The 71,340-nt window shown below is 39.3% G+C and overlaps 1 protein-coding gene across 1 annotated transcript; it reads right to left on the bottom strand.

Moving 5' to 3' along the window:
* Positions 1 to 10,975: 10,975 nt before the first annotated feature.
* Positions 10,976 to 43,561, bottom strand: neurl1b (neuralized E3 ubiquitin protein ligase 1B). Its single transcript, XM_062043773.1, has 6 exons — positions 43,333 to 43,561; positions 22,251 to 22,492; positions 21,844 to 22,177; positions 16,239 to 16,979; positions 12,180 to 12,299; positions 10,976 to 12,003 (listed from the first exon to the last, which is right to left on the bottom strand). The coding sequence occupies exons 1-6, from the start codon at positions 43,361 to 43,363 to the stop codon at positions 11,765 to 11,767; spliced, it is 1,707 nt and encodes a 568-aa protein (XP_061899757.1). The 5' UTR covers positions 43,364 to 43,561; the 3' UTR covers positions 10,976 to 11,764.
* Between the last annotated feature and the right edge of the window lie 27,779 nt (positions 43,562 to 71,340).

Raw genomic sequence — 71,340 nt, 5'->3', positions numbered from 1 at the left:
AAGCTGACTAAAAGACACATTTCAGTGATTTTACAATGACATTTTTTTTTTTCCTGTATGGCTATGCTACATACAGCATTCATCTTAGGAAGACTCAACATGTGTATTTAAGGGGAACTGCACTTTTTGGGGGGATTTTTGCCCATCATTCACATGTGAGACAAGAACAAACAAATATGTAGCTTTTCCGTGCATTCTAAATATTGAAAAACTGCTAGTACAAGCCAGCTAACACTGCTGGTCTTGGTATTTGAATTTTCCTCCTAAAAACCCTCTTAAAAACATCCAAAAACTGCCAACAACACTATGTTTACATGACGTGACCTGCATTGGCACTCAGCATCAAGGGTTGGAATTGGGGGTTAAGGCCATGTCTACACTAAGTCGTCTAACCCCTTAAACAAATAATTATTTAGCCTAAGCCCCTTTTCAGCCACACCAAACCATCGTTTAAGGTCCCCCTTCTCGGACAAATTGTTACACGGCTAAGTGCGCCGTGCATTTCTTGAATCTCTGGCACTTAGCTTTGTATGGACTCATTGATCGTTTACAAACTGAGTTCGGAGAGGAAGTGAAGTCAGAAAGACCGCGCCCACACAGGAAGTGACGTCAGAAAGACCGCGCCACAGCCAGCTTCATAACAACCGGAGCTAAAAAGATGGAGGCGAGTCATCCAGACATGCCCGTGTTTCTCCTTCTTCTACATGTACAGACGCTTGTGGAAATCACACATGAATACCTTAAGTGAAGGAAACGCGCGATTGCAGCTATTTGGGATACAACACATCTCAGACGGCAAGAGAACTTTCAAATGTCCGGGTCAGCTGGGATTCTACTTAGCGAAAAACTTTGTCCCTTCCTCCCATGGATGTGATACAGGCAGTGTGGGACTACAAATATTGCTTTATGGATGTGACTGTGAAATGGCCAGGCATCTGCAGCTGAAAGATGGAACCTTCCCCTCGTGTCCCAAACAACTGCTGGAGAATAAAGATCCGGTCCCTGTTTTTCTTTTGGGTGACCCAGCTTATCCCCTGATGCCATATCTCACGAAAGAATACCTCAACGACGGAGTCAACCCACAACAATGTTTATATATATATATATATATATATATATATATATATATATATATATATATATATATGTATATATATATATACCACAACACTGGATATTGTTCAAAGGAGATACATTTTAATTTAAAAACTTGCACAGAGGATGGATGGACGCTCACGTGGATTTTTTTTGTCTTTTCGCGCATGCGTACTACGTTGCGTTGCGCCACCGTACGGAGGGGCGTGGGGGTCTTAAACGGTGGCAATGTTGTGTGTGGACACGGATAAGGATAGGTGGGATTTACCTGGGATAACCTTATCCCGGCTTAGTGTAAACGGGGCCTAAATCACCGAAATTATTCCCGAGCGCGGTCACCGCTGCTGCTCACTGCTCCCCTCATCTCCCAGGGGGTGGAACAAGAGGATGGGTCAAATGCAGAGGGTAATTTCACCACACCTAGTGTGTGTGTGACTATCAGTGGTACTTTAACTTTAACTTATTAACCGAGCTAAAGCAACATTGTTATTGTAAGAGCTACACAGATGAACTACCGTATTTTTCGGACTATAAGTCACAGTTTTTTTCATAGTTTGGCCGGGGGTGCGACATATACTCAGGAGCGACTTATATGTGAAATTATGAACACATTACCGTAAAATATCAAATAATATTATTTAGCTCATTCACGTAAAAGATTAGACGTATAAGATTTCATGGGATTTAGCGATTAGGAGTGACAGATTGTTTGGTAAACGTATAGCATGTTCTATATGTTATAGTTATTTGAATGACTCTTACCATAATATGTTACGTTAACATACCAGGCACGTTCTCAGTTGGTTATTAATGCGTCATATAACGTACACTTATTCAGCCTGTTGTTGACTATTCTTTATTTATTTTAAATTGCCTTTCAAATGTCTACTCTTGGTGTTGGGTTTTATCAAATAAATTTCCCCAAAAAATGCGACCTATACTCCAATGCGACTTAAATATGTTTTTTTCCTTCTTTATTATGCATTTTCGGCCGGTGCGACTTATACTCCGGAGCGACTTATACTCCGAAAAATACGGTACTTTTCAGGGGTAGTGACACATCACCTTGCTCACACTGCTCCACCGACCACAAACGAATAGCCAGCTACTAGCTACCAACTAGCTTGAGCTGCTAATAAAGATGGTTGTGACCCGCCATAAAATAAATAATAAGAAGAAGCAGCTTGAACTGCTTTTGTTGCTGCCTTGCTCCTTTTGAGTTTGGAAAAAGTTAAAGCTCGATTATAAATCATGCATATCACCTTTTGTAGAAAATTGCGGCACCAAGCTGGGATGTTGGTCAATTTTGAAAATCCACACGCTACCTATGACTCTGAACTTGGCTCTCAAAAAATGCAACGCAGCATAGGACCGTTGCAACATGAGTAGGAAGCTATTTTATCTGAGGGGTGAGGATTATTCTGAATTCAGCAGCTCAAGAGAGACAACATCCCATCAGTCGGCACCCCAGTGAGAGACATTGTAAGTCACTTGAAATGTTTAGCGCTATATGATAACCTAAGGCTCTAACAAAGTCGGCCATGAGTGGTGACAAGCACAAAAAGTGCTCTCTATATTGTTGTTGACATTGATTTCACAGAGCAACAAACGCGACCATTGCTCTGTGACTTCAATGTGTTTTGGCACATCCACATTATGTAATACAGTCCTTCTCAAATAGTAGGACGGGCCCCCCCAGGGGGGGTGCAATGCCAGTGGGGTTGCATGTGACCAGAGTCGTGTACAAAGGGAGCATGGCCAACCAAACACATGGGGTTCGTACGGGCGCTTAAAAACCTTGAAAATGCTTGGATTTTAATGTTGTGTTTTCAAGGTTTGAAAAATGCTTGAATTTTGGGTGAAGTGCTTGTAAATGCTTGGAAATGTTCATCATATTTCTCGGCAGTCTGACTCAATAGGCTAATTATAAAATGGGAAAAAATAAAATAAGTTTCCTTAAAAATGAAAGCTACACGCTTGATCTGTTGGCTTTGCACGAGCCCTTTCATTAGGTTGTTGTCATGTATATACGGCTCTGTGTCGCCCCCAAGAGGACAGTGGTGCATCGGTCCATCATGCCGGGAGGTTGTTGTTTTAATGAACATGATGTATGCATGAATTATGATACAAAACAAACAAGTAAACAATAATAATTAATGTTATTTCTTGTAAGGAATGATGTATACATGAATGATGATGATACAAACAAACAAACAAGTAAACAACGTTTGCAAACACTAATGACATTGAATAGTCTACAGAAACACTGCCTCATTGTCTATGCCCCATTCAGTTAATGATAACTGCTGGTTCAATGTTAGGCTTAGGTTTTAGCAGATTTTCCGTATTTTTCCTACAGACAGCATTTGGTGACCTCAAACAACAAGGCTATGGATTGATCCACACTGGTTTTCGCCTTTTAAAGGGTACTGGAAAAACTGGACAATTGATCTTGACAGTCCTTAAAAAGTGCTTGAATTTGGCCATGGAAAAGGTGTACGAAGCCTGCACACAACAGGCGCCATGACTGCTACCAAGGACGTGTGCGGCTGTCCCCGGATGCATGCCATTGCAGCCGTTTTGACTTTCTGACGAAATAAACCAAAAAATAATAAGTCTATAAATAGTTCTAAACATACTCCAGCCCAAAAACTTACAATAAAACATGCTTTTATTTCGTGAAAGAACAATATTGCGGCCGTATTTGACGCACTCTGCTGCTACATTTCTGCAGTGTTTCGTGACCAGCAGGCACTCTAACACGCACTCGACGGAAAAATAAATGTAAAAAAAAAATAAAAAATACACAGAACGACTGAAGAAATTACTTATTAACCTAATTTTGCCAAAAATCTTCATTAGCTCTGGACCAACAAACACAGAGAAATTCTGACTTTTGTGTGAAGTATGTCAACTGTGGTGGCTGCCTCTAATGCATTTGTAATCACTGTCTGTATCTCTCATTAAGTTTTATTCTAACTGATCTTTCTTTTTTGTAACATGCTAAGTGAATAAGTATACTTTTGTAGTTATTTCCCCATATGTCTGCACAATAACTCAGATATGGTGACACTGGCAAGCAGTAGAGAATATGGAGTGATTTTTTATCCAGAACATACCGTATTTTCCGGACCATAGGACACACCAGATTATAAGGCGCACTGCCGTTAAAAATGGTCATTTTTTTATCTTTTTTCATATATTAGGCGGACCGGATTATAGGGCGCATTAAAGGAGTCATATATTTATTTATTTTTTCTAAATTGAAAACATTTCCTTGTGGTCTACGTAAAATGTAACGGTGGTTCTTTGGTCAAAATGTTGCATAGATTATGTTTTACAGATCATCTTCAAGCCGCTTTCTGACAGTCGCTTCCGGATGCGCCGTTTTGTGGGCGGTCTTATTTACGTGGCTCACCTTTGGCAGCGTCTTTTCTCCGTCATCTTTGTTGTAGCGGTGTAGCGTGCAAGGACGGGAGTGGAAGAAGTGTCAAAAGATGGAGCTAAATGTTTTAATGACATTCAGACTTTACTTAAATCAATAACGGAGCAGCATCTCCTCATCCGGAAACAACAACACCGGAAATGTGTCCCGTGAAAAACCGTCCGACCGGAACTCTAATAACTAAAGTTCCTTGAGTGAATAATGTAAACTCACTACGCCGGTATGTTTTAGCGCTTTTATGACGAGTTTACTGACAGATATAAGTAAGAACTTTACACTATTTTAGATTACAAATGGCAACAGTGGAGGATGAACGTCCCATAACTAGAAGACAGACAAAAAGAAGAAGCTAATCAACTACGGCGTTGGCGCGGACGTGCGCTACACTGTAAAAAAAAATTCTGTAAATAAACGGTCATCTACTGGCAGCTGCGGCTGCCAAACGAAAATCATAAAATTAAAGTAAAACATTGTAAACCAAATGATGATCAAAAACATTATATTTACAGAAATTTTCATTAAACGATTTGCGGAAAAATATCGTAATTTTACAGATTTTTACTAAATTATTAAAATCAACCACCTTTATTAAAGTGACGATGCAAACAGTTCTGCAGAAAAATACCTTTATTCTACAGCATGGGTGTCAAACTCTGGTCCGCGGGCCAAACTTGGCCCGCCGTGTAATTTCATTTGGCCCTTGGGACGATATCAAATTAACACTAAAGCTGGCCCGCCGATCCACCCGGGAGTCTTCAAAAACGCTCGCCCGCCAGCCCGCCAGCCAAGTGCTGGCCCAGTCACATAACATGTGCGGCTTCTGCACGCACACACATTAGAATGCAACGCATACTTCATCAACAGCGATACAGGTTACACTGAGGGTAGCCGAATAAAAAACTTTAACACTGTTAAAAATATACGCTACACCAGGGGTGGGCAATTAATTTTTACCGGGGGCCGCATGAGCAACCCAAGCACTGCTGGAGGGCCACATCGACAATATTTCAATTAAATTTTGCTCAATATTATTTTTGATGTATACCGTAAGATAAATAATAATAATAATTAATAATAATAGTAATACTTCAACATAGTGTATGTAACAGCATTCCATGACTAATATAAATAAATTAACATTAATAATAAATGACAGTAAAATAAGCACACGTATGACTGAGGAGTCATAGTGTAACTTTGTGTGATGTTTGAGTTGTCCGACTTTTTGTGTGGCCATAAACGCACCAGTGGTTTAGTGCTATGCGTGTTGGTGACAGATGACAAGTTGGTTTTGGCCTGGTTTGTACGGCAGAAAATGACTAGTTTTTCGAGATAGAAGTGTTTTACTTATGTTTTTGGTGTGGTTATGGCCGAATATAAACAGTTTTGCTCAATAAAGTGATCGATATAATTCCTGGCCTCGAAGCATCTCGATAGACGTTACAATAATTGAACGGTGTTCAATTGAACGGTGTTGACGAACACCGTTAGGGCCGCTTGTTGTCACTGTCACTCAGAGTTGCATTGCAAAATTACATAGAATAAATATGTTTATTTTGTTTAGAATTCAGATGGGATTTGATTTGGTGCGCGGCATATATTTGCTGCGCGCAGCAGACGCTTGAGCAGTGCGCAATTGCGCAGGCACGCACCTTAGAGGGAACGTTGCATGGCAGTCCTTGTCTTGTTGGAAACACGCCATTCTTCATCAACTTTCCTCTTTTTAGCGTCTCGAGTGTAAACCGTGCATCACTTGTCGCTGCATGTGCACCTTCACTCACAGGTTACACACTGACACACGCCCATAAATAATATTTTTCAAAATAAAAGCAGCACAGTTGTATTGCGCGCACGACATAGATGTTTTTTCAACTTTATTTTGTAATTAATGATTGCAGCTGTTCACATTCACTCACAATCACGCACACGCATACGTCCACACGGAAGTAATACAAATAACGATTTTCAAAACAAAAGCAGCACCGTTGTATTGCACACTCGACATAGATACTTTTTCAAATTTATTTTGTAATTTATAATTGGCCTCACGCGGGCCGGACAGGGACGCACAAAGGGCCGGATGCGGCCCGCGGGCCGCAGAATGCCCAGGTCTGCGCTACACTGTGAATCCACACCAAACCAGAACCCTTTGCAGCACTAACTCTTCCGGGACGCTACAAGGTGTGTGTGTGGGGCGGAGGAGGTTTGGTGGTAGCAGGGGTGTATTTTGTAGCGTCCCGAAAGAGTTAGTGCTGCAAAGGATTCTGGGTATTTGTTCTGTTGTGTTTATGTTGTGTTACGGTGCGGATGTTCTCCCGAAATGTGTTTGTCATTCTTTTTTGGTGTGGATTCACAGTGTGGCGTATATTTCTAACAGTGTTAAAGTTTTTTATACCGGCACCCTCAGTGTGACCTGTATCGCTGTTGATGAAGTATGCGTTGCATTCGCTCGTGTGTGCGTACAGAAGCCGCACATATCTTTTGACTGGGTCTGAACGATGTTAGAATGGATGAAAAGCGGACGTGACGATAGTTCGTAGAGTACGTTAAAGGTTAATTTGTTCAACCTTGGCCCGCGGCTTTGTTCAGTTTAAAATTTTGGCCCACTCTGTATTTGAGGTTGACACACCTGTGTTGTATTGTTAGTATGGACATAGACTTTTATATAACAAGCTACATATTTAATGAAAGATAATTACAGTAATTTTACATGAATTTGAAAGTAATTTAAGAAAACAGAAAATGCTATGTATAGCTAATTTGGTATTTTTCTGTAAAAAAAATAGAAATATACATAGTTTGTCATTACTGGCATATTACTTAAAATAACAGGCGGATTGTTTATTTACAGACAATGTCTGCAATTCTACAGTTTTATAAACTATTTTAAAAAAATACAAAAATTACAGTAGAAATTTAGAGTAAATTAACCATAAAAATAGGATTTTTTTTTACAGTGTACTTTTCAGGTACGCAGATCCCAAATACAGATCGGCATGTACCAGAAGATAAGAAAAGTTGCTTTTGCACATTATTGCGAAACAAAACTCCAGATAATATGTCTTACCTTATACACACACCATAGTAATACTCGTATGTTTAATGCGCCGACAATCCTTCAAGCAATGCGGCTTCATAGCTTACCAAAGTCGTACTAAAACATTTTGATAGATTTTTGAGCACCGTGTGGAATGTTCTATATTTTCAATGGAACATTTTGAATTTTGGTGTTGTTTACCTGAGACCAATCATAGTGCAGGCTACACGTATCCCTTATGTTTTACAGCCATCTACTGGTCACACTTATCATTACACCATGTACCAAATAAAATAGCTTTGAGGTGGGTAATCTCAACCAAACGCATTCCATACATTAGGCGCACCGGGTTATAAGGCGCACTGTCGAGTTAAAAAAGAAAAAATATATATTTTAAGTGCGCCTTATATTCTGAAAAATATGATATATTGTAGCGTTAGTGACATATTTTTTGACACTTTATGTTGTATATTTTTTCTGAGATTTCCAGTTGATTTTCTCAACTATTATTACACCCAAAATGTAGTTTATTTTACTCTTTCAATGTCTGTCTATTTGTGTTTGTGTTTGACTCTCTCTTCTACTGTTACGGGTAGGTAGGTAAGTCTGACAAGTTGTAAATGTAGGCTCGGCCCCTCTGACTCACTAAACGCTTATTCAGTGTTGGTGTTTGAGGGGTCCCACTCACAGTAATACTGGAAACATTTCTTATTGTATTGTACATTCAAACTCAACACAATTACAGTAAGCCCTCATTGCACGACTTATTGACCAGATTTGTGAAACTAAAGGTCACAAACACTCTGCCATTGCTTGCTAAGACAGAGAGTTCTAGAAACATTTGGCATTTCTTTTTTTACCTGCTCGCTGCTGAACCTCTCAGGAAAGTATAGTCACGCAATTGTACCATTTTCACTCTTCATCCAATTCCTACCTCATCTTTAATTCACAGTCATGACAATTATTAATCACTCTCTGCAAGCTGCTGTTTTCCCTATACACGGCATGCCTCGCTGCACTGTGCTCTTTGCAAAAAAACATCTTTGATGCAGCAGCACAGTGTTTTTGTATAAAGTCGCTGGAATATTTTAACTGAATGTAAGATTGAATTTAATATAAAAAATGTGACATGGTGTAGGATTTGGCTCACTGTCCATTTGGGACTGTGCATATCTACCTGAACCTCATGAGTAAAACCTATTGTCTTCCTGTTCCTAATAATAGCTGACACAGACCTCATTTTGAGATCATTCGCATTTTTATTTGCTCAATTTGCATCTTTTTAGCTGCTAGTGACAAAAAAAGAAAACAACAACGAAAACTTAAATTGTATTTTTATTTTTTCATAAAATTAACAGTATATTTGCAAAATTTGTCTTTGATGTATTAGAATATTTTCAGTTCTGCAAAAAAGTGTTTATTCTGAACTATGGGATATTAAATATTTTCAAAGTATAATAAATATTCAGATTTCTTTATTAATACTTCTTAACTCAATCTCTTAATCTTTTCACCTTTTGTGTCATTTTCAGATTTAAAACAGTCCGTGTCTATTTCCAATTCTGAAACGCGAATCAAAAAACAAAATGAGGGCCGTTTTTAGATTTTTATTTTATATGGCAGATTTTAAAACAAACAAAAAAGGGTTGATTTTCATTAAAATATTGCCATAAAATTGGATTTTGTGCTGTTTTCCTTTTATGGATTTTTTCCCCAGATAAACACAAAAATCGAATATATGTTAATCCAAAATGCAAAAATGCGTGGTTGTTTGTGTGATGACCAATTGAACCGGAAGCAGTATTTTAGCTTTAGTTTTTAGCACAACGGTAACATCTTTGTTCGGCAGGAGTCCTATTGTCCTTTTAAAAAAGTGTCATTAAATAGTTGTCCAAATTTTGTTTCAGTAATGAAAATAGAAAAAGTGGCCCGGAATTAGTTTTTTTAATTTGCATTTAAGAATTGGAAATAGAATGAACGGAAGGTACACAGACCTAAAACAAGTGTTTTCATTAAATGTATTTAGCGGTTAAACATATACAGATGCATGATCTCCTAAAATGTTAATATGGTGCACAATGTTTTGATTTTAGGGGTTCAAATTTAAGCCAGTTAAAGGCTTAGGGAGTTTTTGCATTTATTATTTTGATTATGACGTAAACCAGAAGTTTGCAATATCAACATTTTTGACTGTTTGAAAAAAAATAATTCAATTGTAAAATTAGGACTTTTATTAGTTGTGATCATAATCAAAATTATAAAATAACAGTCATTATTTTTGATAGTTCTCTGTGTGTGGTGACTCTATAGAACAGGTGTGCCCAAAGCTTTTGCCTACAAGGGTCAAAGTGAAATTGTGCCAACGGATCGCGGCCCAAACATCGCGATTTTAAGCATACATCAGCACCATAAAATGAGGTTTTGTGCACCTCTGCTATATAATCTAAGACTTTTACCTTTACAAATACTGAAAATAGATGACATTTTTCAAAATCTTTATTGAGATGTACCTGTATTATTTTGTTTGATTTAATTGCACATTTTTTAATTTTGGTTATTGTGTTTAATACAGTGTTTCTTAACGATTAGGGGCCGGGATGCGAGCACCTCCTAGAGGGCTTGCCCAAAAATATCTGTTTCTCAGCTGTGGTCCGTATGAGCCGCAGCGGTACTCAGTTGTAGTACACTTTCCCACCACTTGTGGCAGTAATGACAACAGAAGAAATCTGAAGCTAAAGTCATAGAGGAGTTTCTTAAGCGCAAAAATTATGACAAAAGTAGTGAAGCTATATTTTCATTTGCACTTTATTCTTATTGACAATTTGGTTAAGAAACATATTCATTGTTAATTTAGTTTATTTCTTTATTTATGTCCAGTTATTTATGAGTCCTTTTTTTATCAGAATCAGAATCAGAAATACTTTAATAATCCCAGAGGGGAAATTTTGCTGTATATTTGGTTACTAGTGCTTATTTTTCTAATAAGCCTGACCTTAACCTAAGTTTGTAAATAATAATGTAAACAAATATGTTAATCACATATCTGTGATTAACACATGGTTTCATTTGAAAAGGTTGCAAATTGTAAGTAGGTTAGATATAATTATTGAATCTGATTAAAATCAAGAGAAAGATTACTCATTCAGTGTTAATATTCGAGTGGGGCCCAAGCCCCTTTGTAATGGAAAGGTTGGGCCCCGAGGTCAAAAAGGTTAAGAACCCCTGGTTTAAAGTATATTATTATGTCTTTAAACCTCTGAAAAGACTTGCTTGTTTTTAATTGCGTTTGAGACAATGACCATAAGGGGGCAATATACTCACGTCTATGGATTATGGCTTGTGGAGGGTGACATTTGGTGTCAAAAACAATAAAATGAGAAGAAACAACTGCTTTAATATACATTGAATTAATATAAAATACGTAAATAATACACTGCAAAAAAACACATTTAATCACACGTACAATAGGCTGATTGCTTTCATAAAAAGTATGTTTAAAAACAAATAAAAATAATGAATAATTGACACTTTTAATAGAAAATACAGTGGTATACCTGAAATGACTTGCACTCATTCCATTTAACGCACTTTTATTTTTCTCTTCATGTGCAAAACCGGAGTCTTCAACATCCTTTCCAAACCCATGTACGGTACACATACTGCTTCCACTTTCTATGGTACCTTTTTATTGCTTAATTTCCTCGTTTTCTCCACCACAAACTTTTGATAAAATAAAATGGAAAAAAATATGGCAGGATTGTCAGCTAATGAATTAAACACTCGTCACAATCAAAGGCACTAGAAGTTATATTGTTTTCCTGCTCAAGCTTAACATATTTTTGCATCAATGCATTGAATTATGTTTACGTCAAACAAACATTTGGTAACATAAGCAAGGTATTGACAAGAATTTACAAAAGAACAGTGTCAGGGAACACTGTACCAAAAATACTGTATAGAAGCTATTTACAGTATTAGGTTGAGCGCCGTTGCGGTTCTGATATTGAAGCCGTGTCTTTATCGAGAGATTCCATCCATCCATCCATTTTCTACCGCTTGTCCCTTTCGGGGTCGCGGGTATCGAGAGATTATTTACCATGAAAAATCCTATAGGCACATTCTGTCCTTGTTTGGCGAATCTGTTTTGGGCGTCCAACCAAGCCCGAGAAAGGAGAAACAGCCATTATTCACGGCCGATACGTTTTGATGACATCCTTGATGGGCCTCCTGCATATCGGGCAACATGGGTTGATCTGCCGCTTGAGTTTCAGTCCGCAATCGTTGCACAGACACATGTGGCCGCACGTGTAAATGACAGTGTCCACTTCCTGGTCGAAGCAAATGGTGCATTCCCCGTTTTTGTCAGAAGGAGGCAACTCTGAGCTGGGAGAGACTGGAGGGCTGAGAGGGGAGCTGGGAGCAGTCACTGCATGGGAGGAGAACAAAAGATATCATTTTGTCATTTTTGGAAAGGTTACAGTATGAGTCAGACGTAAGTCGCTACTACAGTGCAAAAAACATGTAACTTTGCCCTTGTGGGTTCAGACATCTTCTACTCTACATAGCATTAGACAAGAACAGATGTCGATTTGTTGTTCTCACCGAGTGAGGATTCAGAAGAGGATCTGTTGGCGCTGAGGGCCAGGTCGGAATCACTGTCTTCTGGACTGTTGCTCTGAGAAGTTCCCGGAGAAGTGGAGGGAGGACTGGGCTGCTGTGTTCCTGCGTCAAAAAGATAGAGACACTAATGAGAAGGTGCATATTTTACCCAGTCTAATTGATGCACTGCGGCCTTGAACTGTTCCCCCGTGCTCATGCTGGTTATGTCTTAACGTTTGAGGGAGGGCCTTTTATTTTTCTTTGAGGCAAATGATGTTGAGAGTTGAGGGAATGAGATAGAAAGATAGTTCCAGACTGTGTAGTTAACAGTACTTCTGCCAAGCACCAAGTAGGAGGATGTGTTTTGGATTGCATTTTGTTGACTGACGGATTAATTTTCAAGAGCAAAAAATACACAGAGAACTTGCTATTAAAATTTCAGTCAACTGGACGCTATGGGTCATTTAAGGTCTACGTCACATTTGTCAAACTCAAGGCCCGAGGTCCAGATTTGGCCCACCACGTCATTTTATGTGGGCCGTGACGTTACTCAATGTAGTGCATCACTTCATTTACGTCATTCACGTTATTTCTTGTGGTCCACCACGTCATTCAATGTGGTCTCCCACATCATTTTAAGGAGTCCGTCACGTCATTCAATGTGGTCTCCCACATCATTTAAAGTAGTCCACCACATCATTCAATGTGGTCTCCCACATATTTTGAAGTAGTCCACCAGGTTATTCAATGTGGTCTCCCACATCATTTAAAGTACCATATTTTTCGGACTATAAGTCTCAGTTTTTTTCACAGTTTGGCCGGGGGTGCGACTTATACTCAGGAGCGACTTATGTGTGAAATTATTAACACATTACCGTAAAATATCAAATAATATTATTTAGCTCATTCACGTAAGAGACTAGACGTATAATATTTCATGGGATTTAGCGATTAGGAGTGACAGATTGTTTGGTAAACGTATAGCATGTTCTAAATGTTATAGTTATTTGAATGACTCTTACCATAATATGTTACGTTAACATACCAGGCACGTTCTCAGTTGGTTATTTATGCGTCATATAACGTACACTTATTCAGCCTGTTGTTCACTATTCTTTTTTTATTTTAAATTGCCTTTCAAATGTCTATTCTTGGTGTTGGGTTTTATCAAATAAATTTCCCCAAAAAATGCGACTTATATATGTTTTTTTCCTTCTTTATTATGCATTTTCGGCCGGTGCGACTTATACTCCGGAGCGACCTATACTCCGAAAAATACGGTAGTCCACCACGTCATTCAATGTGGCCTCCCATATCATTTAAAGGCCTACTGAAATGAATTTTTTTTATTTAAACGGGGATAGCAGATCTATTCTATGTGTCATACTTGATCATTTCGCGATATTGCCATATTTTTGCTGAAAGGATTTAGTATAGAACAACGACGATAAAGATTGCAACTTTTGGTATCTGATAAAAAAAAGGCTTGCACCTACCGGAAGTAGCGTGACGTAGTCAGTTGAACATATACGCAAAGTTCCCTATTGTTTACAATGATGGCCGCATGAAGTGAGAGAGATTCGGACCGAGAAAGCGACAATTTCCCCATTAATTTGAGCGAGGATGAAAGATTTGTGGATGAGTAAAGTGCAAGTGAAGGACTAGTGGGGAGTTGAAGCTATTCAGATAGGGAAGATGCTGTGAGAGCCGGGGGTGACCTGATATTCAGCTGGGAATGACTACAACAGTAAATAAACACAAGACATATATATACTCTATTAGCCACAACACAACCAGGCTTATATTTAATATGCCACAAATTAATCCTGCATAAAAACACCTGCGTGTTTGTTATGCTAGCTCCTAGCTCCTCTGCTAGCTCCTAGCTCCATAGAACACGCCAATACAATTCAAACACCTGATCAACACACACAATCACTCAGCCCAAAAGACCGTTTACCTAACCCAAGGTTCATAAAGCTTATATATTTTTAAAAAGTTACGTACGTGACGCGCACATACGGTCAAGTTATCGAATGTTTAGCAGCCAAGGCTGCATACTCACGGTACCTGATATTCAGCTGGGAATGACTACAACAGTAAATAAACACAAGACATATATATACTCTATTAGCCACAACACAACCAGGCTTATATTTAATATGCCACAAATTAATCCTGCATAATAACACCTGCGTGTTTGTTATGCTAGCTCCTAGCTCCTCTGCTAGCTCCTAGCTCCATAGAACACGCCAATACAATTCAAACACCCGATCAACACACACAATCACTCAGCCCAAAAGACCGTTCACCTAACCCAAGGTTCATAAAGCTTATATATTTTTAAAAAGTTACGTACGTGACGCGCACTTACGGTACGGTACGTGTTATGCTAGCTCCTAGCTCCTCTGCTAGCTCCTAGCTCCATAGAACACGCCAATACAATTCAAACACATGATCAACACACACAATCACTCAGCCCAAAAGACCGTTCACCTAACCCAAGGTTCATAAAGCTTATATATTTTAAAAAAGTTACGTACATACGCAAAAAAAAGCCAAAGCTGCATACTCACAGTAGCACGTCTGCGTCTTTGTCATCCAAATCAAAGTAATCCTGGTAAGAGTCTGTGTTGTCCCAGTTCTCTACAGGCGTCTGTGTATCCAAATCAAAAGTCCTCCTGGTTAGAGTCTCTGTTATCCGAGTTCTTCCATCTTGACTGCATCTTTCGGGAATGTAAACAAAGAAGCGCCGGCTGTGTACTGTTGTGGCTGACTACGTTCGAAAAATACGTCCATTTCGCACCGACAACTTTCTTCTTTGCTTGCTTGGCTTCCTTCTCCATAATGCAATGAACATGATTGAAACAGATTCACGAACACAGATGTCCAGAATACTGTGGAATTATGAAATGAAAACAGAGCTTTTTCGTACCGGCTTCAATGTGGAAGGCATACCCGTGTTCGTCGGGCTACGTCACGCGCATACGTCATCCTCAGAGGCGTTTCGAACCGGAAGTTTAGCGGCAAATTTAAAATGTCACTTTATAAGTTAACCCGGCCGTATTGGCATGTGTTATAATGTTAAGATTTCATCATTGATATATAAACTATCAGACTGCGTGGTCGGTAGTAGTGGGTTTCAGTAGGCCTTTAAAGTAGTCCACCACGTCATTCAATGTGGTCCTCCACATCATTTAAAATGGGTCGTCCACATTTTTTATGTGGTCCACCACGTCATTCGGTGTGGTCTTCCACATCATATAAAGTGGTGCCCCAAGTTATTTAATGTGGCCCATCACGTCATTCAATGTGGAGTCCACGTCATTCAATGTGGAGTCTGCCACATAATTAAATTTGGCCTTCCACATAATTTGGTCTTCAACATCATTTAATGTGGTCTTCCACGTCATTCAATGTGGTTTTCCACCTCTTTAAAGTGGTCCGCCATGTTATTTAATGAGGTCCGCCACATCATTTAATGTGGCTTGTCAAGTTATTCAATGTGGCCTTCTGAGGGCAGCCATAACTGCGATGTGGCTCTCAATAAAAAAATAGTTTGTCATCCCTGGTCTACATCGTTATTATGAAGAAATTCAACTCTATAGAACCATTTCCCACACACACAAAATCAAAAAAATGGTACAGTCTCACATCATAAACCAGGAAGTCAAATGTTATCTAATCCTTCAAGTCGTACTAAAACATTTTGATGGATTTTTGAGCGCCGTGTGTAATGTTCTATATTTTCAATGGAACATTTAAAATGTTGGTGTTGTTTACTTGAGACATATTGCCATCATAGTGGCAACATACACTTATCTCTTATGTTTGACTGCCATCTACTGGTCACACTTATCATTACACCATGTACCAAATAAAATAGCTTTGAGGTGGGTAAGCTCAACCAAACTCATTCCTTACGTTAGGCGCACCGGGCTATAAGGCACACTGTCGAGTTTTGAGGAAAAAAAGGATTTTAAGTGCGTCTTATAGTCCGTAAAATACAGTACATTTTATGGCCAACAGATGACCTTTTGGTTGCTTATATGCTCAACTTACCAAGTATCCTGAGTCTGTTGAGAGCCCCATGCAGGGCGAAGAAGGCCCACAGCACCTGAGAGGAGTCCACGCACAGAAGCCTGCCTCGTCCAACTCCGTTCACGCCGTGGTGCACCTCACCACTGGGTAGCAGGCTGAAGCTGAGCACGTCTCCGGCACACAGCATGGGGAAGCCACGGTGCACCACCCAGTACTCCTTGCGGTCTAGGAGAATCTCAGGGTCGGCCGGCAGGTCACCGGCGTGAAGACTCGCTGGGTCACATGACGTCAACCCAAACAAAAGTGCCCCAAAGTAAGGCAGACCCAGATGTCCAACCTCTACGTACAAAGTCTCTCCCGTGTGCAGCGGCCGATCACTGAACACAAGAGTCCGACTGCTGTCCAGAAAATGGATGCAAGCAGCCAAACGGTCTGCAGACAGTATGACGTCGGAGCCACGGATGGGGTGAAAGTGCAAGTCGCTGTCCAGCGGCGAAGGAAGGCTACGGACCACCCGGGGGACGCTGGATCCGGTGGAGGCAGAAGAGGATGGCGTGGTGGAGGAAGCGGTGGAAGAGCAACAAGGGATAAGCTGGGTGTAGTTATTGAGCTGGATGTTGGCCATTTTGGCAGCAGCCGCCTGGTTGTTCTCCAGCTGATTGTTACTGTAATTGGCAGAGTCGTGGCTGCTTTGGGGCAGATAGGCACTCAGGCGGGCCGCACTCAGGCAGCTGGATCCAACACTCTCAGCAAACGTGCTTTCTGCAATGGTTAAAAAAGCATGTTACTTGGTTATATAGCATAAAGTCTCATCTAATGTAAACTCTCTTGGTCATAGCCTAAATATCTGATCTACAATACATCTGTTATTGAGGCCTCTTTACATATTCCGCAGTCTACTTTTGTTTATGTTAACGCATTAGGAGCTTTAAGTGCAGTGAAACCTTCAAGGCCAAACACAATCTGTTACGGGATACTGGTCAACTTCCATTTGATCGTGTCTGGAAAGAATGTTTCCCAAAAGTTGTATGATTCAGATTTTAACCAGTAAAACTCGGACTTCAAACCATGTCATACCATGAATTGCTGATACAGATGAAACGACTACCAAGCTCAAGACAGTTTGTTTGGCAGACATGAAAACATCCAGGAAAATTAAACCTATTAAAAGCCGTTAGGTGACCCTATCAATCTGCAAACAAATTCCTTTCTACTATTTGTCTGCTAAGCGTCTTTACAGGTTGTGTAGTTTTACTTGATTTTAGTTTCATTTTACAGAACTGACATTGTCTTTATAATTCAATGACAGTTAAGCATGCTACCATATTGCCTTGCCAGTTAAGGTTTTTGAATATGCAACCATTTCCACTTGGGAAAAAATTAACTTCACATTACTTCCAATGGGGAATAAGGTGTACCCCGCCTTACGCCCGAATGCAGCTGGGATAGGCTCCAGCACCCCCAGAAAGAGACAAGCGGTAGAAGATGGATGGATGGAAATTAGTTTTGGTTATGGTTATGATTTATTGGTTACAGACATGTTTAACGAGTAACATTAAAGAAGATTTGCACAACTCAACATATATGAAAATTCATTCACACCTTAACTTAATATTACATCTCAATTAGTAGATTAATGTGGTCTGAAAATGTTTACCTATTTGTACACTTCATAATTAATTCTTAAAGTACTAACTTATTGGATGTGGTCAATGAATGTCATGTGTTACACACAATCTATCTTGTTTGTTTTTTTTTTTCTGTTTTTTCAGTTGCATCAACTTGTTATGAGTCTTTTATTTTCTTGTAGTGGATATGATAACATCTTCAGTATTTATCCAGTTCCTTGATGTCTTTAACAACATTGACTTTGGCTTCTTCCTGTCCTCCATTTAACTTGATGTATGTATATTTTACAGCGGGCGCTCCAAGTGCCCTGAATTTTTCCCTGCTTCCTCAACTTCCGTGCTTTCTTTGCCATGTCAGCGCTTCATTTTGTCAGACGCTCGCTGATGTAGACGTTTGTTCCTTTCAGTTTGTGGGATCTGAGCCGAGGATGTCGTTGTGGCTTGTGCAGCCCTTTGAGACACTCGTGATTTAGTAAATACACTTTGATTGATTGATTGATTGACTCTGCCTTAGCAAAGCCATCTTGCTTTTTGTTGTTGAACTATTATGTTAAGGACAGGTGTGGTCTTATTTCTGCTGTACATTGGAATGCATGTTTCGATGTTGTTGACATTCACAGATTCACCCCCTTTGAATGCAGAAAGTTGACCACATCTTGTCCTCCTCTGTTATCAGCTGCTCTGCCATTAGGCATGCGTGTAATATAAAAGAAGCCCAGTCATAATCATATCGTTCATACAGAAATGCTCTGACACATCATTTGAGACATAATGTGATCCTCTTCATCATTTTTCTTCTGTAAAACGTTCACTTTTTCTTATAGCCCAAGAACATTTGCTTGGAGTCTCTCCATTTGTTTAAAGAAATGTTGCAGTATTCATCTTCACTTCCTTAATCCTTGTGCTGTTGATCCACCCGAGCAAAAAATGTCTTCAGCCTGGCTTCAATATGATCAAACATTGATATTACTTCTAGGTTACTACCTGATTCTCGACTCCTTTCCACGTCCTCCTGCTCTGCATTTGTTGCGGTAAAAGCCTTTTTTATGCAAATGTTGCGTTTCGAAGGCTTTGAAGCTCGGAAGTTAGCGATGTTTAGCTTGTCTTGCTAGCAATCGTCGGCAGTTGTAAGTCGTCTTATTCGAGGAGTTATGGTGTGTTCCATTTGTTATGCGAAGTCTTACCAGTCAAAAATTTCAACTGGAACGCGCCTGGTGGTCAGATTTCCTATACTGAAAGTCGGGATAGTCCTCAGCACCCCGGAGTTGGCTTCAAAGATTGCTGCGCTGAGTGTAGACAATACGCAATAAATCAACCGTATACAATGTATTGTTGGACATAGTGTAAATAAAAAAATGTTCATGTGTTACTTTACTTAGCTAGCAATAGGGTCTGTGTTTCCTCTTCATATACCATGTTTGAAGGTTGGAGATGGCCCACATATTTTTCCATATGCTGTTTATACTCAAATAAGGCAAGCGCAAGAATAGCTTTCGTGGATGTGGCCATCTTGATTTCTGACTTTGTAATTGGAACGCACTTAACTCGGCTGTGACGTCATTCCCAGCTGTGACTTCAAACTTCCGAGGTTAATGGTAAGATTAGTTTCTCCAGCCAAACGTTGTCCAAGCAAACAATTCTGGAATTTTGGTCAAGCTCTGTGATCAGGGAAATTGCTAAAATACTCCCGAAACTTTTAATCAATGCAGAGCTCTTTTCATTCTGTCCTTCTTCAAAAGAAGTGACATAAGAACTGTTTTGGTGTTAGAAATCCTTGATGTCAACCAGCATCCTTCAACATATTCTTAGCCACCTTTTGTTTACTGTCCAGGCAATTGTTTAAGTCACAGTTTAACATTACCTGTCACACTAGTGTAACATTGCATACATTACTAATGTCAAAGGTGTAATGTAAAGCCAAATATGTATCTCTAATTTCCATGCAAGTGTAAAAATATGTTAACCATTGTTAAACAACAAACATACGCATACACATACTGTGCACACACAAGCACATATGCATACATACACTCATGCATATAATCACGTTTCATCAAACATATATTAACATTCCCCCCAGGGGAAACTGGGTAAAACACGTACAATGTACAAGGTTTATATAGTTTGCTTCTCTCTGTTTCCCTCCATTTATCTGCTTTCTTTTGTAATTCAGGTTTTCATTACATATATGAATTGTTGCATTTGAAACCATTATATTGTTGATAATAGAGGTAATTATTATTATTAGTCCTTATTAATAGTGTTTATATTAGTATTTGTATTGCTCCATATGTAGTGCAATAATGTTCATAGTATTTTTTGTATTATTAATATTTACTTCACTGACTGTTTCTTTGCTAAAAATGTTCATATAATATTTGTACATATCGGATTTGCTGATGTTGTTGTTGCTCTGTCTTATCCCCCTTTTGTCCCTGCAATTTTTCCCCTTTGTTCTCTTTTTTTTTTTTTCTTCAAACATTAAATACATCCATTTAATAAAGTCAAATACAAATAAGGCAACAAGAGAAGTATCCCACACTTCTCTTGTGTAAAGTAAATATGTGTAGCAGATATGGGCATCTACAGGACAGGACACAGAAAACCCCAACAAAACCCTCTTTCTTAACTTCTAATAACAAGGAAGATAACTTTAGTATTGTATTACATCACAAAGTCTAATCAAAGAATAAAAGACAGTTGATTAACGCTCACATGACTTTCTTCCTTATGATCTCAACTCGCTACACTGCAGTATTGTAAAAGGTTTCATAACAACACAAGTGCTGTAAACATATCTGTCTCCCTTTAACTTATGGTCCATTCCTTTACGACTATTTCTAGTGATGGCGTAGCAGACAAGAGCACTGGCCCCTCACCAAAGCTCTTGGGATCTGCCGTCTTGACCAAACATGGTCATAGCTCCTGTCAGACTGAATATAAACACAAGTAAGGGATGGAACTACAGGGCAGGCGCTGATGGGAATAAAAGGAGACCTACAAGAGGCCCAACAAAGCCAGGGAAAGAAATGACAAGAGTATAGAAAGAGTAATTAGGAGTGAATGGAGGACACTTTTTATGTTTGTTGTTGTTGTCTAGTCTGTGATGCTGCTACTATACATGCAACATTGACATTGAAACTGTGGTTGGCTCAGCTGCTCTCTGCCCTCTTAGGAAGCGGCTTAAATTAGCTCCATCTTTATTGACACTGTGTAAATAAGTTCTTGAAGTGCCATGCATAAATGCTACAGCTAACCTCAAAGGTTTATTCCAATAAAAATAGCCTTTTAATTTATTCATCACCGCTTAGATTCCCTTCATATAATTTGTTTAATAAAGATTGTATGGTCTTTGATCTTCCTTTGAAATTTGGTGGGCTTTCGAATAGATTTTTGCCTTGAAATGTTCCGCATTAGTAGTTACGATTGGTAGAAATGCAGTAAACTCGAACCAGAAGCAATCCATAAACACTCTTGATTTTATTGGCACTCAATATGGTTAAGGGAGGTATTATTCCATGTGTAAATAAAATGAGTATCATTGTTCTTTGTAGTGGTTAACATCCTTAGAGATGTATTGGAGATTTTACCCCTCTCGTGTTGCGTAAGATAAAATATCAGGAACTTATGATTAATAAGCCTAATGTTAAGAAATAATTACTGGTAATATTAATTCAACATTTTGACCCCAGAAAATTATTATTAATTTATTGATAACATATCCATAAATCAATCAATCAATCAAAGCGTACTTATATCGCCCTTAATTCCAAATGTCTCAAAGGGCTGCACAAGCCACAATGACATCCTCTGCTCAGATCCCACATCAGGCAAGAAAAAACTCAACCCACTGGGAACAATGAGAAACCTTGGAAGGGGACAAAACTGAACATCCTTCTTTCTCTCTCTGATACAACTCTTGTATTAGATCTCATTGTGTAAATTATTACTGTACAGTATCCCGACTGCCGAAGTTAGCAGACAAAAGTGATATTTACCGAGCAGTGTGACCTCCTGGGTGATGCCGTAGATATCGATGATGGCCCAGAGGGGGCAGCCGATGCTCAGCCCACAGTGGAAGAGGATTGGCTCTCCGTCATTGATACTGTAGAACACCCTTCCGTGGCGATCTGCCCAGAACGCCAGCACGTTGTCTTTCAGGGCAAGTCGCTCAGGCAGTGCCTTGGCCCAGTATCCCGGCCGCGTCACCAGATCTGGGCAGGCGTACTTGGGGATGTCTGTTGCCATCAACTCGTTGGGGTCCAGACTGGTGAAACCGAAGCGTAGAGCTCCGCTCCAGCCCGTGTGCACAGCACTGAGACGAAGTCGCACCTGAAATCATGACGATAGTCAAGTAACTTATTTCAACTGTTCCAAAATGGTGACTGTTAAGAGGAAAACAAACCTTCTCGTAGAGATGGACGGGCCTATGGCTGAAGGTGATGCCATTGCAGAAGCTGTTCTTGCGGATGGCGCGGCGAAGCTGCCCGTCCAGCCTGATATGTTTGCCCTTAGCGTTGGGGTGAAAGCGGGGCGACTCCATACCGATGCTAACGGAAGGTGCGGACCTTCTCTCAACTCCCGAGCCATTGTTGGGCAAGGTGTAGTACTGCCTGCTTGCCACAGGGCGGGGTTGCAGAGTCGCATCTGTACATGGAAAGCAAACACCCAAGAAAAACATAACTTTTACATTTTTTTGCTTTAACAAACACATTTTAATGCAACATGTGTGAGTTTGAGGTTAACATAGCGATCCAAGCGATAACAGCTGATGGAACAAGAAGCAAACATATCATCACCCAATAACTTGTATGCAAGCGGTCCATGGCAGTTGGTTGAGAGGGCAGAGGCCAGTTATGTAAAAGAGCCTTCAGTCTTAGACGCTTCCTTTCCCACACTGACACTACAGACCTCTGAGCTCCTCTCAACAACCTTGTTGTTTTATAGCAACCACATGACTCATTTATTCAGCAGAAACAAACAACATTAAGCATCCAAGTCAACGAAATGTGCTTTTGTGTAACAAAGACTAGCAAATGAAAAATTGACATTGATCATTACAATTAATACATTGTACTGATTTCATATACATGCAACATTTGAGTGTATCATCTATATTTTTATGAATATTTATTAATATGTTATATATTATGATTTGTGTTTAATTTGAACATGCATATTATATATATATATATATATATATATATATATATATATATATATATATATATATTTAATATAAATACATAGATTTTAATATAATTTAATGTTGTTCTGTTGTTGAATATGTATTTGCAGATTATCTTAAATTGTACTTTTTTTTGTATTGGTTTGTACAGTACAAATCATTTGAAAAAATAAGCTATAACATATGTGCTGTGTATTTGTAAAACAGTGCTGAAGGATAAGAATTTGGTAAACAAGTTATCATCGATTTACCTCAGGTCTTTTACTTAAGATCAAATCTAGGGATGCACCTAAATAAAAATTATTGTCCGAAACCGAAATAAATTATAATGACAATTTGTATTACCGTTGTATTTATGACCGTGACTATGTACTAATCTCACTAAAATCAAGCCATTGCCGTTGCACAAATTAGTATTTATCATTCAAAGATTAAAACAAACACAAAATTATGAAAAAAAAATATTTACCACTAGTATTACAACAGTAATAATTTAAAAAAAAAATGTATAGGCCAGATACTGAATGGCACCAAAGGCGAAGTCGACACTATTGGCAGTACTTTCCTTTTGTGCCGTGTTGTTCACATAATCAGAAATTTTGACATGTTGCCTCATCTTCAAACAAGCATGTGCTTTTTGCTTCCGTCATCACAGCATCCTGTTTCGGCAGTATTGCTCGGTGGGTAAAAGTAATTCACCAAAGATTTTCACCCGAAAATGCAACTTTGGGCAATTTTCTACCAAATCTTTATTGGCCATCTCTAGTCAAAATGTCCTTTTGTATATATATTCCTAATAATAATAGTAATAGTAATATATTCCTTATATGCTGTGTTTTGAATTTTGAAGAACTTAATGTTCCCAATAAATGAACTGAAATGAACAATTTGCAGTAAGAAGAAAAAAAAACATAATGTGAGGTCCAAATATTAGTTGGAATGAACACCCTTTGGAGTCACGCTCATAATGCTAATTATGTCACACGAGATGGAAAGTAGAGAGTTCAGCTTCCACGTGCTGGTGTTGATGTTATTTTTGTGCAATGGGGTGGAGGCCTCCTTGGCCAGCAGCATCAACAAACACTCAATGGACCAATTCTTGTCTCCCCCACAGTCCAGTGAAGATGCCCACTATTCAAGGGCTGAATCCCAATGGCCGTTAAATGAAATTAACAAGAGTTAGAACACAAACAAGCCAGAATTGTGTCATGTGATATGGTATCAAACATAGCTGAAGAGGTTAGTTGAGCATTATTTATGAGTCCAACGTTTAACCAAAGCAGCCCCAAGATACAATAACTAAGCATTAAATCAAGCAAATAGACGTTGCTACAAATTGTATTTGAAAGTCTCAGCCATGCCATCATTCACAAAATAGGCAAAAAGTTGAGAGTTTATCTGCTGACTTGACATTATAATTAAAACCGCTTTGAGGAATGTTTGCCTCTGCCAAGCGTGTAAGACAAAACACCTTTTCATCGCAACATTGGAGCATCAGAGTTGTAACAACGAACCCTGAATGTATTCGTCCGTGCATTTCACACAGAGTCCAGCAAGGCAGAACATTGCAATAACCGCGCGTGTTCACACAGCTGCACATAATACAGGATTAGACGTATGAGGTGGCGGCTTGTCCAGGGTGTGCCCCGCCTTCCGCCCAAAAGCAGCTGAGATAGTTTCCAGCGCCCCCCGCGACCCCGAAAGGGACAAGTGGTAGTATGGATTCAGTATGGATGGATAGACGTATGAAATATTTGCGACATTGGCTTTCAAGTTTCAACAATAACAGGGGTCAGTATGAAGTAGAAGTCAATCTAAACCTGAACCTTACATTGTGATCTCAACATTTTTAATCACAGATGGGTGAGAGGCGTGGTTCAAGTGGTAGAGCATCTGGTTTGAACCCACCTTCTGTCATCCTAGTCCAGTCCTGGGCAATTATTTTGACTCGGGGGGCCAAATTTAGAGAAGAAAATGTGTCTGGGAGCCGGTATATGTATTTTTAGGAACACTAATACGAAACCTCACAATAATGTCTGATTGAATGCTAAAAACGTTGTGACAGACCGCCTTAAAAAACGGAATGGAATTAAAAAAAATTCTATGAACGATAAAACACGGAATATTGACAAAATAGGAATGTCACACCACCTTTCGATCGACATATTTTAAAATCAAACGAAACGCAACAAAAATACAACAAACACAGGAAATATGAACGCGAAGGGTAAAAAAAACCCCACCTACAATCTGATATATCACTAAACTTTAGAACTTTGTTGTAAAAATCTCCTTGCGCGTCTGTCCCTGACACCCGCATTTCAGGCTGGCCTCTGTGGAAACGCTCCCCACCCACACTGCTTGGTGCCTCGTCTGAGCTGCTGTGACGTAGATTACCATAGTCACTAGTATATCATGCAAAAGCACAGATTCCAACCATTGAAATACTTTGTATAGTTCAAGACTTACGGTCATTTGAAAACATCACTGCACATCATAATGGCAGCTACAGTTTCCATCTTAAAGATCTAAAAAAATGATTTGGGAATGTCCGGGGGCCTGATTGAAAAGTTTAACGGGCCGCATGTGAATCCCCGGGCCTTAATTTTCCCAGGTATCTCCTAGTCTGTGCCGTTGTGTCCATGGGCAAGACACTTCACCCATCAAGCTCACCCACACTGGTGTAAAAGTACCTTAAACATGTAGATAATGGGTTTTACAATGTAAAAGAGGAGAAAAAGAGCTATGTAAATATAATTCACTTCACAGATGGCTCCGGTTCTCCATACTGTACCTCAAATTGGTGTCGGTGCTGGTCAGCTTTTAAGAGCAGTGTAAAAGGGGGCTAGAGGGCGTGATGAATTGTTTATTGCCATTAGTTTCTGTGAGAAATTGTGCAAAGCAAAAGACCATTGAAATTTTTTGTAAATCTGCATAAAAAAGCAAAACGGAGAATTGATTTTCTCTACGTTATTCTTTGTGAAACATAAAGTAGTCAGCTAACCAACATAGTGACAATGGAGTTTTTTTAAAGTCAAGTCTGTTAAACCAAGAGTTGACAAACTGGTCAGAAGGCAAAAATCTCCTTTCTTGTGTTTTTTTTTGTATTGAGTGTCATCTACTGCTCTCCACAATGTTTTAATGTGTAAATGTCTAATTGAGTTTAAAGACCTACTGAAATGACATTTTTTTATTTAAACGGGGATAGCAGATCCATTTTATGTGTCATACTTGATCATTTTGCAATATTGCCATATTTTTGCTGAAAGGATTTAGTAGAGAACATCGACGATAAAGTTCGCAACTTTTGGTCGCTGATAAAAAAAGCCTTGTCTGTACCGGAAGTAGCGTGACGTCGCAGGTTGAAAGGCTCCTCACATTTCCCCATTGTTTACACCAGCAGCGAGAGCGATTCGGACCGAGAAAGCGACGATTACCCCATTAATTTGAGCCAGGATGAAAGATTCGTGGATGAGTAACGTGAGAGTGAAGGACTAGAGTGCAGTGCAGGACGTATCTTTTTTCGCTCTGACCGTAACTTAGGTACAAGGGCTCATTGGATTCCACACTCTCTCCTTTTTCTATTGTGGATCACGGATTTGTATTTTAAACCACCTCGGATATTATATCCTCTTGAAAATGAGAGTCGAGAACGTGAAATGGACATTCACAGTGACTTTTATCCCCGCGACAATAATTGGTGAAGCACTTTAGCTATGAAGCTAACGTGATAGCATCGAGCTTAAATGCAGATAGAAACAAAATAAATAAGCCCCTGACTGGAAGGATAGACAGCAGATCAACAATACTACTATCAGGAGACACCGAACCAAACACTGGACCTGTAACCACATGGTTAATGCTGTGCTGCCTGTCGAAGCCTAGCAATACTGTTGCTAACGACGCCATTGAAGCTAACTTAGCTACGGGACCTCGTCAGAGCTATGATAAAAACATTATCTCTCCACCTACGCCAGCCCTCATCTGCTCATCAACACCCGTGCTCACCTGCGTTCCAGCGATCGACGGCGCAACAAAGGACTTCACCCGATCATCGATGCGGTCGGCGGCTAGCGTCGGATAGCACGTCTGCTCTCCAAGTCAAAGTCCTCCTGGTTGTGTTGCTGCAGCCAGCCGCTAATACACCGATCCCACCTACAGCTTTCTTCTTTGCAGTCTTCATTGTTCATTAAACAAGTTGCAAAAGATTCACCAACACAGATGTCCAGAATACTGTGGAATTTTGCGATGAAAACAGAGCTGTTTGTATTGAAATACAATGTGTCCGAATACTTCCGTTTCAACCATTGACGTCACGCGCAAACGTCATCATACATAGACGTTTTCAACCGGAAGTTTCGCGGGAAATTTAAAATTGCACTTTATAAGTTAACCCGGCCGTATTGGCATGTGTTGCAATGTTAAGATTTTATCATGTCATCCGTGCCAGCAATCGGAGGGTTGCTGGTTACTGGGGTTCAATCCCCACCTTCTACCATCCTAGTCACGTCCGTTGTGTCCTTGGGCAAGACACTTCACCCTTGCTCCAGATGGGTGCTGGTTAGCGCCTTGCATGGCAGCTCCCGCCATCAGTGTGTGAATGTGTGTGTGAATGGGTGAATGTGGAAATACTGTCAAAGCGCTTTGAGTACCTTGAAGGTAGAAAAGCGCTATACAAGTATAACCCATTTATCATTTATTTATTATTCATCATTGAAATATAAACTATCAGACTGCGTGGTCAGTAGTAGTGGGTTTCAGTAGGCCTTTAAAGTCATCATTTTGAATACGAACAGCAGCAGAAAACAACTAACAACGATAGGTTCACAAATTAAAGATCATGGCAATGTACAGTATACAAAGTACAATACACAGAAGTATTCGTTGTGGGGAAAAATACATTGTCTGGTCATTAAATTGTGGCAAAGCAACACATCATCAAGGGTTTTTGCTAGTCATAAATAGTTTAGCATATATGGTACAATACCGTCACAGACCATAATCAGTGTTGGCGCAAGGAATGTTCAAAGTGGGGTCCCAGGGACCCCATCAAGTCATTAAAAAGGGGTCCTACAGTACATTTTTGGGGTGCCACTTTTTGTAACCCTTTTGAAAACAAATGATAAATGTATGCATTATCCTGTTATATCTCACATTCTATATTGTGTTTTGTAAAAAAAGGTTGTCATAAACGTTACTTCATTCATTGAAAAAATAATACAAAAGAAAACAATTTGTATGCATATGTAAATAAGAAATTGTACCGGAAAGTTAATTACTTTGAAGCAGACCAATAAAAACGCAATAAACGGGGACGGAAATTTGACTCTGCAAATATAAACAAAACAAAACACCAGCGAAAACCTATAATCGATAAAAAAATAAGTAAACCGGAGTGTTGACCCGGAGAAGGCAGGGTTGGTAAAAAAAAAAATACAAATCCGGAAATGCATGTCCTTTCTGATTTCTATGCGTAAAAAGACACAAAAAGTGCGTTGACGCAAACAGTGATAATGATTATTTGACAATGTACTATGAAAGACCTTTACAATGACTTCTTATTTCCCTCTAGATTACAATAAATGATAAATGGTAAATGGGTTATACTTGTATAGCGCTTTTCTACCTTCAAGGTACTCAAAGCGCTTTGACAGTATTTCCACATTCACCCATTCACACACACATTCACACACTGATGGCGGCAGCTGCCATGCAAGGCGCTAATCAGCAGCCATCAGGAGCAAGGGTGAAGTGTCTTGCCCAAGGACACAACGGACGTGACTAGGATGGTAGAAGGTGGGGATTGAACCCCAGTAACCAGCAACCTTCCGATTGCTGGCACAGCCACTCTACCAACTTCGCCACGCCGTCCCAATCAAATTATAATCCAGATGACAATCCGGATAAGTAACAGTAATAGAACATTTGAACTCTTAAGTGAATCAGTGTGACTCTTTGGGACACGCAGCAAAAGCAATTAGATGACACACTAAATTATCTGTCCTTTGAATTAGCATCAGAGGTTAGCCCCCAAAACATTAATATGATACTAATTTGGATGCTATTAAGGCCCTTAGATGATTATCATCAATTATTCATTGAGGAATTGCTAAAAAACTGATTTTTATTTATTTATTTTGCACATCATCCACAATCCCTATGTGAGACAGGAAAACACGTCAGTCCTTTTTCCACGCGTTCTACATAGTTAAAAATCGTGAGTACCAAGCGGCTAACAATACAGGTAATGGGGATTCACCTACCGTATTTTTCGGAGTATATATCGCACCGGAGTATAAGTCGCACCTGCCGAAAATGCATATTAAAGAAAGGAAAAAAGATATATAAGTTGCACTGGAGTATAAGTCGCATTTTTGGGGGAAATTTATTTGATAAAACCCAACACCAAGAATAGACATTTGAAAGGCAATTTAAAATAAATAAAGAATAGTGAACAACAGGCTGAATAAGTGTACGTTATATGAGGCATAAATAACCAACTGAGAACGTGCCTGGTATGTTAATGTAACATATTATGGTAAGAGTCATTCCAATAACTATAACATATAGAACATGCTATACGTTTACCAAACAATCTGTCACTCCTAATCGCTAAATCCGATGAAATCTTATACGTTTAGTCTCTTAGGTGAATGAGCTAAATAATATTATTTGATATTTTACGGTAATGTGTTAATAATTTCACACATAAGTCGCTCCTGAGTATAAGTCGCACCCCCGGCCAAACTATGAAAAAAACTGCGACTTATAGTCCGAAAAATACGGTACATAAATTGGATATATATGCGATCTGTCCTCAATGTGAATGCTCCCGCCCTCAGGTCACATCAATCCGACCAGAACATCATCAGAAAGCGACAAGCGTCATAATTATATTCGCCAAAATAGACGACTATAAAATACATAGTTGACAACAGAGCAGAAAATAGGTGGAAAAAATGTTTTAGGAACACACGGAACGTTCCACCACTCCTGTCTCTGACAACTCTACAAGCAGACTTTGAAGCAAAATATCGGTATATATATTTTGTCTATATAGCCCTCTAAAAAACCTCCAATAACATTTTCCAGACAGGCTGTAAGCTTGTAGGCACATTAACAACATGTAATACTTTCACAATAAACTTACCGTATTTTAAAAGCCACTACTTTTTTCCTACACTTTGAACCCCGTGGCTCATAAAATTAATGTATTTCTCTTCGCTTATGTCCATAATGTTTTGTGGACAAAAAGTTTTCATAAAACACCCGCAGAGACTGAAGAGGTGTGTTATTGTTTGGTGCCATCTTTTGGATGAGTTTGCCTGTTTGCTGCAAGTTGAACGTCGACAGTATTTCCTTTTGTTTAGCGCCGAGAACCGGAAGTACAAGTAACGTTCTGTATTTTAGTCGTCCGTAGCGTTCTACTTGTATGGCTCCTTCATTCATCACTCCAAGCAACGTTTGTAAGTTTTACAATGTAACTAAAAGGATTCATACTTATGGGCACTAAACCGTCACATGTTTGATAGGAGTGTTTTCATGCATGTTTGTACGTACTATTGTAATATAACCAAGCTGGCATTGTTAGCATTAGCTAATATGCTAACATGTTTACGAGTGTCTGTGTTAGTATTATTAACTTACAGTGGCATTCTTTTTGTATTGTTTTAGTTTCACAAATTTCTAAGTAATTTAACTAAAACGTCACCGTGGAGTTATTGAGTCTGTCTAGCTGATTGGAGAGCTAGCTTCTGCAGCTAGTGGGTCTACAATGATGACTTTTGTTTTGTTTCATTAGCCATTTGACTGCCATGTTACAGGCACCGTTTGAAAACAATTTAGCTATGTAAATAAATGTGTACAAAATAACTCATTTCACAACTTATACATCTTCGTCTTATAGTCCGGTGCGGCTGATATATGGAAATCTATTTTTTTCTTCAAAAAATTGAGTGGGTGCGGCCTGTACACCGATGCAAATCTAATCCCAGCAGACTTCGTTAGTGACGCCACCAGTGACTACTTTGGCACAAATGATCCAGATGTTCGTGCAGCGTTGTAGCACGAGTGGTAATTGTTTCATCATTTAGCCTGCTCAGTGGCCTTGTGGTTAGAGTGTCCGCCCTGAGATCGGTAGGTCGTGAGTTCAAAACCCGGCCGAGTCATACCAAAGACTATAAAAATGGGAGCCATTACCTCCCTGCTTGGCACTCAGCATCAAGGGTTGGAATTGGGGGTTAAATCACCAAAATGATTCTCAAGCGCGGCCACTGCTGCTGCTCACTGCTCCCCTCATCTCCCAGGGGGTGGAACAGGGGATGGGTCAAATGCAGAGGATAATTTCACCACATCTAGTGTGTGTGTGACTATCAGTGGTACTTTAACTTTAACAAAATAAGAACATAACAATACCGTCCCTTACTATGTCCACTTTCACTGGGATGGTTTCATCTTTCAGCACTTGTGCTCCCTTTTAGCTGGTAAATTCAGAAAAGTACTGGGTAAAAAAATGCAGAAAGCAAACATTCGAGTCTTCCGAGTGATGTCGTCGAGCCACTATCCACTGCTTCAGTCGGTACAAATTGTGGAATTTTAAAGTTGAACAACTTCTCGGTTTATGGCCACAACCTTCTACTCTACACGTGTAAGGCATTAATTAAAATCTACTATTACCTTTTACAAAGGCAATACAGCAGCAGCTTCAGTAGCTAACTTATCTTTCGTTAATGGCCTAAGGTGCTGTAAACAAGGTGCTGTGTTACTCCACCCGAAAAGTAGTTCCTGGGTGATAGCTCCTCCAATAACCATGTTGCTATACCTTGGTTATTGTACAGGGCATGACATGTAAATGGGGTGTTCTTGGCGGGTTTTTTTAATGTTTTTTATAGGCGCAATAGAATAATCCTCATTACTTCCTTTGTTAGCCGCCTCGTGCTAGCAGTGGTTCACTATGTAGGATGCACATAAACTGAAAACACTGATGTCCTTGTTACAAATAACGATTTAGCATGATGGGCAAAATAGAAAATAAAAAAGTGCCCTTTTCCTTACGACCGATAAATTGATAAAAGATGATGCATTTGTTGTTATCAATGCAAACTATTTTGTTTGTAAACCCCTTTGCATTTTCATGGCACCAGTCCAAGGCAAGTCAGGTTATTCACATGTGAATAACGCTGTATAATAGACTGTATTTACATTATTCACATGTGAATAATGCTGTATCAATCAATCAATCAATCAATGTTTACTTATATAGCCCTAAATCACAAGTGTCTCAAAGGGGTGCACAAGCCACAACGACATCCTCGGCTCAGATCCCACATCAGGGCAAGGAAAAACTCAACCCAATGGGACAATGAGAAACCTTGCTGTATAATAGATGGTATTTATATTATTCACATGTGCATAATGCTGTATAATAGACTGTATTTATATTATTCACATGTGAATAATGCTGTATAATAATGGACCGTATTTATATTATTCACTTGTAAAAAAATACCTAAGTGTTTATTGTTTATTGTGAGCAAACTGTGGTGCTGAATTTCCCCCAGGGATCAATAAAGTACTTTCTATTCTATTCTAAAAACCTCTTCCAGAGCACCTCAAACTTGAAGAGCCAGTTGATTTATTCAAGGCAAAACCAGGACAGGCCACACTATAAGTGTGGGTCTCATTGACAAGAGAGCAGAAATAGATCATCATAAGACATGAGCACAAGACGCTTCACGCAAGACAGCTTAAGTATAAGCATCAAGACAGACAGAGCAGAGACATTATTCTCTATTACCTCTAGGCATGTCATACACTAAGTCCTTTTCTACAAGACCAAGGAGCTTTGATGGTTTTAAAGACAATTTCTTAGTGTTACTCATACTGCATCTTTGATGAAAGTCCACTTTTCATCATATGCTCCGATTTGGGAAATTGAACATGAACATAAATGAAAATGCCGTGCAGTCGCTTTCATTAAGTACAGATAGTTCCATTGGAGCAACGGATGCCGAGTGCTTCCTCCCCACAAGTCACACGCGTCGGCGGGCCCTGGTAGCAGTGACTACATCATATCTAGCCAGAGTGGGGGCGTGGGAGTGGGACAGGCAGTGAATCAAAAGCGACATGGGGAACTGATTATAAAGTATTGTGCTTTAGGTGTCGGGACAAAATAGTGACATCGTGAAGATTTATAATGACAACACGACTAATGTGCACAATCAGGAGTCATTGCCTGGCAATCACTTGAGATTGTACTCCGGGAATAATGTGTCTGACACAAAACAGGCTGATGTGTCACTGCTATCAGGAATAAAAGACACATTTACCCCAATAGGGTGGAGCTCATGAGAAAAAGCATGCAGCCGAGAGACGACACAGTGGATGGACGGAAAGGTGTTCAAATGTATACAGTGTAATATAACTTAAAGTGAATCTACTTAAATTATGGTGAAATGATAATATAATATGTCATTGATTCAATCAAAAAGTCCCCCTGAGCAGTAGGGATGGGTGGTTTGGCCCAAAATCTATACTGCGATGTATATTGCAGCCTCCAGCGATAACGATAAAAATATATCACAATATATTATTTGGTATATATAAATTATAATATGTTTCAAAATGAGTTACACAGGCTCCTAAATTGACTGCTGACATATGCAGTAACATATTACATTCATTCTGTTTATATTATTTTCTCAAAATTATTATTAATCTACTTGTTGATTTACTGTTAATATCTGGTTACTTATTCTGTTGTTTGGATAATTTACATAGCCGTATTTTCCGGACCATAAAGCGCACCGATGCCGATGAATGGTCTCTTTTTTCATATATTAGGCGGAGTCAAATTATTATTTATTTTTTCTAAATTGAAAACACTTCCTTGTGATCTACATAACCACACTGTAATGGTGGTTCTTTGGTCAAAATGTTGCATAGATTATGTTTTACAGATGATCTCAAAGCCGCTTTCTGACAATCGCTTCCGGATGCGCCATTTTGTGGGCGGTCTTATTTACGTGGCTCACCTTCGGCAGCGTCTTCTCCCCGTCATCTTTGTTGTAGCGGTGTAGCGTGCAAGGACGGGAGTGGAAGAAGTGTCAAAAGATGGAGCTAACTGTTTTAATGACATTCAGACTTTACTTAAATCAATAACGGAACAACCACACCGGAAATGTGTGCCATGAAAAACTGTCCGACCGGTACTCTAATAATTAAAGTTCCTTAGGTGAATAATGTAAACTCACTACGCCGGTATGTTTTAGCGCTTTCATGGCGATTTTACCGACAGATATAAGTAAGAACTACTACTACTTTTTATTAGAACTGGCAACAGCGGAGGATGAATGTCCCACAACAAGAAGATAGATACAAAGAAGAAGATTATCGACTACGGTGTTGAACTACAAAGGCAGACGCGCACAATTTTTCAGGATCTACGCAGATCCCAAATACAGATCATCAGGTACCAGAAGGTAAGAAAAGTTGCTTTTGCATAATATTGCGAAACAATTAGCCAGATAATATGTCTTACCTTATACACACACCATAATAATAATCATATGTTTAATGCGCCTACAATCCTTCAAGCGTTGCGGCTTCATAGCTTACCAAAGTCGTACTAAAACATTTTGATAGATTTTTGAGCGCCATGTGTAGTTTTCTATATTTTCAATGGAACGTTTAAAATGTTGATGTTGTTTACTTGAGACACATCATAATGCAGTCTACACGTATCTCTTATGTTTGACTGCCATCTACTAGTCACAGTTATCATTACACCATGTACCAAATAAAATAGCTTGGAGGTGGGTATGCTCAATCAAGATTATTCCTTACATTAGGCACACCGGGTTATAAGGCGCACTGTCGAGTTTTGAGGGGAAAAAAAATATTTTAAGTGCGCCTTATAGTCCGGAAAATACAGTAGTTTGGGGGCAATACTATAAATGTGGGTATTGATCCAATACCAAGTAGTTACAGAGGGAGTATTGGTCAAACCGATACTGATACCTACATTTTTCTAGATCATTTAATGATTACATTTTTGATCACAATTATAATCAGACAAAAACACAGGATGGTGGTGTAACAATATCCATTCCATTTTTTTCATTACGACCTGCTATTGGCTCTGATTTAAATCCTTAGTTTGTTGCCTTAAAGGGGGCCTATTATGCAAAACCAACACATGTTTTTGTTTATTTAGGATCTGAATAAGTCCCCGAAAATTTGAAATCAAACCATAGAGGCATTGTGGAGATGTTTATAAAACAATCTTGCCTTCCTTCTTTCTTTCTCTAAACGAGCCGTTTGGAATTTGCACAACCTGTGTCGTTTTTCCCACTGGCGACGTCAACGGATTATCCACATATGGTGGGAATTTACCCAAAGTGCTTGGCGTGAGTCCGCCATTGTAGTCTGACTATACTAAATAATCTCCTTTTTCCCTATCCTCTTGTTGTGGGGCAGACTGGCTCGTACATGCACATGAATTCTCCACTGTTGCCATTTCTAATGTGAAGTAGCGTATAGTTCTAACTTATGTGTCAGTAGACTCCATATGGAAGCGTTGAAAAATACAACATGGCTGACGAGAAGATGTAGTCGAAGTGGAGGCACGTAAATAAGATGGCCCATAAAACTGCACATTCTGGAGAGACGGTCAGAAAGCGGCTTGAAGACAGTCTGTAAAACAAAATCTATGCAAAAGTTTGACCAAAGGACCACCGTTACATGTTATGTAAACCACCAAGTGTGTTAAATGTCAGGAAAAAATATAATATGACCCTTTTAAAGCCCTCCCGTGTCTAGAGACTTATTTCCTGAGTTTGTAAACAACAATAAAAACGACTAAATATTTTTTCATAGTAAAAAATATCGATCAAACCACTGTGGTATTAACCTGATACTGTAGTAGGTAATCATACTGTCAAAATTTTTATCAATTTGACCACCTTGATTACATCCGAGAGCTCTAGCTTGCGGTTATCGATGAGCATATCTTCCTACAGTGTGTAGTGTAGCATGTTTACCTATTTCTCACCCTCTTGGGAGGATCTTTGTGAGAAACGTAGTCTATCTGCTGCCATGGCGGCGAGTATTACCAACTTAGAAGTGGCGTTGCAGTTGCACTGTAGAGGGACATTAGGTCCCAGCAAGGACACTACATTGCATTGAGGATGTGTTCGTTCACTCGTCACCGTCACATTTGCGGACACCGTCATCAACATGCATTAACACGACATAACGGCAGTATTAAAAGCGCTAACGTCGGCCAAATTTATATCGCATATCGTCTATATCGTAGTAACGACCGTGTACTGATACTATACATGGTATCGTCAGTCGGTATACTGTATGTATCGATCCACCCACCTCTGCATATCCTAGCATATCCATCTATGGTGTGTAATGCAACATGTTTAGCTATTCATCGTCCTCTAGTGCAGTGGTTCTTAACCTTGTTGGAGGTACCGAACCCCACCAGTTTCATATGCGCATTCACCGAACCCTTCTTTAGTGAAAAATAAAATGTTTTTTTTTTTCAAGTTTAGACAAAGTTATATGTTTTTGGTAACACTTTAGTATGGGGAACATATTCTAAGTAACAAAGACTTAATTTAGAGTTTTTTGGACACAAGGGGAACATATTCTAAGTAACAAAAACTTAATTTAGAGTTATTTGGTTAGGGTTAGGGTTAGAGGGTTTGGGCCAGGGTTAGAGGGTTGGGGTTATAATAAGGCCATGCCGAATAAGGCATTAATAAGTACTTAATAATGACTAGTTAAGAGTCAATATGTTACTAATTTGCATGTTAATAAGCAACTGATTAATGGTGAATATGTTCCCCATACTAAAGTGTTACCATGTTTTTTTACTGGTGCACAAAATGAACCGTTCATGAACATCACCTTGTTCAAACAACAAAACCAACACAGCGCATAAACTCACAATAAATTACACACCTGCAAATCAGTCTGACTTCTGCTGTTGCCGTATCCGTAATACGCCAATACCTAAAGTTTTTATTTACACGATGAGTCGGGTGTGTCTTGACCTCCGCTGAACCCCTGAGCCCGACTCACCAAACCCCTGGGGTTCGATCGAACCCAGGTTAAGAACCACTGCTCTAGTGATACTTGTAAGAACAGTCATCAAAGAAAAAGGAACCCCCAAATTACTCAGACAAAATTTTTTTCGAGATTAAGCGATGTCTTTTACGAGTTTACATCTTTGGCTGTCAATTCAGTCTTCCTCAGAGCAGTCACTACTTATAGTGTAATATTTGGCTGGCCATGTTTTGGCCTCCCTAATCTCTTACTCTCTCTTTCTTTCTCTCTCTAATTTTGTCTGCACAATGTTTTTAGTAAACATGTTTGCAGCGTGTTTTTACATGGGACACGCCGCTGTCAGACACAGAGCTAGCCGCGCCACACCGTGCCTTGAACCCGAGGCAGATCCCGCCGTTTGCATCGGTGGAACTCGTCGGAAGTTGGACGCGGCGCACTTCCTGGAGGTGTAGCTCTCCTCAGGCGCAGGAAATGATCCTTCCGTGTGTTTACTATTTTGTTATGACTTTTACTTCCTCTAGTTCAGGGGTGTCCAGAGGGCGGCCCACGGGCCACTCGAGTTTTGTTAGCCCCCAGCTTATTGTCGGGAAAAGAAAAAAAAACTGTAAGAATGTAAGAAAAAAGACGTAAAAAGCAGAAATTTTGACAGCAATATATAATAATAATAATACGCGTTGTCACCTGCAAAACAAAACGGACGCAAATTGTTGTCTTTGAATATACAGTATATGTCTGTTTAGAAAAAATTTAAAAAATTAAAACATTAAAGTGGAAAAAGTTTGTACACCCCTGCTGTAGTTAGTCAATATTGATGTTTTCTTGGCTCTGCGCCAGACTCAAGGATTTTAACTAGAGATGTCCGATAATATCGGACTGCCGATATTATCGGCCGATAAATTCTTTAAAATGTAATATTGGAAATTATCGGTATCTGTTTCAAAAAGTATAATTTATGACTTTTTAACGGACGTAGGGAGAAGTACAGAGCGCCAATAAACCTTAAAGGCACTGCCTTTGCGTGCCGGCCCAATCACATAATATCTACAGCTTTCCACACACACAAGTGAATGCAAGGCATACTTGGTCAACAGCCATACCATTCACACTGAGGGTGGCCGTATAAACAATTTTATCACTGTTACAAATATGCACCACACTGTGAACCCACGCCAAACAAGAATGACAAACACATATCGGGAGAACATCCGCACCGTAACACAACATAAACACGACAGAACAAATACCCAGAACCCCTTGCAGCACTAACTCTTCCGGGACGCTACAATATATACCCTCCTAACCCCACCTCAACCCCCCCCCCTCCCCCCCAACCCCGCCCACCTCAACCTCCTCATGCTCGCTCAGGGAGAGCATGTCCCAAATTCCAAGCTGCTGTTTTGAGGCATGTTAAAAAAAATAATGCACTTTGTGACTTCAATAATAAATATGGCAGTGCCATGTTGGCATTTTTTCCCATAACTTGAGTTGATTTATTTAGGAAAACCTTGTTACATTGTTTAATGCATCCAGCGGGGCATCGCAACAAAATTAGGCATAATAATGAGTTGATTCCACGACTGTACATATCGGTATCAGTTGATATCGGAATCGGTAATTAAGAGTTAGAAAATTTCGGAATATCAGATATCGGCAAAAAAGCCATTATTGGACATCTCTAATTTTAACCTATCCAATCGCTACCGTGTTCATTTGTTTATCAGGGTGGGTTAGCCCTTTTCGAGGTAGAAAATGTCACCAATGTTTTGTTCGCTTTAATTAAGGATTTTTTAAAATATTTTTAAGTTTCCTTAGTTAACTTTGAAAGAATCACCACATTACTTGGGTTTACATGAATTCACGTCCGGCTGATTAAATATGCGTGGTGGTCAAGCCAGCGTCTGTTCTCGATGGGTAGCCTTTCTCAGAGAAAAATGCCCTATGCTTGCGTTGTTTTTGGCTGTACGAACCGTTCAAAATCACAAAAATGATAAATGTTTCTCCGGAGTTCCTCGAGACTTAATCAAGAAAAGCGGAAGAGTGGAAGATTTTTAGGAAAAGACGATAAAAAAAAAAGGGGCACGCACTTCAGACCAAGGGAGCAGAGTCGAAGAACGTGCAAGTTTGCAGTGATCACTTTGTCAAAGGTTTGTTTAATATACTTTGAACATTTAGTATTTGTAATTTAAGTATTATCTTGATATTATTTGTATTTTATCTTGTTTCGGAGTTCTTGAAACACATTTTTGCTATGAGTGTATCGTAAAGCACCAACTCGGCGAGTCTAAATAAAATAAATAGAATGTGAGCAAAACCTAAAAGAGTGAAGTTTTCACCAAAGGCAGCAATCCTAAATGAAGCTTTTAGCACATACACAATGTTGACATCTACAGTTATATTTCGATAAAGACGGGGCAAAACACGCTACTTGTAAACAGTGTGTGCAACAACAACAACAACAACAAACATGGCTGTAGACGCAAAGTAAATCATGAAATGCAACCTTAACCCGAGCAAAAACGATGCATGATTTATCCGGCAGAGTCTAATAGAAATTTTCTTGACCCAGCCACACACACATCCCTCTTACATGTGTGTAAGAGGGAAACATCCAAACATCAAAGAACAAGCAATTTTCTTGACCCAGCCACACACACATCCCTCTTACATGTGTGTAAGATGGAAAATTCCAAACATCAAAGAATACAAAGGACATTATAGACATTAACGGAGCAGAGCTGATGCAACCAGCCACTTCTACATACAGCTTTGAATAAAAAGTAAAAGAAACATATACACTGTGGTGACCTCTGCCGTGTTCCATGCCATCGTCTGCTGGGGTGGAGGGAGCATGGCCAGAGACAGGAGCAGACCCAACAAAGTCAAACCCAACAATAGTGCTCATGCCTTACGGCGAGAAGGTCCTGGGTTCGATTCCCGGGCTCTGGTTCTTTCTGTGTGGAGTTCGCATGTTCTCCCTGTAAATGTGTGGGTTCTGTCCGGGTACTCCAGCTTCCTCCCACCTCCAAAGACACGCACCTGGGAATAGCTTGAATGGCAACCCTAAATTGGCTGTGAATGGGAGTGTGAATGTTGTCATGTCTATCTGTGTTGGCCCTGCGATGAGGTAGCGACTAGTCTCGGGTGTACCCTGCCTTCCGCCCGCATGCAGCTGGGATAGACTCCAGGCCCCTCCTGAACCCCCGATGGATAAGCGGTAGAAAAAGGATGGTTGTATGGAGACAATGGCATCATCAAAATTAATAATCTTAACACACCTGGACATAAGTCATCCTCCATGAACCAGGAATGAACAAACAACTGAACTAACACAAATTTTGTACAATCAATAGTTCCAAAAATTCCATAACATACGATCATTCCAACCCTTCAATGCAAACACCTGCGTTATATCATGTGGCTCTTTACTGCAATTTCATAATAGGTATATATTTTCCTTTGTCCCACTGGCAATCACAGCACTTAACAACAGAAAACTACTGTAATAACCCCATGCAATAATAAGGTGTGCAATATTGGGATAGTGCAATACGGGAGGTGTGCAATACGGGGGGAGTGTAATGTGTGATCTCATAACTAACTGATATACCTGCGCACTGTTCACTGTCGTCACTGTATTGCCGGATTAACTGTATGTACACTCCCGTTCAAAAGTTTGGGGTCACCCAAACAATTTTGTGGAATAGCCTTCATTTCTAAGAACAAGAATAGACTGTCGAGTTTCAGATGAAAGTTCTCTTTTTCTGGCCATTTTGAGCGTTTAATTGACCGGAGACACCGAGAGTAACAAGCGGTAGAAAATGGATTAGAAAGGAAAGATTACAAATAAATAAATTAAAAAAACATTTTTTTTAAAACTTGGGACTTCCAGTGGGCCGGATTTTGGATGCTTGGGGGCCGGATCCGGTCCGCGGGCCGTAGTTTGGGGACCACTGCTCTAACATGAATGAGCTAAATAATATTATTTGATATTTTACGGTAACGTGTTAATAATTTCACACATAAGTCTCTCCTGAGTATAAGTCGCACCCCCGGCCAAACTATGAAAAAAAACTGCGACTTATAGTCCGAAAAATACGGAAACATATTATGGTAAGAGTCATTCAAATAACTATAACATATAGAACATGCTATACGTTTACCAAACAATCTGTCACTCCTAATCGCTAAATCCCATGAAATCTTATACGTCTAGTCTCTTACGTGAATGAGCTAAATAATATTATTTGATATTTTACGGTAATGTGTTAATAATTTCACACATGAGTCGCTCCTGAGTATAAGTCGCACCCCCGGCCAAACTATGAAGAAAACTGCGACTTATAGTCCGAAAAATACGGTATGTACTGTATGTAATAATAATAATGGATTATATTTTATATCGCGCTTTTCTATTGTTAGATACTCAAAGCGCTCACAGAGAAGTGGGAACCCATCATTCATTCACACCTGGTGGTGGTAAGCTACATTTGTAGCCACAGCTGCCCTGGGGTAGACTGACGGAAGCGAGGCTGCCAGTTTGCGCCTACGGCCCCTCCGACCACCACCTACAATTCATTCATCATTCATTTCACCGGTGTGAGCGGCACCGGGGGCAAAGGGTGAAGTGTCCTGCCCAAGGACACAACGGCAGCGATTTTTTGGATGGTAAGAGGCGGGGAGCGAACCTGCAACCCTCAGGTTTCTGGCACGGTTGCTCTACCCACTACGCCACGCCGTCCCATAATGTATGTATGTAAAACGTTGCATCTTGACGTCCAAGACAAATTTCTCCTGTGAGACATTAAAGGTAATTATTATTATTATCGGCTTCCTCCCACCTCCAAAGACATGCACATGGGGATAGGTTGATTGGCAACACTAAATTGGCCCTAGTGTGTGAATGTGAGTGTGAATGTTGTCTGTCTATCTGTGTTGGCCCCGCGATGAGGTGGCGACTTGTCCAGGGTGTACCCTGCCTTCCGCCCGAATGCAGCTGAGATAGGCTCCAGCGACCCCCCGCGACCCCAAAAGGGACAAGCGGTAGAAAATGGATGGATGGATTATTATTATTATTATTATTATTATTATTATTATTATTATTATTATTATTATATGGCTCTTTACAGCCAGGTGGGGGCGCTGTTCTCCCTGTATATATTTTTTTTAGATTATTTCATGCATGTAAACTATGATAATTTTTCTTAAAAATTTTTTTTTAAAACTGGCAACACTGATCAACATCTTATACAAACAGCATTGCCGAAACAAAAAAAATGAAATAGTGGCTGCAATTACTTTTTTATTACTAGTAATGCAAAATATAATTTGAACAAGAGTATGTTGTATCTGAGGGCAGCACGGTGGGAGAGGGGTTAGTGCGTCTGCCTCACAATACGAAGGTCCTGAGTAGTCGTGAGTTCAATCCCGGCCTCGGGATCTTTCTGTGTGGAGTTTGCATGTCCTCCCCGTGACTGCGTGGGTTCCCTCCGGGTACTCCGGCTTCCTCCCAACGCCAAAAACATGCACCTGGGGATAGGTTGATTGGCAACACTAAATTGGCCCTAGTGTGTGAATGTGAGTGTGAATGTTGTCCGTCTATCTGTGTTGGCCTGCGATGAGGTAGCGACTTGTCCAGGGTGTACCCTGCCTTCCGCCCGAATGCAGCTGAGATAGGCTCCAGCGACCCCCCGCGACCCGAAGGGAATAAGCGGTAGAAAATGGATGGATGTTGTATCTGTGAAAAATAATATATGGGTATAAATGGTATGGGGGAACCCTGTTTTAGGCTTGGAAACGGTTAAAAACTCAATGATTGGATGTCACCTGATAATAACCCTGTGGGGTACATTGTGGTCGTCTACAACAACACCTTTTGTAGACATCTTGATGCAATCAGGTGCATTTCTGCTTATCTTTGTGAGTACATTATTTATCTTTGTGAGTACATTATGCACACGCTGATTGACCTGTTCCCTAATGAGTGGTGCAGGTGACCCCTGGCTCCCTTCAAGCGCACCGATGTAGAATTATCGCATCGTTTTATCAACGAGAAATCGATCATCGTAAATATCCCCCCCGTGATGCACAGCTTGTGTCTCCACAACCGGAGCGAGAACAAGTCGAGGAAATAAAGGACAATAAGAAACGCGCTCCCGCACACGCATGGTGAGCGTCCTCCGTGTGTGTGTGTGAAATAAAACGGAAATCACGGAAAGCTCACCTATTAACGGTTTGGGTGTGGTGTTCCCCATTATGTCCACAAATTCCGCGCACCGGCTGCCGAATTCATCCAGATCGCAGAGTCCCCTCCGTCCATCCCATGCGTGCGTCCCCCTCGCTCTCGTCCTTTATGCCTCCACGCTGGTGAGGAGCATCTGCGTGGATCCGGATCAAACCGGGACTCCTGCGCGGTGGCTGTGCACAGACACAGCCGCTCCGAGGCAACCTTCGAGCCCCCTCCTCTATTTAGGAGGCGCCCGGCGCACTTTAAAGACACAGGAAGCAGGGATGAATGCTTCATAGGCTGTGTGATAATGCTTGATGACTTCTTCCTGGAGGTACTATAGGTCATATATTTACATACTGTGTATTTATCTACACACATATATAAGTAAAGTACCACTGATAGTCACACACACACACTAGGTGTGGTGAAATTACCCTCTGCATTTGACCCATCCCCATTTTCACCCCCTTGGGTTTTGAGGGGAGCGGTGAGCAGCAGCGGTGGCCGCGCTCGGCAATCATTTTGGTGATTGTTTGCGGATGACTCTGCCCTGCTGGTATCCGACAAGGACAAGTCACAGGTGGAGAAAATCCTCAGTGCTGAGCTCTGTAGAACTTGCACCAGGCTCGCTGACAACAAGCTATCCATACACTTGGGTAAAACGGAATCCATCCTGTTTGGGTCCCACATCAACCTTAAGAAAGTCAATGACTTCACTATAAAAGTGGGTGACATTGTTATCACCAGGAAAGATGAGGTCACCTACCTAGGTTCCATTCTAGAGGCTAACCTTTCCTGTGATAAAATGGCAACCAAGGTAATCAAAAAGGTTAACCAACGAACGAGATTTCTCTACACAAAAGCACCATGAGGATTCTGGCGGGAACTCTCGTTCAAACCTTTTTCGATTACGCATGCACCTCCTGGTACCCTAGCACCTCCAAAACCCTCACATCTAAACTCCAAACATCTCAGAACAAGCTAGTCAGGTTACTGCTAGACCTCCACCCCAGATCCCACCTCACTCCTACCCACTTCTCCAAAGTGGGCTGGCTCAAGGTGGAGGACAGGGTTAAACAACTTGCACTGAGCCTAGTCTATAAAATCCACTACACCTCCCTGATACCGAAGTACATGTCAAACTACTTCCTTAACGTAAATGACCGCCATAACCACAACACCAGGGGGAGCTCCACTAACCACGTTAAACCCAGATTCCGAACTAACAAAGGTCTTAACTCATTCTCTTTCTATGCCACATCAATGTGGAATGCGCTCCCAACAGGTATAAAAGAAAGGGCATCTCTATCCTCCTTCAAAACCGCAATAAAAGTTCACCTCCAGGCAGCTACAACCCTAAACTAACACCCTCCCCGGATTGCTAATAATCAAATGCTAATAATCAAATGTAAACAATCAAATGCAGATACTTTTTTATGCCTTCTGATCTCTCTCTCTCTCTCTCTCTCTCTCTCTCTCTCTCTCTCTCTCTCTCTCTCTCTCTCTCTCTCTCTCTCTCTCTCTCTCTATGTCCACTACTTGCTGTCCATATCCTACCCCACCCCCACCCCCCTCCACACCCCTGATTGTAAATAATGTAAATAATTCAATGTGATTATCTTGTGTGATGACTGTATTATGATGATAGTATATATGATAGTATATATCTGTATCATGAATCAATTTAAGTGGACCCCGACTTAACCAAGTTGAAAAACTTATTCGGGTGTTACCATTTAGTGGTCAATTGTACGGAATATGTACTTCACTGTGCAACCTACTAATAAAAGTCTCAATCAATCAATCAATCAATCAATTTAACCCCCCATTCAACCCCTTGATGCTGAGTGCCAAGCAGGGAGGTAATGGGTCCCATTTTTAAAGTCTTTGGTATGACTTGGCCGGGGTTTGAACTCATGACCTACCGATCTTAGGGCGGACACTCTAACCCAGGTGCGTCCAAAGTGCGGCCCGGGGGGCATTTGCGGCCCGCAGCTAATTGTTTACCGGCCCGCCACACATTCTGGAAATGCTATTGCAAAAATTTAAAAAAACATTTAAAAAAAGTGGATTGAGGTGAAATCGAACTAGAAAAAGTTGCAATGTTGACACTAAGCTGCCATGCAGGCTGTTTTTTTCTTCTTTTGTCTATCTTTATTATAATTTGTTTTGCCATTGCTCCAAAAAAAAACAAAATATCAATGTTATAATTGATTATTGGCCTATTCAAGGCTCCAATTATTTCAAATATTTCACTTTAAAATGTTTTATGTGGAAAATATTGCTATTGTGTGGTTGCCATACAAAAACATCAACATTTTCTTTGACAAAAGAGCATAAATCAAACAAAATAATAGTTCAAACGTAAAATCGACAGATATATCTGAAGTTGATCTTGTAACTTAAGTGTTGAAAGTAAAAAAAAAAAAAATAATAAAAATGTATCACTTTATATGAGTGGGGCTCCTTTTGGATCCCAAATATATTTAATGGGATTTGATTTATCTTTTCACTGTGATTATTCAAAAATAATAATGAACTAAAATCAATAGTGTCCTGCATTATTGATCTTTTTAAGGCTCTAATTACTTCACATCAAACATTGCTTTCTGAATGTTTTGGGCAGTGGGGGAAATACTGCATGTTTCAGTTTTATTATAAAAAAACAAAGTTGTCTTTGACAGAAAAGGCATAAAACCTTTTTTTTTTTTTTTTTACTTTATATCAACCTGAAGTTGATATACTAAAGAGATTTACTGTAAGCGTTAAATAAATAAAAATAATAATAATTTGACTTGTTTTAAACATTTTAATGACCTAGACCCTTTATGGTCCCCGGAAGCCCTAAAGTTAAAAAATAAATTTAAAAAAATCCATATATTTTGTTATGGTTTGAAAATGAAAAATATCAAAATGGCCCCCGCATCTTTATTTTTTCCGTGTGCGGCCCTCAGTGGAAAAAGTTTGGACACCCCTGCTCTAACCCAGTGGTTCTTAACCTGGGTTCGATTGAACCCTAGGGGTTCGGTGAGTCGGGCTCAGGGGTTCGGCGAAGGTCAAAGCACACCCGACTCATCGTGTAAATAAAAACTTCTCCCTATCGGGGTATTACGGATACGGCAACAGCAGAAGTCAGACTGATTTGCAGGTGTGTCATTTATTGTGAGTTTATGCACTGTGTTGGTTTTGTTCTTTGAACAAGGTGATGTTCATGCACGGTTCATTTTGTGCACCAGTAAAAAAACATGGTAACACTTTAGTATGGGGAACATATTCACCATTAATTAGTTGCTTATTAACATGCAAATTAGTAGCATAATTGGCTCTTAACTAGTCATTATTAAGTACTTATTAATGCCTTATTTGGCATGGCCTTATTATAACCCTAACCCTCTAACCCTGGCCCTAACCCTCTAACCCTAAATTAAGTCTTTGTTACTTAGAATTTGTTCCCCATACTAAAGTGTTACCAACAACATATAACTTTGTCTTGAATTTGAAAAAAAAAAACATTTTATTTTTCACTAAAGAAGGGTTCAGTGAATGCGCATATTCGGTACCTCCAACGAGGTTAAGAACCACTGCTCTAACCACAGGGCCATATAGTGGGTGAGTTAGGTCAGTGTTTTTCAACCACTGTGAGATACTGTCTGGTGTGCCGTGGAGATTATATAATTTCACCTATTTGGGTTAAAAATATTTTTTGCAAACCAGTAACTATAGTCTGCAAATTATGTGTAGTGGTTAGAATGTCCGCCCTGAAATCGGTAGGTCGTGAGTTCAAACCCCGGCCGAGTCATATCAAATACTATAAAAATGGGACCCATTACCTCCCTGCTTGACACTCAGCATCAAGGGTTGGAATTGGGGGTTAAATCACCAAAAATGATCCCCGGGCGTGGCCACTGCTGCTGCTCACTGCTCCCTCACCTCCCAGGGGGTGATCAAGGGTGATGGGTCAAATGCAGAGAATAATTTTGCCACACCTAGTGTGTGTGTGACAATCCTGGGTACTTTAACTTTAACTTTTAAATGTGTTGTTGTTGAATCTCGGCGCTGTCTAGAGCTCGCCAGAGCAACCGTGTTATACTCTTTCATATCAGTAGGTGGCAGCAGGTAGCTAATTGCTTTGTAAACGTCGTATCTAATGCTTAAACCAAAAAATAAACAAAGGCGAGTGCCGCTAAAAAAGGCATTGAAGCTTAGGGATGGCTATGGAAAACGAAACTAAAACTGAACTGGCTGCAAAGTAAACAAAAACAGAATGCGTGGTGGACGGCGTGGCGCGGTTGTGGGAAGTGGCCGTGCCAGCAACCTGAGGGTTCCTGGTTCAATCCACACCTTCTACCAACTTCGTCACGTCCGTTGTGTCCTTGAGCAAGACACTTCACCCTTGCTCCTGATGGGTCATGGTTAGGGCCTTGCATGGCAGCTCCCGCCATCAGTGTGTGAATGTGTGTGTGAATGTGGAAATAGTGTCAAAGCGCTTTGAGTACCTTGAAGGTAGAAAAGCGCTATACAAGTATAACCCATTTACCATTTACCATAATGCTGGATAATAGCAAAGACTTACAGCGTGTGGAGCAGCAGACGGCGTCCACAAAGTACATCCGTACATGACATGACAATCAAAAATTTCCACACAAAGGATAGCGTCCGCACGACTGCAATAGTCTTGATTGTTAAAACCAAGCAGGTGCGGGGAATAGCGCTCAAAGGAAGACATGAAACTGGTACAGGAAAATACCAACAAAACAGGAAAAGCCACCAAAATAGAAGCGCAAGACACAACACACAGGAAAACACCAAAAAACTCCAAATAAGTCATGATGTGATGTGACAGGTCGTGACAGTACTTTGAGACAAGAGCTATAGTGATGCATGGCTGGTTATGGTTTGAATTAATATCCAACACTTGCGAGAACAACTTTTTAATTGTCAATATCAGCTACTGAGTTTCATGTTTTAATGTTTTCTGCTGGTGGTGTGCCTCCACATTTTTTCAATGAAAAAAATGTGCCTTGGCTCAAAAAAGGTTGAAAAACACTGGTATAGTGGGTCAGTTAGGTCAGTGTTTTTCAACATTTTCTGAGCCTTTTCATTGAAAAAACCTCGAGGCACACCACCAGCAGAAAACGTAAAAAAATGAAACTTCGCAACCGATATTGACAGTAAAACGTTGTTCTCGCAATTGTTGGATATAATTTCAAACCTTAACCAATCATGCATCACTATAGCTCTTGTCTCAAAGTAGGTGTAATGTCACGACCTGTCACATCACGCCGTGACTTATTTGGAGTGTTTTGGTGTTTTCCGGTGTGTAGTGTTATGGTTCTTGTCTTGCGCTCCTATTTTGTTGTTGATTGTCATGGCATGTACGGAACTACAGATGTACTTTGTGGACACCGTCTGCTGCTCCACACGCTGTAAGTCTTTGCTGTCGTCCAGCATTCTGTTTTTGTTTACTTTGCAGCCAGTTCAGTTTTAGCTTCGTTTTGCATAGCCATTCCTTAACTTCAATGCCTTTTATTAGCGGCACTTGCCTTTTGTTTATTTTTTGTTTAAGCATTAGACACCTTTTTACCTGCACGCTGCCTCCCGCTGGCATCTGCATATTTGATCACGACTTACCATGTTCCCGACATCTACAAAGCAATTAGCTACCTGCTGCCACGTACTGATATGGAAGAGTATTACACGGTTACTCTGCCGATCTCTAGACAGCACAGACACTCGGCACATTATTTGCGGATTATAATTACTGGTTAGCAAAAAATATTTTCAACCCAATGAGGTGAAATTAAATAATCTCCCACGGCACACCAGACAATATCTCACGGTACACAGTGGTTGAAAAACACTGAGTTAGGTGATGAGCGCGATAGTACCGCCTCTATTTCTGTTGGCAAGATTCGGCGAAAATGATGCGGATGTATACATTATTGTGTGAATGCTCCAAGGCATTCAAATATATGGTTTTCTACACCAAAATTAATCTATTTATTCACTTATTAAATTTCTTCTTCTCCAGATTTTGGCGGCGCACTCTACCTTCCACATTTTTCACCCGATTCAAACCGTTCCAACTTCAAACTGTTCAGCCTATTCGGGAATCGCGGGCTTTCCCTAGCCAAATTCCGAAAATTCCCAGATTTCCCAGAATTCCAGGACATTTTTCCCATTCAAAATGAATTGGCCATTTTTCAAACTTCCACCATTTCCATATTTCTCAACCGATTCAAATCCTTCCACCTTCAACACATTCCACCATCCTGTGAATTTAAACTACCTTTTTTTCAAGTTCAAAAAAATTCCAGGTTTTTCCAGAATTCCTGGTTTTCCAAAGCCTTATTTCCACCCTTTTTTTCTGGCGACTACTCCTTCCACATTTTTCAACGCATTTCAACCGTTCCACCGTCAAAACATTCCTCTTAATTAGGACAAAAAACAAAGTTGTTTTTTGAACTGGATAAATTCCCGGTTTTCCCGGAAATTTCAGGAATTCCTCAATACCATTTCTCAATTCAACATGTTTCTACTTCAACATTTCTCGACCGATTTGAAAAATTCCAACACCAACCATTTCAACTCATTCAGACCATTTAAGTTTTTTACCGTTTCCAAAAGAATTCCCACTTTTTCTGAAATTCCCATTGAAATCAATGGAACATTCTTCAAAGTTCCACAACTCCCATATTTTTCATCTGATTGAAACTGTTCCAACTTCAAAATATTCAGCCTGTTTGGGAATTGTGTGCTCTACTTCAACAATTCTAAAAAAAATCCAGGATTTCAGTTCCACTTCAGCATAGAAGCATTCACACACAATTCCTTCAGGAATTGCCTCATCCAGTTGCACTATGCTGTTCATATTAATGTTCTTGTATGCCCGATTTTAGATCCTATGTTGTTGTTTTTTATGTTGCACCTGTGTTAAACTCAAGGCCCCAGGACCAGATTTGGCCCACCAGATTATTTAAGTGGCCCTCGTAAGCTTTGAAAAATTGTGCCTCAATAAAGTATTTATCTTTTCTGACTAAATGTATTCTTTCCATTTTGACAGAAAAAAATACATGCATTGCATATCTTTTAAACGTTAATATTGTCTAATAATGCAAACAAATATAATGCTATCATACAATTTAAAACTTTTTTTTTTAAATGAAATAAAAGTAGTAATAGTATCTGCTTGATTTGTGATTTCAAAGCAAGTTATCCATCACATTTTTCACTGTAGATCTTGAAATAGATTTTATGCAAAAAAAAACCCAAAAAACAAAAAACTGGCAGCTCAGTTGCCAGAATTCTACTGTGAAAAAAGAATTTTTTTCACAGTTTTTCCATTTACAATAATATGGCTGTAAAAAACATTGTCAATTTCATGGTAAAATTGTGCCAGTTTTTAATTGCAAAATTTAAATCTCTTTTTGTTTGTTTTTTTACAGTGAAAAAAATAATATCAAATGCGTAGGCCAGTGGTTCTCAAACTATTTACACTAAGTACCACCTCTGAAAAAACTTTGCTCTCCAAGTACTACCATTACAACCAATATTAAAATACAGTAGGGTATTAGGCCCAAGTATTCATTAAAAACAAGGCAGAGGTTTTATCCAACAAGTGTATTTAATATTTCTGGCCACTGTAACATTATACACAGTTTAACAGTAACACTGTGTTTAAATATAGGAGAATAAAACACTGTACTTTTAATCAAGGGATTCTTTGGCGTACCACTCGATGAAGCCCGCGTACCACTAGTGGTACATGTACCACAGTTTGAGAATCCCTGAAATATGGAATTGAATAATATCATGGGGATAATCCCTTTACATTTATAGTCACAAATAATTAACGGTTACAAGCAACCCTCTGGGTTATGGTTATCGTGACCAAAATTATCGGGTTATCATTATTATTGCAGTGTTGTTGAATGTGTTCCAGAAGTACTTATACACACACTGATAACTTTTGAAAAAGTATTTTTATTAACTAAAATAAAGAGAGACAGTTAGAAAATCCACAATTGTATTATTATTTTAGCTTTGTAAAAAAAAAAAGTTGTTTTGTGTAAACGTGCATGCCAGCAACGTGTGCACTTACACAAAAGAGATCTTCAAGTATGAAATGATCGAAACAGCCACCTATCTGTTGTGACATACAACAGCTTTAAATGACTATACATGAAAATATAGTTTATTTTTATTCTTCCACATGTCCTGCACATATTTCAATAAATTGACTGTACAAATATTTAATAAATAAATAAATGATAAATGGGTTATACTTGTATAGCGCTTTTCTACCTTCAAGGTACTCAAAGCGCTTTGACAGTATTTCCACATTCACCCATTCACACACACATTCACACACTGATGGCGGGAGCTGCCATGCAAGGCGCTAACCAGCAGCCATCAGGAGCAAGGGTGAAGTGTCTTGCCCAAGGACACAACGGACGTGACTAGGATGGTAGAAGGTGGGGATTGAACCCCAGTAACCAGCAACCCTCCGATTGCTGGCACGGCCACTCTACCAACTTCGCCACGCCATCCCCAATAATAATAAATAAATAAATAAATAAATAATAAATGTTCTCTAAGATCTGTGTGGAATGCCGTGATCAATATAATTAGGTTTGATTGCTTTGTTTATTTTCAGCTAGTGTGGCCGTACGACAATACGTTATTTAAACCTTACTCCGTGACGCCTTAAAAGTTGCACTAAACAAGGAGTTGACAGCCAGTGTTTTTGTTTTGCTCATTGGCTAGTGCTGCTTGATTTAACTCCCAATCATGGGTTTTTGTGGTTGCTAATTTGAGCGCAGCCTTTATAGGCTGGACTTCTGGATTGACCATTGTTACACATGATTGTGTAATGGGTCACCTAAACATAGGTCTGGCAGGCGGCAACTAGATTCCAATGGGCTTTACTGCCCCCTATGGGACTAGAATGGAACATAACATCTATTTTCTACCGCTTGACCCTCTCAACGTCGCAGAGGTGGCTGGATACCCACCTTTTTGATTTGTCTTTTACCTTATATTAATTATTTTAACTTGTATTTTATTCTATATCTCTACTCATGGCTCTTAATATTTTACAAGTTTTATTATTTTTATTTTCCAACGTTCCTCAGATGAGCCATCTGCCTCAGGGGTTATCAGCCGTGTTTGTGGGGGCGCTTTTGTTTCAGCGTCCTGTTGGCCATGGTCTGATGACCTCCTGGTGCAGATGGCTCCTGTGATAGTGTTTACTCACATGTCTCCTCTGTACTCAGCCATGCAATCATTGGTCCATATAGTTGCAGATGTGTCTGTGTTGTGTTTGGTGTCTGTGTCCGTGCATACGTATGTGATAATGGGGGATATGGGTCATCGGGGTATTGTTTTTAACTTTGTAAAGCACTTTGCGTTGCATTTCTTTTATGTATGTAAAGCACTTTATAAATAAAGGTTGATTGATTGATTGATGGAGCCTATCCCAGCTGCATGTAGGCGGAAGGCGGAAGGCGGGATGCGCCCTGGACAAGTCACCACCTCATCGCAGGCCCCTTTTACAAATACATTTTCAAAATGTTTCGCATACTAAAAAGAAGAAATATTAGAGCCTGTGTCGGTAATGCCCCCCTTGGATTCAGTACCCCCCCATGCAACTGGCTGCTTGACTTCCTCACAGACAGACCCCAGTCTGTGGGAATGGGCGACAACACCTCCAATGCCATCTCCCTGAGCACCGGCTCCCCCCAGGGCTGCGTCCTGAGTCCGCTGCTGTTCACGTTGATGACCCATGACTGCTGCGCCAGGTCCACTACGAACCACATTGTGAAGTATGCGGACGACACAACAGTAGTGGGCCTCATCCGTGACAACGACGACATGGACTGCAGGGAGGAGGTGAAACATCTGGTTGACTGGTGCAGAACCAACAACCTGGTCCTGAACGTCGACAAAACAAAGGAGATCATCGTTGACTTCAGGAAGCACCAGTCCAGCCACGCTCCACTCTTCATCAACGGTACAACGATGGAGATGGTAAGCAGCACCAAGTTCCTGGGGGTGCAGATAACTGACAATATGACCTGGTCCCTACACACCGGAGCTCTTGTAAAAAGAGCTCAGCAGCGCATGCACTTTTTGCGTCGGATGAAAAGAGCACAGCTCCCTCCCCCCGTTCTCACCACATTCTACAGAGGCACTATAGAGAGCCTACTGACCAACTGCATCTCTGTCTGGACTGGAGTCTGCAATGCCTCAGACTGGAAGTCTCTGCGGAGAGTGGTGAGGACGGCGGAAAAGATCATCAGGACTCCTCTTCCTCCTATCCAGGAGATCGCAAAAAGCCGCTGCCTGACCAGGGCTCAGAAAATCTGCAGAGACTCCTCCCACCCCCACCAAGGACTGTTTTCACTGCTGGACTCTAGAAAGAGGTTCTGCAGCCTCCGTAGCAGAACCTCCAGGTTCTGTAACAGCTTCTTCCCTCAGGCCGTAAGACTCTTGAACGCATCATAATAATCCCCTCAATTCCCCCCAAACACGGATTAACTCACTGTAATATAAAGACAATATAACATACATCCAATAACCTGGATGCATATGCAAAAGTGCAATATATTTATCTGTACAGTAATCTATTTATTTATATCTGCACCTTATTGCTTTTTTATCCTGCTCTACCATGAGCTAATGCAACACAATTTTGTTCTTATCTGTACTGTAAAGTTCAAATTTGAATGACAATAAAAAGGAAGTCTAAGTCTAATGTGGCAGACCACATAAAATGATGTGGCGGGCCACAGAAAGTATTGTGGCGGATCACATAATGTGATGTGGTGGGCAGCATAAATAATTTGGCAGACCACATCCTGTAAGATGACGTGGCGAGCCGCATAAAGTAATGTGGCAGACCACATAAAATGACCCGGTGGGCCGCAGAAAGTAACGTTGCAGACCACATAAAATTACGTGGCGTGCCAAATAAAATTATTTGGCAAACCACATAAAACGATGTGGAGGCCCACATAAAGTAATGAGGCAGACCACAGAAAATGACCTGGTGGGCTGCAGAAAGTAACGTTGCGGACCACATAAAATTACGTGGCGTGCCAAATAAAATTATGTGACGGGTCACATGAAGTAATGAGGCAGACCACAGTAAATGACCTGGTGGGCTGCAAAAAGGAGCCTTGCGGACCACATAAAACGACCTGGCTGGCCAATTAAAGTAAAGTGACAGACCACATAAAATGATTAATGGACCCCATAAAATTACATGGCATGTCACCTTGAATACCACATTTTATGACCACATAAAATAATGTAGCAAACCACACAAAAGTATGTGGCGGGCCACTTGAGTTTGACACGTGTGCACTAATGGCTCTGAATCTAAGGATTAACAATAGTACTGATCCAACCATTGTGATCCCTGATCACGCTCATGTGCTGCACCAAGTAAAAGATGGCACACTTTTCGAGGAAATCCCCCTTTTCCCTACCCCTCCCACGGCCTTGACTGTTGGACTTCTCTCAAGCTGTTTCCTGTCTACTGGACCACACCGCTCTCAGAGGAGTCACGGCCTGCAGGGCTTGAAGGACTGAGTCAGACCGTCAGTAATGGGAAGGATCTGGACACTTTATTTCTCATGGAGTCAAGTTGTGTAATAAAAAAAAAATAAAAAAAAGAGCACAGTCTTATGATTGGATTTGTTCAATCTTTATTTTTGCATGACCTATTTCACAGAAGGGTGACCGCAGATGCAAACAGTGACCTCAATCGGCGTAATTTTTGTGTCAAACTCGCACGTCAACTGCCTAATCATTATTTACGTTTGTTTGTAGGTAGGCGAAGCAGGGACAACAACGTGTACCGATTCACCAACTCTTTATTGCTAAAACAGCACAATTCTCCCCCGCTGTCCATGTAGCTCAGACCTACTTTGCTAAGCCTTCTGGGTAATGTAGTATGTGAACATTTAGCAACGCACCGAGCGGCCTCACGTCCTAGCTGACATGTATTAAAGTTTATTTAACCTTTATTCGTCCAAGGCAGGGGTCACCAACGCGGTGCCCGCGGGCGCCAGGTAGCCCGTAAGGACCAGATGAGTAGCCCGCTGGCCTGTTCTAAAAATAGCTCAAATAGCAGCACTTACCAGTGAGCTGCCTCTATTTTTTAATTTTATTTATTTACTAGCAAGCTGGTCTCACTTTGCCCGACATTTTTAATTCTAAGAGAGACAAAACTCAAATAGAATTTGAAAATCCAAGAAAATATTTTAAAGACTTGGTCTTCACTTGTTTAAATACATTTATTAATTTTTTTACTTTTCTTCTTATAACTTTCAGAAAGACAATTTTAGAGAAAAAATCCAACCTTAAAAATGATTTTAGGATTTTTAAACACATATACCTATTTACCTTTTAATTTCCTTCCTCTTCTTTCCTGACAATTTAAATCAATGTTCAAGTAAATTAATTTTTTTTATTGTAAAGAATAATAAATACATTTTAATGTAATTCTTCATTTTAGCTTCTGTTTTTTCGACGAAGAATATTTGTGAAATATTCCTTCAAACCTATTATGATTAAAATTCAAAAAAACTATTCTGGCAAATCTAGAAAATCTGTAGAATCAAATTTAAATCTTATTTCAAAGTCTTTTGAATTTCTTTTAAAATGTTTGTTTTGGAAAATCTAGAAGAAATAATGATTTGTCTTTGTTAGAAATATAGCTTGGTCCAATTTGTTATATATTCTAACAAAGTGCAGATTGGATTTTAACCTATTTAAAACATGTCATCAAAATTCTAAAATTAATCTTAATCAGGAAAAATTAGTAATGATGTTCCATAAATATATTTTTTAATTTTTTCAAAAAGATTCGAGTTAGCTAGTTTTTCTCTTCTTTTTTTCGGTTGAATTTTGAATTTTAGAGAGTCGAAATTGAAGATAAACTATGTTTCAAAATTTAATTGTCATTTTTTTCGTGTTTTCTCCTCTTTTAAACCGTTCAATTAAATGTAAATATCATTAATTATTAATAATAACATAGAGTTAAAGGTAAATTGAGCAAATTGGCTATTTCTGGCAATTTATTTAAGTGTGTATCAAACTGGTAGCCCTTCGCATTAATCACTACCCAAAAAGTAGCTCTTGGTTTCAAAAAGGTTGGTGACCCCTGGTCCAAGGTAAGGAGATTAACAACATATTTTCATTTGGGGTTGGGTGGCTTAGATAGTAGAGCAGCTGGCAAGAAACTTGAGGGTTCCCAGTTTGAATCCAGCTTTTGCCATCTTAGTCACTGCCGATATGTCCTTGGGCAAGAAACTTCACCCGCCTTGCGCCGTAGACTAGATGAGGCAATTCCTGAAGGAATTGCGTGTGAATGCTCCAATGCTGAAGTTTAACTGAAATCCTGGAATTGTTTTTAGAATTGTTGAAGTAGAGCACACAATTCCCAAACAGGTTGAATATTTTGAAGTTGGAACGGTTTGAATCAGATGAAAAATGTGGGAGTTGTGGAACTTTGAAGAATGTCCCATTGATCTCAATGGGAATTTCCCCAAAATGTGGGAATTTCAGGAAAAGCGGGAATTTTTTTGAAAATGGTAAAAAACTTGAATGGTCTGAATGAGTTGAAATGGTTGGGGTTGGAATTTTCCAAATTGGTCGAGAAATGTTGAATTGAGAAATGGTATTACGGAGTTCCTGGAATTTTGGGAACACCCGGAATTTTTCCAGTTCAAAAAACAACTTCGTTTTTTTGTCCTAATTAGGAGGAATGTTTTGATGGTGGAAGAAGTGGGTTGAAAAAGTGGAAGGAGTAGTCGCCAGAAAAAAGGGTGGAAATAGGGCTTTGGAAAACCAGGAATTCTGGAAAATCCTGGAATGTTTTTGAACTTTGAAAAAGGGCAGTTTGAATTTCCAGGATGGTGAAATGCGTTGAAGGTGGAATGGGTTGAATCGGTTGAAAAATGTGGAAATGGTGGAAGTTTGAAAAATGGCCAATTCATTTTGAATGGGAAAAATACCCCTGAAAACCTGGAATTCTGGAAAATCTGGGAATTTTTGGAATTTGTTGAAGGATTCGGCTGAATAGGCTGAACAGTTTGAAGTTGGAATGGTTTGAATCGAATGTAAAATGTGGAAGGTAGAGCGTGCCAAAATCTGGAGAAGAAGAAAAAGTTGCAAAACTAATGTGCATTCACACAATAATAATACGTAGATCAATTTTGGTGTAGAAAACCCATCCATCAATCCATCCATTTTCTACCGCTTGTCCCTTTCGGGGTCGCAGGGGGTCGCTGTAGCCTATCTCAGCTGCATTCGGGCGGAAGGCGGTGTACACTCTGGACAAGTCGCCACCTCATATGTGTGAATACTTTGGAGCATTCACACAACAATGGGTTTCTCTATGTAAAGCGCTTAGAGTAACCAGAGAAAAAGCGCTATCTTAATGTAATTTACTTAATTTCATTGTCATTTGCACTGCTGGCATGGATGGCAAAAAGGCAAAATATACATGATGTTAATGTTTGATGATAATCTCACATTTACCAACAAAAATCACCTCTATTTATGGCTCTCAACAGTTCTCAAATGAATGTGTCGGAACATAAATGAATGTTTAAGATGGACAAACACTTTTCAAGTGTAAAACATACACCAAGAATGTCTGCAACTTTTAGAGGACAGAGCAGACAACGGGCAATATGGGAGCCTTTGGTGGTGTTTCTGTATTTATGATTATTAATTATGTATTATTATTAGTAATATTATTATTATTATTAGTAGTAGTAGTACTAATGAATTAAAACAGTACAGTAATTTGACAATTAGCTCTGAGTATGTGCTTCATCTGCCATTTACTGTCTACTTTTAATTCTGTCTGGTATAAAACGAGTAAAACATCAACAGAGTCTTTGTTTTTAATTTTTTTGTTTGAATCCAGTGCTTTTTGAGTTTCTGTGGGACACTTAAAACATAACAAATACATAACATCACAAGTAGAGATGTCTGATAATACCAGGCTGCCGATATTATCTGCCGATAAATGCTTTAAAATGTAATATCGGAAATTATCGGTATCGGTTTCAAAAAGTACAATTTATGACTTTCAAAGGGAGAAGTACAGAGCGCCAATAAACCTTAAAAGCCTACTGAAACCCACTACTACCGACCACGCAACGCAGTCTGATAGTTTATATATCAATGATGAAATCTTAACATTGCAACACATGCCAATATGGCCGGGTTAATTTATAAAGTGCAATTTTAAATTTCCCGCTAAACTTCCGGTTGAAAAACTCCTTTGGATATGACTTATGCGCGTGACGTCACAAAATCCACGGAAGTGGTTGTACCCCATCGGACCCGATACAAAAACCTCTTGTTTTCTTCGACAAAATTCCACAGTATTCTGGACATCTGTGTTGGTGAATCTTTTGCAATTTGTTTAATGAACAATGGAGGCTGCAAAGAAGAACGTTGTAGGTGGGATCGATCGGTGTATTAGCGGCTAAGTACAATACTTACAGCAACACAACAAGGACTACTTACTTAGCAGACGCCTAGCCGCCAAACCCACGGATGAAGTCCTTCGTCGCGCCGTCGATCGCTGGAACGCAGGTGAGCACGGCTGTTGATGGGAAGATGATGGCTGGCTGGCGTAGGTGGAGCGCTAATGTTTGTATCATAGTTCTGTGAGGTCCGGTTGCTAAGTTGCTAAATTAGCCTTAGCGTCGTTAGCAACAGCATTGTTAAGCCTTACCAGGCTGAGAAATTTTTAACCGTGTAGTTACATGTACATGGTTTAATAGTATTGTTGATCTTCTGTCTATCCTTCCAGTCAGGGGTTTATTTCTTTGGTTTCTATCTTCATTTGAGAACGATGCTATCACGTTAGCTCAGTAGCTAAGTGTGTCACCGATGTATTGCCGTGGAGATAAAAGTCACTTTAAATGTCCATTTCGCGTGCTCGACTCTCATTTTCAAGAGGATATAGAATCCGAGGTGGTTTAAAATACAAATCCGTGATCCACAATAGAAAAAGGAGAGAGTGTGGAATCCAATGAGCCAGCTTGTACCTAAGTTACGGTCAGAGTGAAAAAAGATACGTCCATCACTGCCTCTCTAGTCCTTCATTGTAACGTTCCTCATCTACGAATCTTTCATCCTCGCTCAAATTAATGGGGTAATCGTCGCTTTGTCTCTCCGAATCTCTCTCGCTCCATTGTAAACAAAGGAAAATTGTGAGGAATATTACCTCCTGTGACGTCACGCTACTTCCGGTACAGGCAAGGCTTTTTTTATCAGCGAGCAAAAGTTGCGAACTTTATCGTCGATTTTTTCTACTAAATCCTTTCAGCAAAAATATGGCAATATCGCAAAATGATCAAGTATGACACATAGAATGGATCTGCTATTCCCGTTTGAATAAAAAAAAATCATTTCAGTAGGCCTTAAAAGGCACTGCCTTTGAGTGCCGGCCCAATCACAAAATACCTACGGCTTTTCACACACACAAGTGAATGCCAAGCTTACTTGGTCAACAGCCATACAGGGCACACTGAGGGTGTCCGTATAAACAACTTTAATACTGTTACAAATATTCGCCACTGTGAACCCACACCAAACAAGAATGAAAAACACATTTCGGGAGAACATCCGCACCGTAACACAACAGAACAAATACCCAGAACCCCTTGCAGCACTAACTCTTCCGGGACGCTACAATATACACACCCCCCCAAGGCATTTTTTTCCATAACTTGAGTTGATTTATTTTGGAAAACCTTGTTACATTGTTTAATGCATCCAGCGGGGCATCACAACACAATTAGGCATAATAATGTGCTAATTCCACGACTGTATATATCGGTATCGGTTGAAATCGGAATCGGTAATTAAGAGTTGGACAATATCGGATATCGGCAAAAAAGCCATTATCGGACATCTCTAATCACAAGTTGATTCAATGTGAAAAACGCCTCAAAACATCACAACATTTTCCACAACTTTCTGAAAAAGCTGCTGCAAATCCATGCATTTTAAGCTGCAGCAATCACACAAAAAAGCCCGCAAAATCCTGCAGGGACTGTTTTATACTTGAGGCCGAACAAGGCCCGTGAGAGATGACGTTTGGGTGAAGGCAGCCTCACTCTAAATATATCTCTGAAACAAAAGCGTTTGTTTCTACCTCGTCAGTGCTGTTTGTTTTAGCAGGATATGGTGGCACCTTATATGAACCTTTGCTGTGAATGGTGTTTGGGGCCAAGTGGAGCCCTTGTCATGGCACCAGATAGACCATGAGCTGCTCCAGCAAAGGAAGTGAGCACAGAGCCTGAAACGAGCGCCGCAATCAAGCCTTGGCTGCAAACACAGCGCAGCCACAGAAACAAGTGCTGCTTCCCGAAGATGCAGTGCACACTCGTGTTGATGACAGTTTAATGATCGTGCTGTTGATATTGCTATTATTGCTCTTACAATGGCGCTGATTAAATGGCCTTACTGACCATTTTCAGAAGAGCCTTTTTTTATTTTTTTATTAACACACTGCCAAAAAGATGTTATTTGTGAAAACATGTCGACATTATTGAGAGAACGCTGAGTGTGATAACGTGTGCTTTCATAAGGAGTCGTTTGCCAGGTAATCAGTAAAAGTGGGCCAAGTCCGAAATAATTTACAAATATCAATGTTGAATTCCTACTCGCGCTGCACAAATAAACAGTTTGCAATGCAACGCCAAGGCTAACACTTTTAGTTCCCACACAGAAATCCACCGTTTGACTACCAACACTCCTAACTGCTGCTTGTTTTTTTTATCATTTTTGGTTGATTAGTCTTTCTTTTTTTTTTGTATTCCTAGACAATTCCTACTCAGTGGCCTAGTGGTTAGAGTGTCCGCCCTGAGATCGGTAGGTTGTGAGTTCAAACCCCGGCCGAGTCATACCAAAGACTATAAAAAATGGGATCCATTACCGACCTGCTTGGCACTCAGCACTTTAAGGGTTGGAATTGGGGGTTAAATCACCAAAAATGATTCCCGGGCGCGGCCACCGCTGCTGCTTACTGCTCCCCTCACCTCCCAGGGGGTGATCAAGGGGATGGGTCAAATGCAGAGGACAAATTTCACCACACCTAGTGTGTGTGTGTGACAATCATTGGTACTTTAACTTTAACTTAATTTTTCTGCAAATGAAATGTTTTTAAATACACATCAACACTGACCTAACACAGTGCTTCTTAACCTTGTTGGAGGTGCCGAACCCCACCAGTTTCATATGCGCCTTCACCGAACCCTTCTTTAGTGAAAAATAAAATGTTTTTTTTTTTTTTTTCAAATTAAGGACAAAGTTATGTTTTTTTACTGGTGCACAAAATGAACCGTGCATGAACATCACCTTGTTTAAAGAACAACACAAACACAGTGCAAGAACTCACAACAAATTACACACCTGCAAATCAGATGGAAAATTAGAGGGGAAATTGTTTGGGGGGTATCCATAATACGCCGATAGGGAGAAGTTTTTATTTACACGATGAGTTGGGTGTGTCTTGACCCTTAGGGTTCGATCGAACCCAGGTTAAGAACCACTGCCCTAGACCTTAATATCAAGTTAAAGTTAAAGTACCACTGATAGTCACACACACACTAGGTGTAATGAAATTACCCTCTGCATTTGACCCATCCCCTTGTTCCACCCTCTGGGAGGTGAGGGGAGCAGTGAGCATCGGCAGTGGCCACGCTCGGGAATAATTTTTGGTGATTTCAACCTTGATTTTCTATATCCAGATGCCCTTGGACAGTGTTAGCACAGATTTGTCAAAGCAATGACCAAGTTGCCTTCGGAGGTTGCAGAATATAAAAAGAGGCGGGTTTTTTTTCGCGGTATCAATTCCTACAATCAGTGTTTGACAACATTTCCTTTTAGAAGAGTCTGAAACAGATTACTTCTGACGTGGTCAGAATGAGAATGAAAATTGTCTGCCTATTTCTTTGATTTTTTTTCCAATAGGAGACTCAGGGCAGTAAAAAAAAAAAAGTGGAGGACATGTATTGTAATACGTGGTTCGGAGCAAGCAATGCTCTAATGGATGAAGTGAGTCATACTGCTTTCAATGTTAACTCAACCATCTCCATTTAGCACAAAACAGCAATGTTCAATAAAAAAAAATGTTGCTTATGGTAACATTTTCACTGGAACAGGCAGTACGTGCACATGTGTATTTAATATATGCTTTTGTCTTCTCGTTAGGTCAACTGGGGTTGGGCACCTGCTTGCGAATAGCCATGCATTAGTAGTATCATTGTATTTATACCAGTAAAATACACTGATAATCACACAGTTTTCTTGAACAGTCTAAGTAACTGTGCATAATTTGCCTTGAGCTAGGGCAGGAGTTGCGGCCATGTACTTGATGCCCTCACAGATTGTTCCAATTTCCAAAATCCTCGTGGCTATTACGTCTGCTGCCAAACTGTTTTGTTTCACGTGAGCAATTTTAGATTTTGATCGGTTAATAACACCCAAATAATCTTCTTTGAAAAGCGACCTGGCACGTCCTTGTTCACTAGTTTCTGCAAACAAACAGGACACAGCTGCAAACTTATATGGCAACACGTATGTTGTTGTTGTGTACTGATTGATATATGATTTTAGCAATGGTTGTTTTATACCAGCAGGTGGCACTAGAGAAAACTATTTGTTTGTGCAAGTCTTGCGAGTAAAACAACCACAGTAGTACCATTATGCATGACTTTTTCTTGTAAACAAAATGTACATGATATTATAATTGGCCAGGTGTCCCCTTGCTGCCACCTAAGTAAACTTTTTGGCCAACAGTTTTGAGTTATTCTGCTCCGCTGTGGGTTGTCTTTAAGTTTAAGTGTCACCTTCATACTGTCATTGGCCAGCTTTTGAGGCAGTCGTCATTCAATTGCTGTCCTTTATAATTCGCAGCACTTTCATTGGTCAAAGGTAGGGGGTCTAAAATGTTTCCAGCGACGACCACATACAGAAAAATTAAAGGATGCGACGACCACTGTGATGTTTTTAGGGCCTGATCCACTAAACGTTAGTGTGTCTTAAAACATACCACTTGATAGCGGACGCAAAGCTGTTCTACTAAGCTCTTGTGCAGAGGATTGCGTCTCTTAAATGAACATAATACAGAGCGCAATCCCATTAAGCATGTCGGTCTTCATGTTTATGCAGAATATATGCTGATTACCAGAACACCTTGCCCTGAGTCAAATATAATCATTTAGCACACTTAGACTAAAACTGTTCTGCGAACACATGCGCATATATTTACACAGTATATTTGGACTGTCCTAAAAAATAATAGACATATCGTACATTCATATTTTATAATTTATAAAATGATTGTTTATAGATTTTTTTTATTAGTATGTTATTAATGTATCTCTTATATCAGACCAGGGCAAATCTGGCCTGCCGGACATTCCCAAATTGTTTTTTTAAATGGAAACTGTAGCTGCCATTATTATGCAAAATAAAAAAAAGATTGCAAAATAAAGAAAAGGTTGCAAAATGTCAAAGAAAATGTTGCAAAATAAAGAAAAGGTCACAAAATGACAAAGAAAACAATGCAAAATTACAACAACAAAAAATCTAAAATAAAGAAAACGTTGCAAGTCAGTTTTGGCACTGTGGGCAGGTGCCAGATCATGCTGGAAAATGAAATCATCATCTCCATAGAGCTTTTCAACAGATGGAAGCATGTAGTGCTCTAAAATCTCTTGGTACACAGCTGCATTGACTCTGGACTTGATGAAACACAGTGGACCAACACCAGCAGCTGACATGGCTCCCCAAACCATTGCTGACTGTGGGAACTTCACACTGGATTTCCAGCAACTTGGATTTTGCTCCTCTCCAGCCTTCCTCCAGACTCTAGCGCCTTGACTTCCAAATGAAATACAAAACTTGCTTTCGTCTGAAAACAGGACTCTGGACCACTCTGTAACTGTCCAGTGCTTCTTTTCCATAGCCCAAGTCAGACGCTTCTAGAGATTTTAGAGCACTACATGCTTCCATCTGTTGAAAAGCTCTATGGAGATGATGATTTCATTTTCCAGCATGATCTGGCACCTGCCCACAGTGCCAAAACCACCAGTAACTGGTGTACTGACCATGGCATTACTGTCCTCGATTGGCCTGCCAACTCCCCTGACCTAAACCCCATAGAGAATTTGTGGGGTATTGTGAAGAAGAAGCTGAAAGACACCAGACCCAATAATGCAAATGAACTAAAAGCCGCTATTGAAGCATCCTGGGCATCCATAACACCTCAGCAATGCCACAGGCTGATTGCCTCCATGCCACGCCGCATTGGTGCAGTAATCCGTGCAAAAGGATTCCCAACCAAGTACTGAGTGCATTAATTGACATTTTCAAATGTTTGATTTTGTTTTGCTGTTATAAATCTTTTTTTTTTACTTGGTCTGAGGAAATATTCTAATTTTTTGAGATAGGATTTTTGAGTTTTCTTAAGCTGTATGCCATAATCAGCAATATTAAAATAATAAAAGGCTTGCAATATTTCAGTTGATGTGTAATGAATCCAGAATGTTTGACATTTTTGTTTTTTTAATTGCATTACAGAAAATAAAGAACTTTATCACAATATTCTAATTTTCTGAGACAGTCCTGTATATATATATATATATATATATATATATATATATATATATATATATATATATATATATATATATATATATATATATATATATATATACATACAGTCGTGGTCAAAAGTTTACATACACTTGTAAAGAACATAATGTCATGGCTGTCTTGAGTTTCCAATCGTTTCTACAACTCTTATTTTTTTGTGATAGAGTGATTGGAGTATATACTTGACATCATATGGACAAAGATAAGACCTTCTGGTTGAAAGTTCTGTGGTCAGATGAAACAAAAACTGAGCTGTTTGGCCACAATACCCAGCAATATGTTTGGAGGAGAAAAGGTGAGGCCTTTAATCCCAGGAACACCAGGCCTACCGTTAAGCATGGTGGATGTAGTATTATGCTTTGGGCCTGTTTTGATGCCAATGGAACTGGTGCTTTACAGAGAGTAAATGGGACAATGAAAAAGGAGGATTACCTCCAAATTCTTCAGGACAACCTAAAATCATCAGCCCGGAGGTTGGGTCTTGTGCGCAGTTGGGTGTTCCAACAGGACAATGACCCCAAACACATGTCAAAAGTGGTAAAGGAATGGCTAAATCAGGCTAGAATTAAGGTTTTAGAATGACCTTCCCAAAGTGTGGACAATGCTGAAGAAACAAGTCCATGTCAGAAAAACAACAAATTTAGCTGAACTGCACCAATTTTGTCAAGACTAGTTGTCAAAAATTCAACCAGAAGCTTGTGGATGGCTACCAAAAGTGCTTTATTGCAGTGAAATTTGCCAAGGGACATGTAAGCAAATATTAACATTGCTGTATGTATACTTTTGACCCAGCAGATGTGCTCACATTTTCAGTAGACCCATAATAAATTCATAAAAGAACCAAACTTCAATGAATGTTTTTTGTGACCAACCATTGTGTTACAATCACTCTATCACAAAAAAATAAGAGTTGTAGAAATGATTGTAAACTCAAGACAGCCATGACATTATGTTCTTTACAACTTTTGACCATGACTGTATGTATATCCAGTCATACATCATATTTAATTTGTTTTCACGTATAAAAAAACACTCATTTTTAAGGTGTGGAAACTTGTATTTTATTTTGTAGTAGTACTATGCCAACTTCTTAATTGTTAATTTATGGAATTTGGCTAACTTCTTGTGTTTACACTTTATTGAACTGTGCATACAAGTGACATGGAGGCCACATTGGGGCCACATTGGGGCCTGTGTGCGTTTACACTGGAGTCTGATGAAGATCACATTTTACAAGTAATCTTAACAGTCAGCTGGAAAAAAAATCTGATTTGGGCCACTTTGGCCTGCAGTGGAAACGTAGTCTGTAATGGTTGTGTATAACAAAAGTAGGTCCCATTCTAAAGGGATTTATTTCCTGGGGTATTCCTAACTTTACATTTTCCACCAAGGGTGTGTAAAAAGTATTGTTACGTAACATGACAGCTCCTGACATTAAGTGGCTCCCACTATTGCAACACAATGTGAGCAGTCGGGCGTTCGAAAAGGACAAAAATGGAAGGACAATCGTTCATTAGTCCCACAGGGGGAAATTCAAAAAGTGTCTTGATGCTTACTGAGTATGTTAGAAATGGAAGCTGTTGCACTTTGAAGTGAGTCCTGTTGTGGTTGTGCAGCATGAAACAGAAGCTCTGTCTGCATTGTTGTGTTTAGGCCTCAGTGTCAGTGGGAGATGTGCTAAAAATGGCCTGTCAATGCATTTAAAGCAGATACATGGACATGAACAGTCTTCTTCCTCCATCTGTTCTATTGTCTCAGTGTTCTGTGAGCTGAAGAGCGGATGCACCACTGATGGAGATGCAGGAAATACTCTCTGCCTAAAACAACACAGCCCACTTCTTCATCTTCATCTTCATCTGCTTCTTCTTCTTCTTCTTCTTCTTCTTCTATTTCTTATTATTCTATTTCTTCTTCTTCTTCTTTTTGTATCTTTTATTTCTTCTTTTCTTTTTTTCTTCTTCTTCTTCTTCTTCTTCTAATTCTTCTTCTCCTTCTTCTTCCATTTGTTATTCTTCTTCTTCTTCTTTTTGTTCTTTTCTTCTTTTTCTTTTTCTTTTTCTTCTTCTAATTCTTCTTCTTCTTCTTCTCCTTCTTCTTCTTCTTCTTCTTCCATTTATTCTTCTTCTTCTTCTTCTTCTTTTTGTTCTTCTATTTCTTCTTTTCTTTTTCTTCTTCTTCTTGACTTTTTCTTCTTCTTCTTCTAATTCTTCTTCTTCCTCTTCTTCTTCTTCTTCTTCTATTTCTTCTTCTTCTTTTTCTATCTTGTATTTCTTCTTTTCTTTTTTTCTTCTTCTTCTTCTAATTCTTCTTTTTGTTCTTTTCGTCTTCTTATTCTTCTTCTTCCATTTGTTCTTCTTCTTCCATTTGTTCTTCTTCTTCTTCTTCTTCTTCTTTTTGTTCTTCTATTTCTTCTTTTCTTTTTCTTCTTCTTATTCTTCTTCTAATTCTTCTTCCTCTTCTTCTTTTTCTAATTCTTCTTCCTCTTCTTCTTCTTCTTCTTCTATTTCTTCTTTTTCTTCTTCTATTTCTTCTTTTCTTTTTCTATCTCTTTTTCTTCTTCTTCTTCTTCTTCTTCTTCTTTTTCTTCTTCTATTTCTTCTTTTCTTTTTCTTCTTCTTCTTCTAATTCTAATTCTTTTTCTTCTTCCATTTCTTCTTTTCTTTTTCTTCTTCTTCTTCTAATTCTAATTCTTCTTCTTATTATTTTTGTTCTTTTCTTCTTCTTCTTCTTCTTCTTCTTCTTCTTCTTTTTCTTCTTCTTCTTCTTCTTCTTCTCATCCTTCACCCCCTTCTTCTTCTTCTTTTTCTTCTTTTTTTTCTGATTCTTCTTCTTTTTCTACTTCTTCTATTTTATTTTTCCCCTACTATTTCTTCTTCTTCTTCTTCTTCTTCTTCTTCTTCTTCTTCTTCTTCTTCTTCTTATTATTATTATTATTATTATTATTATTATTTTTCTTCTTGTTCTTTTTCTTCATTTTCTTTTTCGTCTTTTTTTTCTTTTTCACCTTTTTCTTTTTCTTCTTCTTCTTCTTCTTTTTCTGCTTTTTTTTTTTTTTTTTTTACTTCTATTTCTTTTTCTCCTACTTCTATCTTTTCTTCTTCTTTTTCTTCTTGTTCTTCTTATTTTTTTTTGGTCTTCTTTTCCTTTTTCGCTTTGTTTTTCTTTTTTGTCTTCATATTGTTCTATTTATTTTCTATTTCTCCTTCTCCTTCTTCTTCTTCTCCTTCTTCTTCTTCTTCTTCTTCTTCTTCTTCAAATGATGTCAGAGTTATCAATTAGTATATTTTCATATTTCTCTAATTTAAACCTGTAACATTATCTGATCACAAGGGTCAAACTCTAAACAAATGTTTAATAGTTTTGTTTTTACGACTGGGGTTTATGGAGATATTTGAGGGAAAAAAATAATTGCTCCAAAATATTTGTTGTTGCCCTTTTAAAACTTGGGGACTTTGATGTGTTATTTGGCTTTAATGATGATTCAAATTGAAAGTTCCCACAGGGTTGAAATAAATAATAATAAAAAACACAAAAAAATGCAGCTAAATGTCATCAAATGTCATTCTTTTGCAATTCCACAATTCAAAACAACTGTGCTCTCTTAGCTGACCGAGCTGTCCAAATGTTTCCCCTCCACAGAGTCTGCACAGTCGCATGCTTGATGCAGCGGAAATTATATGGAGATAATCGCTTATCGCAGTTCATGTCCAGTCTCTAGGCAAAAAGAAAATTTTCTTAAAATGACTTTACATACTCAACAAGCACAACCCAGACCTAAGCTTTCAGGTAAAAGAATTAAATGTACAATTTCAAGCTATGCATTTTTAATTATGGTTTCAAAACATGATAAATAATAGTCAGCTCTGTATAGATGGGAGGTATATGGAGCTAAATTAGGTGAGGTGCATGCATGTTTTATGTTGTATTTATATGAGTGCAGTAACATTAAAAAATGGATGCATGATGTTATGTTTTTATGTTTCATTTTCTAGCACGGTTATAAAATCACGTTTATCCTGTCAGGCATATGTTGGGAACATGATTGTATTCTTGTGGTATGTTACAACAAAGCTAAGAAGCTCCCAATTAAGCCTGTTAGCATAATTAGAATTTATGACAGCGTTCCAAAGGAAATGGCCTCACAAGAAAGTCAAGGCATGTCAGAATTGTGCCCTCCAGCTCCCAAGCCAACCTGCAAATGGCTTCACTTTAAGTTGCAAGAGAAACCAATCCAAGATCTCATTAAGGAAAGTTGAGCGGTTTGGGGAAATTTCAGAGGAACCCCATTCAAAGCTTTTGAGGTCTCATTTAAATCCATGTTTCACCTCATAAACAGTATATATTTAAGTGTATGCAACTAAAAATGGTGATACCTCGATTTTTAGTCTGTTCTAAAAGGTTAAACAAAGACTGAATCGTACAGAAAACAACTAACGTTACCATAGAAAATCATTAAAATCCAATTGATCTCTTCCACACACCTAATAATATTAACACAAACACATTTCAATGGGAAAAATTATAGATGTATTTGCAAATAACTTCAATACATATACATTCAAACCTGTTTATAGCTAACTTTATGGAAGAGAGCACAAAACAACTCATATCGTAGCAAGTTCATCCTTAATATAGTACATCGGAATCTCAGTTTACAAACATAATTGGTTCTTGAACAGGGTTCGTAAATAGAAAAGTTTATATATATTGAAGCAGATTTCTCCAATATGAATAATGAGCTTCAGCCTTGACAAAAGTCCGTATTTTAGTAAAAGTTTGTACACTTTGAACACAATACAAAGTGCTGTACTGTAAAGTGGAACCTCTTTTAACGAAGCCCTCATTGTATAAACTTTTTGATTTATGACCAACAGACCGAATAAAAATCCCCCCCTTGTTATGTTTATATTTAATGACAAAGCCAAAAAAAAAACAACTAACCGAACTGTCCTCATATTCAGCCACCACGCTGACACACACACACGGTCACCAGCCCTGTGGTGCACCCACAGTTTAAAATCACAAAAAATCCTAACTTTAACAGCCAGGTCACTACAATAATTTAGGAATATGTAATAAAATCCACTTTACCTTAGCGGAAGAAAGGGGAAGGAGGCATGTTCAACAACGCTGTGGATACTTCCTAAATGTTTTAAAACCACACATCGCTTGTCCATTGCTTTTTTTGGACTAATGAGCTGGTAAAACTAGAAAAATGCTGTAAAAGTCTAAAACACACATTTTCAAAGTTCTCAACGTTAGCTCAGGATGGGGGATCGAAAAACCGGTTCTTGTTTAGAACTGGTTCCCAATGTATCAATTCCTTGGAATCGTTGGCCATTTTTCAAAAGCTGAGACATTTGAACACACAGCAGGCAATAAGATGAAATGTCACCGAGCAGCGACTAAGTTTGTGGTCAAAAGCTTGAACCCATTTGCCACGTAGACGCGTAGGTGAATGTTCAATTGTAGTCAGAGAAAAGTTGCATGTTTTCCTGCAACCAGATTTTCACTCAGTCATTATATTGTACAGGTGAAACAAACAAAGAATAGAATATCGTGTAAAAGTCCACTCGTGTCAGCAATTTAACTTCCATAATCATTTAAATTATAATTAATAAAGGCTTGAGATTTCTCTCTTTGCATGTAATGAGTAAATATCACATGTTACTAAATGTTACATTCTTGTGTATTATCTGCATTATCTATCTATACATATATGTGTGTATATATATATATATATATATATACACTACCGTTCAAAAGTTTGGGGTCACCCAAACAATTTTGTGGAATAGCCTTCATTTCTAAGAACAAGAATAGACTGTTGAGTTTCAGATGAAAGTTCTCTTTTTCTGACCATTTTGAGCATTTAATTGACCCCACAAATGTGATGCTCCAGAAACTCAATCTACTCAAAGGAAGGTCAGTTTTGTAGCTTGTGTAACGAGCTAAACTGTTTTCAGATGTGTGAACATGATTGCACAAGGGTTTTCTAATCATCAATTAGCCTTCTGAGCCAATGGGCAAACACATTGTACCATTAGAACACTGGAGTGATAGTTGCTGGAAATGGGCCTCTATCCACCTATGTAGATATTGCACCAAAAACCAGACATTTGCAGCTAGAATAGTCATTTACCACATTAGCAATGTATAGAGTGTATTTCTTTAAAGTTAAGACTAGTTTAAAGTTATCTTCATTGAAAAGTACAGTGCTTTTCCTTCAAAAATAGGGAAATTTCAATGTGACCCCAAACTTTTGAACGGTAGTGTATATATATATATATATATATATATATA

Source organism: Entelurus aequoreus, linkage group LG04, assembly GCF_033978785.1.
Source record: "Entelurus aequoreus isolate RoL-2023_Sb linkage group LG04, RoL_Eaeq_v1.1, whole genome shotgun sequence".
NCBI classification, from domain to species: domain Eukaryota; kingdom Metazoa; phylum Chordata; class Actinopteri; order Syngnathiformes; family Syngnathidae; genus Entelurus; species Entelurus aequoreus.
The sequence above is the reverse complement of the archived record's forward strand: the minus strand, read 5'-3'. Positions and strand labels throughout refer to the sequence as shown.

Coding starts and splice junctions, on each gene's coding strand:
- neurl1b (XM_062043773.1), bottom strand. CDS start 43,363: ATGGGGAACACCACACCCAAACCGTTAATAG. Junction 16,980..21,843: donor CCAGGAGGTCACACTGCTCG/GTAAATATCACT, acceptor TAACCATTGCAG/AAAGCACGTTTGCTGAGAGT. Junction 12,004..12,179: donor CTCTTCTGAATCCTCACTCG/GTGAGAACAACA, acceptor CCTCCCATGCAG/TGACTGCTCCCAGCTCCCCT.